The sequence below is a fragment of the Pseudophryne corroboree genome, chromosome 6 (assembly GCF_028390025.1).
Source record: "Pseudophryne corroboree isolate aPseCor3 chromosome 6, aPseCor3.hap2, whole genome shotgun sequence".
NCBI classification, from domain to species: Eukaryota; Metazoa; Chordata; class Amphibia; order Anura; family Myobatrachidae; genus Pseudophryne; species Pseudophryne corroboree.
Window position 1 is genome coordinate 666,516,974 of NC_086449.1, and position 72,089 is coordinate 666,589,062.

At 48.3% G+C, this 72,089-nt stretch overlaps 1 protein-coding gene and 1 non-coding gene across 2 annotated transcripts; both read right to left on the reverse strand.

Moving 5' to 3' along the window:
- Positions 1-10,474: 10,474 nt before the first annotated feature.
- Positions 10,475-58,860, reverse strand: NPM1 (nucleophosmin 1). Its single transcript, XM_063928246.1, has 11 exons — positions 58,663-58,860; positions 57,966-58,048; positions 50,768-50,887; positions 44,941-45,034; positions 38,535-38,641; positions 38,133-38,221; positions 37,307-37,337; positions 21,201-21,290; positions 11,554-11,664; positions 11,325-11,399; positions 10,475-10,721 (listed from the first exon to the last, which is right to left on the reverse strand). The coding sequence occupies exons 1-11, from the start codon at positions 58,721-58,723 to the stop codon at positions 10,671-10,673; spliced, it is 912 nt and encodes a 303-aa protein (XP_063784316.1). The 5' UTR covers positions 58,724-58,860; the 3' UTR covers positions 10,475-10,670.
- LOC134938666 (U5 spliceosomal RNA) lies at positions 31,070-31,183 on the reverse strand. Its single transcript, XR_010181180.1, has one exon. It is a non-coding gene; the product is annotated as a U5 spliceosomal RNA (small nuclear RNA).
- Positions 58,861-72,089: the final 13,229 nt, after the last annotated feature.

Here is a 72,089-nt window from a genome sequence, read left to right on the forward strand (position 1 = left end):
GAGAACAAACAACGTATCCGTCTTACGAACTGAAGACGTTCGGGATACATAAACGCGTAATGCGCGTACCACATCCAGAGTTCCAGAATGTGCTGTCAACACAGGAACTACTATTGGTTGATTGATGTGAAAAGATGACACTACCTTTGGTAAGAAAGCGGGATTCGTCCGAAGTTCCGCTCTGTCATCATGAAACACCAAATACGGTGACTTGCATGACAAGGCACCCAAATCCGAAACACGCCTTGCCGAAGCTAAGGCTAGAAGAAAAATTGTTTTCCAAGTGAGAAACTTTATATCCACTTGCTGTAAGGGTTCAAAATATGAAGACTGTAAGAACTCTAAAACCAGATTCAAGTCCCATGGCGCTGTAGGTGGAATGAATGGAGGCTGTACTCTGAGGACACCTTGGAGAAAAGTGCGTATAGACGGCAATAGAGCCAATCGTCTTTGAAAGTAAATTGACAAAGCAGATACCTGCACCTTTAGTGTAGATAAACGCAGTCCTCCATCTAGCCCTGTTTGTAGAAACAACAAAAGGCGGGATAACTTGAAAGATGATGTCGGAAACTTCCGAGCTTCACACCAACCTATATAGGCACGCCATATTCTGTAATAATGAGCTGCCGTAACTGGCTTCCTAGCTCGTAACATGGTTGGTATAACCGAATCTGGAATGCCCTCTCTTCTTAAGAGGGCGGTCTCAACAGCCACCCCGTCAAACGCAGCCGCGCTAAATCGGGGTAAAGGAACGGACCCTGTTGTAACAGGTCTGGACGCAGTGGGAGCGGCCAAGGATCGTCTGCGAGTAGTCCTCGGAGATCCGAGAACCAAGCTCTCCGAGGCCAATGAGGCGCCACTAGTATGACTGTGACAGACTCTCTTTTGATCCGTTTTAGCACCAGAGGGAGCAACGGAAACGGTGGAAACAGATACACAAGACTGTACGGCCACGCGACAGTGAGAGCATCCACCGCCACTGCCTTTGGATCTCTTGTTCTGGACACATACGGGAACGTTTGGTGATTGTGTCGAGACGCCATCAGGTCCACCTGAGGATAACCCCATCTCTGAACCAACATGTGAAACACTTCTGGATTTAATGCCCATTCGCCTGGATGAAAATCCCGACGACTGAGATAATCCGCTTCCCAGTTGTCCACTCCCGGAATGAACACTGCCGACAATATCACCTGGTGGCATTCCGCCCAATTGAGGATACGAGCTACTTCCCGCATTGCCATGCGGCTTCTTGTTCCTCCTTGTTTGTTGATGTATGCGACCGCCGTCGCATTGTCCGACTGCACTTGGACAGGCTGAGAGCGAAGCATGTGCACTGCTTGTCGTAGCGCATTGTAAAATGCGCGGAGTTCTAGGACATTTATAGACAGCAATTTCTCGTGATCCGCCCAGAGACCCTGGAGCTGACAATTTTGAATTACCGCTCCCCAACCTCTGAGACTGGCGTCCGTAGTTAGAATTATCCAATTCCAGCCTCCGAACCGTCTTCCTGCGGTTAAATTGTGTTCCTTGAGCCATTAGAGCAGAGATACTCTTGCCCTTGGTGACAACCTCACCCTGTGGTGAATCTGCAGATGCGAGCCCGACCACTGGGCGAGCACATTCAGTTGAAATGGACGCGAGTGAAATCTTCCGAACTGAAGCGCTTCGAAAGCTGCTACCATTGTGCCTAAGAGGCGAATGCACAAGTGTACCGACACTGTGCGTGGCTTGAGCACTAATTGTACTAGATGGCGTAGAATTTGTACTTTCTGCTGTGGTAGGTAAATTCTTTGATTGACCGTATCGAGAATCATACCTAGGAATTGAAGGCGTTGAGACGGAATTAGATGTGATTTCTTGAAGTTGACAATCCAACCGTGGTGAACCAGTACATCGTATGTTAGCAGCGCATGTTGGAGAAGTATCTGTTGAGACGGAGCTTTGATGAGCAGATCGTCTAAATACGGAACTATTGTCACTCTCGGGGATCTGAGATGAGCTATCATCACAGACATCACTTTGGTGAATACCCGTGGCGCTGATGACAGGCCAAACGGTAGAGCCTGAAACTGGTAATGGTTCTGGCGTATTGCAAACCGTAAGAATTTCTGATGAGGCTGCCAAATTGGAATGTGTAAGTACGCATCCTTGAGATCTAGCGCAATCATAAATTCCTTTGGCTCTAAACCCGCAATCACCGAACGCAGAGACTCCATTTTGAATCTGTAGTAAGTTACGTACTGATTGAGACCCTTTAAGTTCAATATTGGTCTGACTGAGCCATCCGGCTTCGGTACCACAAACAGACTTGAATAATAACCCTGACCCTGTTGGTGTACAGGGACCGGAATCAAAACTGCCGAATCCAGTAGGGACTGAATGGCAATTTGCAGAACCGTCCTCTTGTCGTCCGACAGAGGCAATCCTGTCTTGAAAAACCGCAGAGGCGGAAGACAGTCGAACTGTATTTTGTAACCTTTTAACACTAAATTGCGGATCCACCCATCCGCGGATGTGTGGAACCACGCCAAATGGAACTTCTGAAGGCGTGCTCCCACAATCGGAGAACCGAGATGGGCTGGTAGCCCGTCATGCCACTGGCTTGTCGGTAACCTTAGCATCCTGGCGAGTTGTGTTGGTTTGTTGGAAACCACGTCCGCGACCACGTCTAGCAGGCGTGGCTGTTCCTCTGCCACGTCCTCGAAAGGGCTGAGGTCTAAAGGATTTGAACGAAGGTCCAGCGTACCTTCTTCTTGATACCGGTGCAGGCAATGGTAAGAAAACAGACTTACCTCCCGTAGCCTCAGCAATCCATGCGTCCAATTCAGGACCAAACAACTTCTTGCCATCGTAAGGCAACGCCTCTATACCTCGTTTGACCTCTGCCTCCGCATGATAAGCACGCAGCCAGAGTGCTCTTCGTGCCGTAACTAGCGACGATGAAATACGAGAAGTGAGCTGACAGACGTCAGTAGACGCTGTACAGAGATACTCTACAGCCTCAATCATTTGATTTACAAGAATTATCAGGTTTTCGTCATGTAAAGCAGATTTGAGTTCTGTAAGCCATATTATGAGTGCCTTAGTGACCCAAATGCCAACCAATCCAGGTCTCAGCATCACACCTGCTGCTACATACATGGATTTTAGCATAGTTTCTATCTTGCGATCTGAAGGGTCTTTAAGCGTAGTAGCTGCTGGCACTGGTATGGTTAATTTCTTGGTAAGCTTTGACACTGAAGAATCAACTATTGGTGGATTCTCCCATGTACATGTTACCGAGTCTGGAAACGGGTAACTAGACTTAAATCTGCGAGGTATAGAAAACCGTTTATCTGGATTCTGTCGTGTTTCTACTAACATCTGATTAAGGGATTCCGACACAGGAAAACTTATTGGAGTTTTTTTTCGTTTAGTAAATACGACCTGATCATTTGTGAGAGGCTCCTCAGTTTCAGTAAACTTCAGAGACTGACGTACCGCTCTGATGAGATCATCAATGCCGGAACTGTTAAAATCCTCGCCATCTGACTCCACTTCGCCCTCCTCACCCTCATCTTGTTCCGTGAGGTCTGGCATGGAATCGTCAGAATGCAACATAGCAGACACTGGAAAATCATAAGACATATGAAATTTATCCCGTTTACCCAAAATGGATTTGGACCTTACGCAAGGGTGAGACGCCTCCGGTAGTTCTGGCGGTCTCACCCTAGACTCAGATCTTGCCGTTTCCCGCTCCTGACGAGCGGCGGTCAATTCTGATTGTAACCTATCTAGTACATTTACTAACATACCCCACGGAGGGTCCGGTGAGGACATTGGTTGTAAAACTGGAGCCGAAATGGTATTCTGAACCGAATTCACAAAACATACTGTACATGTGGTAGATCCATCCGGTAACACACTGTTACAGACTTTGCAATTATGCTTTTTCGTTTTTGCTGGTGCCTTACTCATTATGGCGACAGACAATACAATACAAAAAAAAAAAAACAGACACTTGCACGACTCAGTAAAATAGCAGTAAGGTGTCTCTGTATATATATCTGGCCGAGTGCAGTACACGTGGCCAGTACTATGAAATGTGATCCCAAATTCCCACTAACACCCCTGCGCCTCCGGTGGAGTAGAAATGTAGTACTGGAACGTTCTGGAATCACAGCAGGAAGACACAGGAAGCATGGTTAAAATGGCCCCCATGCTTATACATATAATCACAGTGTAGTTTCATACTGATATTATTAACAGCCTGTGTAATCATTATAAAACAGCCTCCCTGCCAGTATAAACATCATTATATAGTTATATAAATGTGTGCTGTACTACCAACAGCCTGTTGCTGCTGTCCTTTCCCCCCCCCCTCGCATCTGCTCCATAGCGTGCAGTGCGGGCCGGGCAGCGGGCACCCCGGGACCTGGAAGACTGGGAGCGCGTGTCAGCGCTATGAGACACGGGCAGCAGCGGATCAAGCGGCGGCCGGAGGTGCAGGAGAAGCGGCGGGCGGACCCGTTGAGACACGCGGGTATTGTAAGAAGCGCCGGAGCAGCGGGAGAAGCGGCGGCCGGACCCGACTTCAGAGACGCGGGAGCAGTGTAGGACAGCGGGCGGCTGTTACCCGGCGGCCGGAGCAACTGCGGCGGGCGGCAGTCAGCCGAAAGACACCAGCGCCTTCCCCACACCTCGGGGCGGCAGCGGAAGCTGACCGCCCCGTTCTCCCCACTCACATACCTGCAATTGTGCTTCTGTGATGAGGCTCCGACGGGGCTTCTTAGTAAGCGCCGGCCAGCCTGTGTGTGTGTGTGTGGCTGTGAGGGAGCTCTTTCAGAGAGGCCCGACACGCCCCTGCTGCTATCAGCAGCTGCACTATCCCTGACCCTGCCTTTTGGAAGGGGGAAAGGGATGTATAAAAATAGGGAAATATAAAAATATTCAAAGTAATTGTGACCTGAGCCACAGAGCTGTTACTACTTCAAGCACAGAAAAAACACTGAGAGGTACTCGGGGATATGGAGGGGTGGAGTGTTCTAAATTTAAATATTCAGTGCTGTTCCTACGGAAGCCAGTCCATATCCCAAGAGTACTCCAGTGACCCCTAGTGGATGATAAAGAAATTAAGAGTTCAAGAGCTGCAGCAGTGCGAGTATTAGATGTCAGTCTGACATCTCCTGCTGCAGCTCCATCACCTCCCCCAGCGGCGCTGTATACTCCCGCGCCCTGGTTGCCGGGAACTTACAGCGGAGGCTCCGGTTTGCTTCTCAGTCACACACCTGCCAAAGTTCTCTTAGATTGCGTGGCCGCACTCAGGGAGGAGGTAAGTGGGCCCCCTAGGCAGCTCCCGATAAAAATCACGATTCGGCACTGCCGGTGGGAGGCGGGTCACACACACTGCCATGGACTGTGGTCGGGAAGGGACTCCACTAAACCACCAGGGTAAGGGCACAGGTCATTTTTTTTACCTCACAAAAACAGTTTTATTAATAGCCCATAGTACCAGCGGTGAAGTCCAGCAGGGGGATAATGCTTGAACCTGTAGCCCCTCCCTCAGGGCACCATTTAAAGTAATGTTTACAGCCCTGGAGCTGCATATCTCTCCCTCACTCCCAGTCAGTGTTTGGGCAACATTACACAGAGCAGCACTGTTCCTGGGACTGTTTGGGTAAATCCTCCTTTGTAAAGCCGCCTGCATGTCCGCACTGTGCATTTTACAAGACACTTAGTAGTCTACATGTCTGTTGACAGTGTTACGAAACAGTGCATTTGGTCAGGGTTATATAGTACAAGTACCCTGTGATATACATCCAGTCTTTACTGTGCATTGATATATCTACTAAATATATAGCCATACTGAGTATTACTTTGTATTGCTAGTCCAGTGCAGTGTTATTGCATGTCTTAATTTCTACATTGTGATTATATGTGTGCGCATGTAGCTGCTGTGTGACCTCCATTTTGTGTCTCACTCAGATTGCTATCCTTATATTCTATAACCTGAGGGGGCTAGGTGCTTCAGGTTTATCATCTAATATAGGTAGTTCACAGAATATACTCAGTGTGTATTTCTCTGTGAATTTCAGTCACATATACCTCTTGAATTCCCTGTTTGTGCTAATCCACTGCACAGGGAGTTCCTGTCAGGTGTTGGGCTGCCGATATTGTACTGGGTTGCCCTGCATTGAGCTTTCGGATAGGTCAGCATACAAAGGGCAATGGAGCTGGGGCTGATCCCACATTGCGTGGTGGTGATGCTGCAGACACATTTGAGGAAAACAGCAGCTGAGGGTTCAGGTTCTGGGGGTTCCTTAACCCGCCTCCCCCAGTGGGATCATAGCAACACTACCTTCTCCACGCTATTTATTACGCTGGTAACTAGACTAACACCCCCTATCGGACCTCCTGTGCCGGTACAGCCGCTTATGGTCCCCGCAGATAACCCACCACGAGCAGATCAACTGTCTGCTCAGTTACAGCAATTGAACCAATCACTGACTACTCCAAAGTCTAACCCTCACTCGCTTAAGACCAAGGGGTCCTCTAAGTGGGCCATTACTTCCTCACAATCCACCAACATCCCAGACACCTCATCTGATGAGGATGTCGTATATACTGACCCCACAGATTCTGACCCTGATGCTTGTGATGGGGAATGTCTCACAGGTGGATGTTCCTGACTTGCTGGAGGCTATCAGGCTCATTCTTCAAATTACTGATGACCCAGAGCCTTATACTGCCTCTAAAAAACAGACAGGACTAAATGTCAGAAAGTGGTTAAACAAGTTTTACCTCACTCTGACCATTTAGTTCAGAGGTTCTCAAACTCGGTCCTCGGGGGCCCACACAGTGCATGTTTTGTAGGTCTCCTCACATAATCGCAAGTGAAATTAGCTCCACCTGTGGACCTTTTAAAATGTGTCAGTGAGTAATTAATACACCTGTGCACCTGCTGGGTTACCTGCAAAACATGCACTGTGTGGGCTCCCGATAACAGAGTTTGAGAACCTCAGATTTAGTTGATATACATGAGTCCTGGGAAAATCCAGGAAAGAAATTCACACCTCACAAGATGATGCTGGCTCGCTTTCCCCTCACTGCGGAGGTCAGTAAAAATTATATTGTCACCCTGGCCATACAAGATGCTTACCTACATATTCCCATTGCAATGTCACATCAGCAGTACCTGAGGTTTGTGGTTGGCAACCACCATTACCAATTTTGGGCATTACCTTTTGGTTTGACCACGGATCTGCGAGTCTTCACCAAGGTTATGGCGGTAATGACAGCTGTACTCCATCGTCAAGGGGCCAGAATCCTACCATACTTGGACGACTTGTTGATCCTGGAAAATTCCCCAGAGATTCTCCTACGCCATGTGGATCTGACATACCCAGTTTCTACAAGCCCACAGGTGGCTAATCAACTGGAAGAAATCCTCCCTGGTCCCTGCACAGAGCATGGTGCACCTGGAAGCGTTGGACAATCGCAACCAGCGGTTGTTCTCATCTCAGGAGAAGGTCCTAAAGCTTCAGGACAGGATTCAATGCTTCCTGTCTCGTCCGCAAGTGTCGATACATTCGATGATGCAAGTGCTAGGTCTCAGTGTCACCTTTCGACATGGTGGAGTAAGCTCAATTCCATTCACACCATCTGCAGAAACGGATTCTTGCCAAATGGGACAGCCTGCCACACCGGATCAGGTCTCAAATGAACTCCTTGTCTCCGGAGGTCCGTCTGTCACCAAGCTGGTGGCTGCAGGACAGACGTTTGAGCAGGGGTCGTCCCTTCTGTTTCTCCAACTGGGTCCTTCAGACGACGGATGCCAGTCTGAGAGCCTGGGGCGCAGTGTTGGAGCAACACTCCCTTTAGGGGTCGGTGAACCAAGGAGAAGTCTCTCCTTCTGGTCAACATTCTGGAACTGCGGGCGGTGTTCAATGCTCTGAACCTGGCCCAGCATTTAATTCAGAACAGACCTGTTCAGGCACAGTCGGACACCACCACCAGGGTGGCGTACATAAATCAAGGCAGCACTTGAAGTCACATGGCAATGAGGGAAGTATCAAGGATTCTTCAATGGGCAGAAAGCCATCTGCCAGCCATATTGGCAGTGTGCATTCCAGGGGTCCTCAACTGGGAAGCGGACTCGGTCGTCAGGACGTACAAGCTGAAGAGTGGAGCCTCCATCCAGAAGTATTTCAACTCCTCATGGACAAGTGGGTCCTTCCAGACGTGGATCGGATGGCATCTCGACACAATCACAAGGTTCCGGTCTTCGGAGCAAGAACAAGGGATCCTCAAGCAGCGTTCGTGGACACACTGGCAATCCTATGGAACTTTTGGATGCCATATGTGTTCTCTCCAGTGTCTTTACTGCCTAGAGCAGTGTTTCCCAACCTCGGTCCTCAAGGCACACCAACAGTCCTTGTTTTAGTGATATCCAGTCTTGAACACAGGTGACTTAATTAGTACCTGTTATTTTGATTTAACCATCTATGCTGAAGCCTGGATAACACTAAAACCTGCACTGTTTGTGTGCCTTGAATGCCTGGCCTAGAGTGATAAGGAAGTGCAAACAAGGAGGCATACTAACTTCTAATTGCTCCCAAGTGGCCCAGACAGCATTGGTTCTCAGACCTACAGGGCCTCTAGATAGAGCATCCCCTTCTACTTCCACATCTCTGCGTTCAGGGCCCTTGTGTCTACCAGGATTTGGCCTGACTGGTTTTGACAGCGTGGCTCTTGAAGCTTCCATACTGAGGGCCAAAGGTTTTCTGAGGCGGTCATTCAAACTATGTTGAAGGCCCGTAAGCCACCTTCTGCTTGGATTTACCATAGGGTCTGGAATTCTTACTTTGATTGGTGCACCAATACCAATCATGCTTACAAGTTTAGTACAGCCACACATTTGGCCTTCCTACAGCAAGGCCTGGACCTAGGCCTTCGTCTGGCCTCCCTCAAGGTTCACATTTCTGCCTTGTCAGTATGGTTTCAGAGAAAAATTGCAACTCTGGCTGATGTTCATACCTTCACTCAGGGTGTGTTGAGCCTCCTTATGTCCCACCTGTAGGCCCTTGGGATTTGTCAGTGGTTTTGGAGGCCTTGCAAGAGTTTCCTTTTGACCCTCTTGCATCTGCGGATCTTAAGTGGCTTTCCCTTAAGGTCTTTTTCTGCTAGCGTTTGCTTCTGCTAGATGTGTTTCAGACTTTGGTGCCTTATCCTGTAGGTCCCCCTTTCTGATTTTTTCAGTGATCTGGCAGTTCTTAGAAACACCCTGGTTATCTACCTAAGGTGGTGTCTTCCTTCCACCTTAAACAGGAGATTGTGGTTCCTGCCTTTAATTCTCCTGAGTTGTCTTCCAAAGAGCAGTCTTTGGATGTGGTATGGGCTCTCCGTATCTATGTGAAGAGAACTGCTTCCATTCGGAAGTCTCTTCGTACGGTTTAGTTTTCACAAACATGGCTGGCCTGCTAACAAGCAGAACTTGGCCAGATGGATTAGAATGCTGATTGCACATGCTTATGTACAGGCTGGTCTTCTACTCAGTCTGTTGGACCTTCTTGGGCGGCCCATGAACAATTGTGCAAGGCAGCTACGTGGTCCTTAGTGAACATGCCTTTAAAACTTCCACCTCCCAGGATGCTTCCTTTGGACGCTGGATTCTTATGCCCGCTTCAGTGCGTCCCCTCCCATAAGGAACTGCTTTAGGACATCCCTGATGTTATTCCCTGTGGTGCCCAGGGAATAACTTGTTTTCTGCTACCCCGCAGCAGAAAACAAGATTTATGGTAAGAACTTACCTTTGTTAAATCTTTCTGTGAGGTACACTGGACTCCACAAGGAGCCCACCCTGACTCACTTTGCTTCTTTGGGTTGGTATGGCATTAGCCGCTGACACCCTCTCCTGTAGTGAGTGTATGGTATATGTGGCTACTAACGATTGTAGTCTTTTACCCGCTACTGCATGGTTAACAAAAACTGAGCTCCTGTGCATGGAGGCGGGGTTATAGAGGAGGCGGCACTATGCATCTCAGGAAGGTCAAAGCTTTGAGCTTGTTGGTGCCTCGGATCAAGATCCTACTCTACACCCCAATGTTATACCCTGTGGAGCCCAGCGTACCTCAGAAAGATTTAACAAAGGTAAGTTTTTACCATAAATCTCATTTTATTTAAGTGTAACAAAGGTTATGTATGCCTTTGATCCATGATCAAATTATCTCCCTTGCCATATCTGTAAAATGCTCTTGTGAACTAATTTCTGAAAATATTCAGAAAAAAACCTGCACTATAATGGCAATTTGGCACAATCACCAATGTTGAACTAGTTATTTAATAAGAAATTTGTTTTAACACAGGTGATTGCAATGGGAAATCAAGGAACAGCATTTTGTTCCTCCATGAATGGATCATGTAGGGAGGTATGTATCTCAGTCCCCATCATTCACAGCAAATAAAGTAATAGATTATATTCATTAGGATCCACTTCATTTGTCTGGTCATCTTTATTATGCCATAATAGAACACTGAAATGTACAAAACAGGTGGAACGTCAGAATTGCTTAGCAAATTGTTAGAAATTTACATAGGACCAAATTGTTCTCAACTTTTTATTTAAAAAAAAAAAAAATATATAAAATGCGAAAATAAACCAGCTGACAACCAAAGGGAAAAAAGACAAGTTATTTTAAGTCTTTCAGAGCCTTTCTCCAGTTCCAGAGGTCATCAATAACCTGCAATATTTAAAGACATAATTAATCCAAGATAAATCCTGAGATTACTTTAGAGGATTTAAATAGTTCTTTAAAAAATGCTTTGTCTAAAGTGGACTATGTGGTAAAGACATTGTAAGCAAAGAACAAATAGTGCCTATACAATAACAGCACACTGCACTTTACTTACTTAATATGGGAGAGCACATGAGTCAATCTAGGGGCAACACCACATAACCTATGCATAGGAGACTAATACCCCTATCACACACAAAAGCAAATTCCAGGGTGAAGACGTTCTAATCAGTAATTTGTTAATCAAAACAGGTATTTCTTCTGTATGAAAGGGTCGACCCGGCTCAAAATTCCCAAGACTCTGATCCAGGAATTTACTAGTGTTGGAGACATGGGAATTTCAACCTGTATTTCACACAGAATAAATGTTTCTATCTGCAAAACTACTGGGTTGAAATTCTTGTCCTAGTAATTTACCCAACTGTGAAAGGGTGGGAAGCGGGGGAAGAAATCAGGCAGGGACCCACGAAACTACCTGGCACTGAAATGCGGGGATTCAGACACTTCTGTCTAATAAGGGTATATGTAACTGAAGCTTCTGTCACTCACCTTTTTGTTGTCTGTTCTGAAACAATTCTTCACATAGTTTGTGAACTTTGCTTCAATTTTAGGAAGGACAGAACCCTGGAAAATACATTAGAGATCAGTCCATCTATCACTTTCAGATCTAGTACAGGTTTTTGTATTACTTTAGTTTGTCTACTTACAAATCATTTGACAATACCTGTTATTTACTGGCTCAACAGCACCTAATGACCTAACCAAGCAATAAGTTTACCTTTTCTATTGTTGCTTGCATTTTTGCTTTAATTTCTTCAAGTGTAAAGGGGACCTTTGGAGACCTATTAGGCGTTTGCTTGCCCTCTTGTTTCCCTTTTTGTTCTGGCGTCTGAAACAAAGTTTACACAGACATGATGCATTTACAATATATTTACTGTATGCAAGTGAATATCTTAAACCTAAGCATATGAGTTGACTAGAAGAGGGACTGGAGACTTGATAATTTGTAGGACTTCTCTAAAGCCTGGGGCTTACTGAGGACATCACTGTATTCACCCTTTAACCCCTTCAGTAGTTTGCCCGGACGTCTTCCAGGCTAGCCAGCGCTAGCAACACCAGAAGATTTCCGTGAATACTACTGACCGATTCTCTGTGGACAGCAGCTGTGCAGCATGCACGGCATCTGGGAATCCGCATACTCCATTATGGAGTTTAGCCCACCCCCTGGACTCCTATTGGCTGGGCTTACCTGTGAAATAGCTTACGCCAATTCCCGGGCGCCACAAGGCGGCCAGGAATCAGTGCTAGGGCTGGCAATGCCCACAGATGATCAGGCAATTACCTCACCCTGTCACACTTCAATAACACCCCAGGGTGTTGTTTTTTTACTGAATACCCACCACTGAAGGGGTTAAGAATCCCAAAGCCCAATGATTCAGACAGAAGTATACATGAGAAGGATGTAGGAGACATTATGGAATGCACTAAAGTTATAAAAATAACAAATAAAATTGTATACTTAATCAGCAAGGTTAAAATAAAATAGAAAGTTACAAAAATGCTTACACTCCAAAGCAGTCTATTTTATAATTCTATTTATATAAAGCTTTTCTGCAGCACTCAAGCTTTAGATGTAACATAGCACATAAAAGGGAGTTTAGCATTACAGCAATTAGAAAGCCACAAAACCTAGACAGCACAACAATGATAGTGTAGTCACCTTTGCCAATAAATGACATTGGTTAAAATTTCCACCCATAAAAAGGCACCAGACAAGGCAGCTGTCTTGGGCAACCTATGTAGGATTACCCTGGGTGTAATAGGTCACACCTAGAGGACACAAAATGGGTGGTTGTCAGCACCTAACTTGAATAGGGTTTTAACAATCAGCTCCTTGTATTTTTCATACCATCCACGAGCATACTAGGTGGTGATTAGCCAGATTGGGTGCACTACAAAGGTTATGCTGTGGGAGATAAGCCATACAAGGTCCCAAGGCAGACCCTGTATGAATAGATCAACATGTAGTATTCTGCCCATGGAGGAGCCATCTGAAGCACACTGCATAGGTTGCTGCTGGTAGGGCGAACAAATCAAAGTACAGTAATGGACACAGTGGGTTACAGGAAGAAACAGATGCGCAAAATGGTGGCATAAAAGGCAATATTGAAACAGTGGTAAGGTCAACAGAGTAACTGCATAAAAGGTCACAAGCTTCAAGGAGCAGAAGAGGACATTTGTAGTAGTAATGGAGCACAGTGGTTCATTCACAAAGGTGGAGGATAAACTAAATAAGGTATGCCAGAGGGCTGTGGACAGCAGTGGTCCAGAAGCATCAGGAGGATGGATTAATTGGTGCCAGGCAGCAGATAAGAATTTACTTACCGATAATTCTATTTCTCATAGTCCGTAGTGGATGCTGGGGACTCCGAAAGGACCATGGGGAATAGCGGCTCCGCAGGAGACTGGGCACAAAGTAAAAGCTTTAGGACTAGCTGGTGTGCACTGGCTCCTCCCCCCATGACCCTCCTCCAAGCCTCAGTTAGGATACTGTGCCCGGACGAGCGTACACAATAAGGAAGGATTTTGAATCCCGGGTAAGACTCTTACCAGCCACACCAATCACACCGTACAACTTGTGATCTGAACCCAGTTAACAGCATGATAACAGAAGGAGCCTCTGAAAAGATGGCTCACAACAACAATAACCCGATTTTTGTAACAATAACTATGTACAAGTAATGCAGACAATCCGCACTTGGGATGGGCGCCCAGCATCCACTACGGACTATGAGAAATAGAATTATCGGTAAGTAAATTCTTATTTTCTCTAACGTCCTAGTGGATGCTGGGGACTCCGAAAGGACCATGGGGATTATACCAAAGCTCCCAAACGGGCGGGAGAGTGCGGATGACTCTGCAGCACCGAATGAGAGAACTCCAGGTCCTCCTCAGCCAGGGTATCAAATTTGTAGAATTTAGCAAACGTGTTTGCCCCTGACCAAGTAGCAGCTCGGCAAAGTTGTAAAGCCGAGACCCCTCGGGCAGCCGCCCAAGATGAGCCCACTTTCCGTGTGGAATGGGCTTTTATAGATTTTGGCTGTGGCAGGCCTGCCACAGAATGTGCAAGCTGAATTGTACTACAAATCCAACGAGCAATCGTCTGCTTAGAAGCAGGAGCACCCAGCTTGTTGGGTGCATACAGGATAAACAGCGAGTCAGATTTTCTGACTCCAGCCGTCCTGGAAACATATTTTCAGGGCCCTGACTACGTCCAGCAACTTGGAATCCTCCAAGTCCCTAGTAGCCGCAGGCACCACAATAGGTTGGTTTAAGTGAAATGCTGAAACCACCTTAGGGAGAAATTGAGGACGAGTCCTCAATTCTGCCCTGTCCGTATGAAAAATTAGGTAAGGGCTTTTATAGGATAAAGCCGCCAATTCTGATACACGCCTGGCTGAAGCCAGGGCTAACAGCATTACCACTTTCCATGTGAGATTTCAAGTCCACAGTGGTGAGTGGTTCAAACCAATGTGATTTTAGGAATCCCAACACTACATTGAGATCCCAAGGTGCCACTGGAGGCACAAAAGGAGGCTGTATATGCAGTACTCCCTTGACAAACGTCTGAACTTCAGGAACAGAAGCTAGTTCTTTTTGGAAGAATATCGACAGGGCCGAAATTTGAACCTTAATGGACCCTAATTTGAGGCCCATAGACAGTCCTGTTTGCAGGAAATGCAGGAATCGACCCAGTTGAAATTCCTCCGTAGGGGCCTTCCTGGCCTCGCACCACGCAACATATTTACGCCAAATACGGTGATAATGTTGTACGGTTACATCCTTCCTGGCTTTGATCAGGGTAGGGATGACTTCATCCGGAATGCTTTTCCTTCAGGATCCGGCGTTCAACCGCCATGCCGTCAAACGCAGCCGCGGTAAGTCTTGGAACAGACATGGTCCCTGCTGGAGCAGGTCCTGTCTTAGAGGTAGAGGCCACGGGTCTTCCGTGAGCATCTCTTGAATTTCCGGGTACCAAGTCCTTCTTGGCCAATCCGGAGCCACGAGTATAGTCTTTACTCCTCTCCTTATGATTCTCAGTACTTTTGGTATGAGAGGAAGAGGAGGGAACACATACAATGACCGGTACACCCACGGTGTTACCAGAGCGTCCACAGCTATTGCCTGAGGGTTCCTTGACCTGGAGCAATATCTGTCCAGTTTTTTGTTGAGGCGAGACGCCATCATGTCCACCTTTGGTTTTTCCCAACGGTTTACAATCAAGTGGAAGACTTCTGGGTGAAGTCCCCACTCCCCCGGGTGAAGATCGTGTCTGCTGAGGAAGTCTGCTTCCCAGTTGTCCACTCCCGGAATGAACACTGCTGACAGTGCTATCACATGATTTTCCGCCCAGCGAAGAATCCTTGTCACTTCCGTCATTGCCCTCCTGCTTCTTGTGCCGCCCTGTCTGTTTACGTGGGCGACTGCCGTGATGTTGTCCGACTGGATCAATACTGACTGACCCTGAAGCAGAGGCCTTGCCTGACTTAGGGCATTGTAAATGGCCCTTAGTTCCAGGATATTTATGTGAAGTGACGTTTCCATGCTTGACCACAAGCCCTGGAAATTTTTTCCCTGTGTGACTGCTCCCCAGCCTCTCAGGCTGGCATCCGTGGTCACCAGGACCCAATCCTGAATGCCGAATCTGCGGCCCTCTAGGAGATGAGCACTCTGTAACCACCACAGGAGAGACACCCTTGTCCTTGGAGACAGGGTAATCCGCTGATGCATTTGAAGATGCGATCCGGACCATTTGTCTAGCAGATCCAACTGAAAAGTTCTTGCGTGGAATCTGCCGAATGGAATCGCTTCGTAAGAAGCCACCATCTTTCCCAGGACCCTTGTGCACTGATGTACTGACACTTGGCCTGGTCTTAGGAGTTTCCTGACTAGGTCGGATAACTCCCTGGCTTTCTCTTCCGGGAGAAACACCTTTTTCTGTACTGTGTCCAGAATCATCCCTAGGAACAGCAGACGTGTCGTCGGAATCAGCTGCGATTTTGGAATATTTAGAATCCATCCGTGCTGTCGTAGTACTATTTGAGATAGTGCTACTCCGACCTCTAACTGTTCTCTGGACCTTGCCCTTATCAGGAGATCGTCCAAGTAAGGGATAATTAAGACGCCTTTTCTTCGAAGAAGAATCATCATTTCGGCCATTACCTTGGTAAAGACCCGGGGTGCCGTGGACAATCCAAACGGCAGCGTCTGAAACTGATAGTGGCAGTTCTGTACCACAAACCTGAGGTACCCTTGGTGAGAAGGGCAAATTGGGACATGGAGGTAAGCATCCTTGATGTCCAGAGACACCATGTAGTCCCCTTCTTCCAGGTTCGCTATCACTGCTCTGAGTGACTCCATCTTGAACTTGAACCTTTTTATGTAAGTGTTCAAGGCTTTCAGATTTAAAATGGGTCTCACCGAGCCGTCCGGCTTCGGTACCACAAACAGCGTGGAGTAATACCCCTTTCCCTGTTGTAGGAGGGGTACCTTGATTATCACTTGCTGGGAATACAGCTTGTGAATGGCTTCCAATACCGCCTCCCTGTCGGGGGTAGACGTTGGTAAAGCAGACTTCAGGAACCGGCGAGGGGGAGACGTCTCGAATTCCAATTTGTACCCCTGAGATACTACCTGCAGGATCCAGGGGTCCACTTGCGAGTGAGCCCACTGCGCGCTGAAATTCTTGAGACGGGCCCCCACCGTGCCTGAGTCCGCTTGTAAGGCCCCAGCGTCATGCTGAGGACTTGGCAGAAGCGGGGGAGGGCTTCTGGTCGTGGGAAGAAGCTGTCTGTTGCAGTCTTTTTCCCCTTCCTCTGCCCCGGGGCAGATATGAGTGGCCTTTTGCCCGCTTGCCCTTATGGGGACGAAAGGACTGAGCCTGAAAAGGCGGTATCTTTTTCTGCTGCGAGGTGACTTGGGGTAAAAAGGTGGATTTCCCAGCCGTTGCCGTGGCCACCAGGTCCGATAGACCGCCCCCAAATAACTCCTCCCCTTTATACGGCAATACTTCCATATGCCGTTTGGAATCCGCATCCCCTGACCACTGTCGCGTCCATAATCCTCTTCTGGCAGAAACGGACATCGCACTTACTCTTGATGCCAGAGTGCAAATGTCTCTGTACATCTCGCATATATAGGAATGCATCCTTTAAATGCTCTATAGTCAATAATATATTGTCCCTGTCCAGGGTATCAATATTTTCAGTCAGGGAATCCGACCAAGCCACCCCAGCACTGCACATCCAGGCTGAGGCTATTGCTGGTCGCAGTATAACACCAGTATGTGTGTATATACTTTTAAGGATATTTTCCAGCCTCCTATCTGCTGGCTCCTTAAGGGCGGCCGTTTCTGGAGACGGTAACGCCACTTGTTTTGATAAGCGTGTGAGCGCCTTATCCACCCTAGGGGGTGTTTCCCAACGAGCCCTAACCTCTGGTGGGAAGGGATATAGTGCCAATAATTTTTTTAGAAATTAGCAGTTTTTTGTCGGGGGTAACCCACGCTTCATCACACATTTCATTCAATTCATCTTCACACCCCACATAATACCCCTTTTTGTGGTACTTGCAGTATCAGAGATGTGCAAAACCTCCTTCATTGCCGTGATCATGTAACGTGTGGCCCTACTGGAAAATACGTTTGTTTCTTCACCGTCGACACTGGAGTCAGTGTCTGTGTCGACCCACTGAGGTAACGGGCGTTTAATAGCCCCTGACTGTTTGAGACGCCTGGACAGGCACTAACTGAGCTGCCGGCTGTCTCATGTCGTCAACAGTTTTCTGTAACGTGCCGACACTGTCACGTAATTCCTTAATTACGGCCATTCATTCAGGTGTCGACTCCCTAGGGGGTGACATCACCATTATAGGCAATTGCTCGCCTCCACATCATTTTCCTCCTCATACATGTCGACACACACGTACCGACACCCAGCACACACACAGGGAATGCTCTGATAGAGGACAGGACCCACTGAGCCCCTTGGGGAGACAGAGGGAGAGTTTGCCAGCACACACCAGAGCGCTATATATGTATAGGGACAACCTTACAATAAGTGTCTATCCCTTATAGCTGCTTATATCTGTTATTCTGCCAAATAAGTGCCCCCCTCTCTTTTTTACCCTGTTTCTGTAGTTGCAGGATGCAGGGGAGATTCTGGGAGCCTTCCTACCAGCGGAGCTGTGTGGGAAAAATGGCGCTGTGTGCTGAGGAGATAGGCTCCGCCCCCTTCACGGCGGGCTCTTCTCCCGCTTTTTTCTGGAAAACTGGCAGGGGTTAAATACATCCATATAGCCCAGGAGCTATATGTGATGTATTTTTTGCCAAATAAGGTAAATTCATTGCTTCCCAGGGCGCCCCCCCCAGCGTCCTGCACCCTCAGTGACCGAAGTGTGCTGAGAGCAATGGCGCACAGCTGCAGTGCTGTGCGCTACCTTATGAAGACAGGAAAGTCTTCTGCCGCCGATTTATGGACCTCTTCTTGCTTCAGCATCTGTAAGGGGGCCGGCGGCGCGGCTCCGGGACCCATCCATGGCTGGGCCTGTGATCGTCCCTCTGGAGCTAATGTCCAGTAGCCTAAGAAGCCCAATCCACTCTGCACGCAGGTGAGTTCGCTCCTTCTCCCCTTAGTCCCTCGATGCAGTGAGCCTGTTGCCAGCAGGTCTCACTGAAAATAAAAAACCTATTTAAACTTTTACTCTAAGCAGCTCAGGAGAGCCACCTAGATTGCACCCTTCTCGTTCGGGCACAAAATCTTAACTGAGGCTTGGAGGAGGGTCATGGGGGGAGGAGCCAGTGCACACCAGCTAGTCCTAAAGCTTTTACTTTGTGTCCAGTCTCCTGCGGAGCCGCTATTCCCCATGGTCCTTTCGGAGTCCCCAGCATCCACTAGGACGTTAGAGAAAATGTAGTGTAGTAGAGTTGGAGATCATGGATAACAGGCACGGATCTGCATTCCAGTAGGGAACTATGAATGAGACTGGCAGGGTTGCTTGTGTGGGGTAGGGATGGGTATTGGGCAGGGGTGAGGACACATGGTAGTATATAGTAGTGGAAAAATGTACAAGTAACAAACCCACAAATATAGTAAAAAGTAGTGCAAGTTAGGCATTGAGTTGGGACTAAAGCCGATAAACAGTCCAGGTAAAGAAAAAGCAGGTCAGAATAGTGAAAGTTAGCTCAACTACAGTAGCATATTGTGAGAAATAAACTGGATGTTATGGGTAAGGAAAATCCTGATAAAGTGCATGGCTGTGAGGGTGTTGTAGAAAGGAATTTAAGAGTTAATGGTGTCAAAATTATGAAGTCAGAAGTTATGAAAAACAAAAAGCAATCACTAAAGGGGGATACTCACGGAGCGATATTCTAAGCAATCTGACTAGATTGCATAGAATATCAGCATGATCGCTCCGTGTGTAACCCCCTCAGCGATAGCGATGCGCAGCACCGCACATTGCTACTGCTAGATTGGCCTGCATGCAGGCCAATCTAGCGGGTCACTTACTTCACCCGCTGGGTGAAGTGAGCGGCCCCCCCATCTCCCCCTGCACGCTCAGCACAGATCGCGCTAGGCTGAGCGGCAGGAGAGGTGTGCTGAGCGGTTCGCTCAGCACTCCTTTTCCTGCATCGGCCTGTCTATATGGGCCTTAAGAGTGGTAAGCAAGTGGCACGTCATTAAAACGTCCAGGCAGGGAGTTCATAAAGGAGCATCCAGATTATGGAGACAGTGTTTGAGGTGGTGAGTCAGAGCAGAGATTAGAGAAAGATCTTATCAGCAATCTCTGCTCCTGTTTTACTCCCGAGTAACTTCACGCTTTGAACTGAGCACTTCAAATATGAGCAGCCTTGGCTATGCAGCCTAAAGCTCGGTACACCCTAGAAGATATGTTGTGCATATCAAGTAGTGTGTGTACTACTGCCCGCCACTGGTGTTATATCATCTGCTGTAATGCATGGCTGATGGGACAACCCGATGCCCATCAGCTGAATATGGCCATTAATATAGTGCACGATCATGCACTCAGTGTACAGAGTTAGCGTATGATCATACCGTTGGCCACAACCCCAGATCGTTGTAGCATGTACCCAGCCTAAGAGTAACCAGTACAGCTGCAACAAGACATCCACACTTAAATCCAGAAAAAAGTCTTCATCCCACATTAAGAATTTTGTCATAATTTAATAAAAGTTAAATTTTTATTAGGTCTTTGGGGCAATTCAGATGTTCACTGCCATTTCTAACCAGCACCCCCATGGTACCAAGCAGAACGTGTCCCATTTGGGCACCCAAACAGTACATTCCACTTCAAGGCAAGGTCTTTAATCAGGTTTAGATGCTTTCATGGCTAAGCCAGTATTTTTGGGCACCTGATCAGAGCAACTGAAATGCTGCGACAGGTGCCCATTACTTTGGGTGCCTGATAAAACAATTTGATTTTGTTTAAGGGTATCCAAAAATATATGTGATCTACTTTCAGTGTATGGAAAATGCAGAACAGAACTTTGAGTTAGTGACGTCTAAACTATACTATTGCAAGGAAAGTGATTTTATATTATTGGATTGTAGAACTAGATTAAAACACCCAGTCAAGTCAATGTATACTTGCAGCTATGAAACCTTAATTTCATGAATCATTTCATAAGAGATTCTATAGCCATATTGATTGTGTGAAATACCCCATAACTGCACCCTTTGATGACAAATCCCACTTGTCATGTACACTAGAACTAGTTGGACTAGTTTTGGTATACTAGTTGAGGGGGTAAGCAATGAGCGATGGAACAAACTTTAAACTATGCCTCCTACACTACAGAAAAGTCAAGGAAACCAAGGATGGGTGAAGGTCTCCCCACAAACTGGAATACAGAACACAAGGTGTACCTACATAAGGTGCCCCCCCTTTAAAGTGTTGTGGCCCTCTACTTATGTGAAGACACATTCCAGCACAAGCTTGATAAATCTCTCAGCAGCAAAGGGGTTAAGTGACAATTTCCCAACTACTGCTTAAGCTAGTGGTTCCCAAACTGAGTCATTACACACTAGAGTATCAGAATTTCACTGCATCCATCAGCCAAAAGTTGAGAAATTATGAAACTTGTTAAATTGTGTTTGTAAGTCATCCTTAATTTCAGATGTGGACAGGATTCACTTGTTTGTCCACATATTTTATGATTGGAAGCTACAAGCACTGGCTTGGTCTACTACATTGACAGTAAATTTTAATTCGTCCTGGACTGCCAACCCAGGGCACCTAGACACAGCAAGAACCACTGGCTTAAGCTGGCTTAAGCTATATATCTAACCTTTAAATCTAATAAGTAGAACATGAACATTAACAGATTCAACTGAAGGTATTACTTACTTTTGGAGGTTTAGCAGGTGTGGACGGTTCTGAAACTTTTCCATTATGGTTTGATTTCTGAGCAGATTTTGGTTTTGGGACTTTAGAAGTCTATGGGGAAGTGATTACAATTATTTTTCAAAAAGCAAATTTGTTCAAATTAAATAGTATGCAAAATTAATTATAGCATGTAGTCTTAGAACTTGAAATTGTTACACTACATTAACATGGTCGAACGCTAAAGAATCTATGCCTGATGCATAATATAATTTACTTAAATGTTCTATTCAATAGAAACTGAAGCCATGAAAGTACGGGATATGACAAACTTAAGAAAGCTGCAACTTAATAGGTGTTGAAGACTCGAAAGATACACCACTACAGCTTGTGTCACATAGGACATTTAAAGGAATGGCCCTAAAACAAATGTTTTAGTTTAAATTAGTTAAATTGCTTGTAAACACGAGCCTTGCTAGTGGTTTTGAATTCCTCCATATTGTGAAGATTACTAGAGACATCACTGCAGAAATCAGTTTCAGTATTCCAAATAATGTAATTTACAGTCATGTCTATATTTGCATACATTCCCATCAAGATGCACTGTAAAATAAGATTTTACTTACCGGTAAATCTATTTCTCGTAGTCTGTAGTGGATGCTGGGGACTCCGTAAGGACCATGGGGAATAGACAGGCTCCGCAGGAGACATGGACACTTAAAGAATTTAGATTCTGGTGTGCTCTGGCTCCTCCCTCTATGTCCCTCCTCCAGACCTCAGTTAGAGAAACTGTGCCCGAAAGAGCTGACAGTACAAGGAAAGGATTTTGGTAATCCAGGGCAAGATACATACCAGCCACACCGTATAACTTGTGATAAACTTACCCAGTTAACAGTATGAACAACAGAGCATCAGTTCAACCCTGATGCAACTATAACATAACCCTTATTTAAGCAATAACTATATACAAGCATTGCAGAAGTCCGCACTTGGGACGGGCGCCCAGCATCCACTACGGACTACGAGAAAGATTTACCGGTAAGTAAAATCTTATTTTCTCTAACGTCCTAATGGATGCTGGGGACTCCGTAAGGACCATGGGGATTATACCAAAGCTCCCAAACGGGCGGGAGAGTGCGGATGACTCTGCAGCACCGATTAAGCAAACACAAGGTCCTCCTCAGCCAGGGTATCAAACTTATAGAACTTTGCAAAAGTGTTTGAACCTGACCAAGTAGCCGCTCGGCACAGCTGTAATGCCGAGACCCCTCGGGCAGCCGCCCAAGAAGAGCCCACCTTCCTAGTGGAATGGGCCTTAACTGATTTTGGCAGCGGCAATCCAGCCGCAGAATGAGCCTGCTGAATCGTGTTACAGATCCAGCGAACAATAGTTTGCTTTGAAGCAGGAGCACCAAGCTTGTTGGAAGCATACAGGATAAACAAAGACTGTTTTCCTGACCCTAGCCGTTCTGGCTACATAAACCTTCAAAGCCCTGACCACATCAAGCAACTTGGAATCCTCCAAGTCAGTAGTAGCCACAGGCACCACAATAGGTTGGTTTATATGAAAAGATGAAACTACTCTCGGCAGGAATTGACGGGTCCTCAATTCTGCTCTATCCGCATGAAAAACCAGATAGGGGCTTTTATGTGACAAAGCCGCCAATTCTGACACACGCCTAGCCAAAGCTAGTAGTATGACCACCTTCCACGTGAGATATTTCAATTCAACCGTTTTGAGTGGTTCAAACCAGTGGGATTACAGGAAACTCAACACCATGTTAAGATCCCAAGGTGCCACTGGAGGCACAAAAGGGGGCTGAATATGCAGCACTCCCTTTACAAACGTCTGAACTTCAGGTAGAGAAGCCAGCTCTTTTTGAAAGAAAATGGATAGGGCCAAAATCTGGACCTTAATGGAACCCAATTTTAGGCCCAAATTCACTCCGGACTGTAGGAAGTGAAGGAAACGGCCCAGCTGGCATTCCTCCGTAGGAGCACTCCTGGCCTAACACCAAGAAACATTTTCGCCATATACGGTGATAATGTTGAGCTGTCACGTCCTTCCTAGCCTTTATCAGCATAGGAATGACCTCATCCGGAATGCCTCTCTGCTAGGATCCGGCGTTCAACCGCCATGCCGTCAAACGCAGCCGCGGTAAGTCTTGGGACAGACCGAGCCCCTGTTGCAACAAGTCCTGTCTTAGAGGCAGAGGCCACGGGTCCTCTGAGCATTTCTTGCAGATCTGGATACCAAGTCCTTCTTGGCCAATCCGGAACAATGAGTATTGTTCTCACTCCTCTTATGATTCTCAGCACCTTGGGTATGAGAGGAGGAAATACATAGACCGACTGGAACACCCACAGTGCCACCAGTGCGTCCACAGCTATCGCCTGAGGGTCTCTTGACCTGGCGCAATACCTCTGTAGCTTTTTGTTGAGGCGGGATGCCATCATGTCCACCTGTGGCAGTTCCCACCGACTTGCAATCTGCGTGAAGACTTCTTGATGAAGTCCCCACTCTCCCGGGTGGAGGTCATGCCTGCTGAGGAAGGCTGCTTCCCAGTTGTCCACTCCCAGGATGAACACTGCTGACAGTGTGCTTACGTGATTCTCCGCCCAGCGAAGAATTCTGGTGGCTTCCGCCATCGCCACCCTGCTCCTTGTGACGCCTTGTCGGTTTACATGAGCCACAGCGGTGATGTTGTCTGACTGAATCAGAACCGGTTGGTCGTGAAGCAGGGTCTCCGCTTGACGTAGGGCGTTGTATATGGCCCTTAGTTCCAGGATGTTGATGTTAATGCAAGTCTCCTGACTTGACTACCAACCTTGGAAATTTCTTCCCTGTGTGACTACCCCCCCACCCTCGGAGGCTTGCATCCGTGGTTACCAGGACCTAGTCCTGAATGCCGAATCTGCGGCCCTCGAGAAGGTGAGCACTCTGCAGCCACCACAGGAGACACCCTGGCCCTGGGGGATAGGGTAATTAACAGATACATCTGAAGATGTGTCATGAGTTCCTGAGCTCTCTATCGGGAGATAATAGGATTTTGGTACTTACCAGGTAAATCCTTTTCTTTGAATCCATAGGGGGCACTGGAGTACTCTTGGGGATATGGACGGGCTTCCGCAGGAAACAGCACTGAATATTCAAATTAGTAACACTCCACCCCTCCATATCCCTGAGCACTTACTCAGTGTTTTTTACTGAGCCGAACAGGAATTAAGAGAGGTTAATAATGGAGTATTACATATAACATAACTGACAATAACGAAGTTAACACATAAAGTTACTGACAACTAACAGTTGACACCCTAACCAGCACTTGTAACTTGAACCAGCCGGTGAAAGTGTGTTACCATAAGATCCTCAGAACTAACCACAAGTAGGTAAAACTGCTCTGGGTGGGCGTCCAGTGCCCCCTATGGATTCAAAGAAAAGGATTTACCTGGTAAGTACCAAAATCCTATTTTCTTTATCATCCACTAGGGGTCACTGGAGTACTCTTGGGACGTACCAAAGCTTCCCCCGTGGGCGGGAGAGCTGTTTGGCACTTGTAAAACTAGGCGGCCAAAGCTAGATGCTGATGCCGCAAAAGTATCAAACTTGTAAAAGCGCACAAACGTGTGCACGGAAGACCATGTAGCCGCCCGGCAAAGCTGCGTCGCAGAAGCCCCACGACCAGCTGCCCATGAAGTTCCCACAGAACGTGTGGAATGAGCGGTTACTGACGTAGGCGGTTGTAACCTAGCATGAAGGTAAGCCTGGCGTATGGTCAGTTTTATCCATCTGGATAAAGTTTGTTTAGATGCTGGCCAACCCATCTTGGCAGCATCATAGAGAACAAATAACGTATCCGTCTTACGAACTGAAGACGTTCGGGATACATAAACGCGTAATGCGCGAACCACATCCAGAGTTCCAGAATGTGCTGTCAACACAGGAACTACTATTGGTTGATTGATGTGAAAAGATGACACTACCTTTGGTAAGAAGGCGGGATTCGTCCGAAGTTCCGCTCTGTCATCATGAAACACCAAATACGGTGGCTTGCATGACAAGGCACCCAAATCCGAAACACGCCTTGCGGAAGCTAAGGCTAAGAGAAAAATTGTTTTCCAAGTGAGAAACTTTATATCCACTTGTTGTAAGGGTTCAAAATATGAAGACTGTAAGAACTCCAAAACCAGATTCAAGTCCCATGGCGCTGTAGGTGGTATGAATGGAGGCTGTACCCTGAGTACACCTTGGAGAAAAGTGCGTATAGACGGCAATAGAGCCAATCGTCTTTGAAAGTAAATTGACAAAGCAGATACCTGCACCTTTAGTGTAGATAAACGCAATCCTCCATCTAAGCCTGTTTGTAGAAACAACAAAAGGCGGCATAACTTGAAAGCTGATGTCGGAAATTTCCGAGCTTCACACCAACCTATATAGGCACGCCATATTCTGTAATAATGAGCTGCCGTAACCGGCTTTCTAGCTCGTAACATGGTTGGTATAACTGAATCTGGAATGCCCTCTCTTCTTAAGAGGGCGGTCTCAACAGCCACCCCGTCAAACGCAGCCGCGCTAAATCGGGGTAAAGAAACGGACCCTGTTGTAACAGGTCTGGACGTATCGGGAGCGGCCACGGATCGTCTGCGAGTAATCCTCGAAGATCCGAGAACCAAGCTCTCCGAGGCCAATGAGGCGCCACTAGTATGACTGTGAGCGACTCTTTTGATCCGTTTTAGCACCAGAGGGAGCAGCGGAAACGGTGGAAACAGATACACAAGACTGTACGGCCACGCGACAGTGAGAGCATCCACCGCGACTGCCTTTGGATCTCTTGTTCTGGACACATACTGGGGCGTTTGATGATTGTGTCGAGATGCCATCAGGTCCACCTGAGGATAACCCCATCGCTGAACCAACATGTGAAACACTTCTGGATTTAATGACCATTCGCCTGGGTGAAAATCCCGACGACTGAGATAATCCGCTTCCCAGTTGTCCACTCCCGGAATGAACACGGCCGACAATATCACCTGGTGGCATTCCGCCCAATTGAGGATTCGAGCTACTTCCCGCATTGCCATGCGGCTTCTCGTTCCTCCTTGTTTGTTGATGTATGCGACCGCCGTCGCATTGTCTGACTGCACTTGGACAGGCTGAGAGCGAATCATGTGCACTGCTTGTCGTAGCGCATTGTAAATTGCGCGGAGTTCTAGAACATTTATAGACAGCAATTTCTCGTGATCCGCCCAGAGACCCTGGAGCTGACAATTTTGAATTACCGCTCCCCAACCTCTGAGACTGGCGTCCGTAGTTAGAATTATCCAATTGCAAACTCCGAACCGTCTTCCTGCGGTTAAATTGTGTTCCTTGAGCCACCATAGCAGAGAAACTCTTGCTATTGGTGACAACCTCACTCTGTGGTGAATCTGCAGATGCGAGCCCGACCACTGGGCAAGCACGTTCAGCTGAAATGGACGAGTGAAATCTTCCGAACTGAAGCGCCTCGAAAGCTGCCACCATTGTGCCTAACAGGCGAATGCACAAGTGTACCGACACTGTGCGTGGTTTGAGTACTAATTGTACTAGATGGCGTAGCATTTGTACTTTGTTGTGGTAGGTAAATCCTTTGATTGACCGTATCGAGAATCATACCTAGGAACTGAAGGCGTTGAGACGGAATCAGATGTGATTTCTTGAAATTTACAATCCAACCGTGGTGAACCAGTACATTGTAAGTTAGCAGCGCATGTTGGGTAAGTATCTGTGGAGACGGAGCTTTGATGAGCAGATCGTCTAAATACGGAACTATTGTCACTCCCAGGGATCTGAGGTGAGCTATCATCACAGACATTACTTTGGTGAATACCCGAGGCGCTGATGACAGGCCAAACGGCAGAGCCTGAAACTGGTAATGGTTCTGGCGTATTGCAAATCGTAAGAATTTCTGATGAGGCTGCCAAATTGGAATGTGTAAGTACGCATCCTTGAGGTCTAGCGCAATCATAAATTCCTTGGTCTCTAACCCCGCAATCACCGACCGTAGAGACTCCATTTTGAATCTGTAGTAAGTTACGTACTGATTGAGGCCCTTTAAGTTCAATATTGGTCTGACTGAGCCATCCGGCTTCGGGACCACAAATAGACTTGAATAATAACCCTGACCCTGTTGGTGTACAGGGACCGGAATCAACACTGCCGAATCCAGTAAGGACTGAATGGCAATTTGCAAAACTGTCCTCTTGTCGTCCGACAGAGGCAAGCCTGTCTTGAAAAACCGCAGAGGCGGCAGACAGTCGAACTCTATTTTGTAACCTTTTAACACTAAATTGCGAATCCAGCCCTCCGCGGATGTGTGGAACCACGCCCCATGGAACGTCTGAAGGCGTGCTCCCACAGTTGGAGAACCGAGATGGGCTGGTAGGCCGTCATGCCACTGGCTTGTCGGTAACCTTAGCGTCTTGGCGAGTTGTGTTGGTTTGATGGAAACCACGTCCTCGACCACGTCTAGCAGGCGTGGCTGATCCTCTGCCACGTCCTCGAAAGGGCTGAGATCTAAAGGATTTGAACGAAGGTCCAGCGTACCTTCTTCTTGGCGCAGGTGGAGGCACTGGTAAGAACACAGACTTACCTCCCGTAGCCTCCTTAATCCATGCGTCCAATTCTGGACCAAACAACTTCTTGCCATCGTAAGGCAACGCCTCTATACTTCGTTTGACCTCTGCCTCCGCTTGATAAGTACGCAGGTAGAGTGCTCTTCGTGCCGTAACTAGCGAAGATGAAATACGAGAAGTGAGCTGACAGACGTCAGTAGACGCTGTACAGAGATACTCTACAGCCTCAATCATTTGATTTACCTGAATTATCAGGTTTTCGTCATGTAAAGCAGATTTGAGTTCTGTAAGCCATATTATGAGCGCCTTAGTGACCCAAATGCCAACCAATCCAGGTCTTAGCATCACACCTGCTGCTACATACATGGATTTTAGCATAGTTTCTATCTTACGATCTGAAGGATCTTTAAGCGTAGTAGCTGATGGCACTGGTATGGTTAATTTCTTGGTAAGCTTTGACACTGAAGAATCAACTATTGGTGGATTCTCCCATGTACACGTTACCGAGTCTGGAAACGGATATCTGATTTAGAGAATCCGACACAGGAAAACTTACTGGCGTCTTCCGTCGTTTAGTAAATACGACCTGATCATTGGTGAGAGGCTGCTCAGCTTCAGGAAACCTTAGCGACTGCCGTACCGCTCTGATGAGATCATCAATGCCGGAACTGTTAACATCCTCGCCATCTGACTCCACTTCGCCCTCCTCCCCCTCATCGTGTTCCGTGAGGTCTGGGATGGAATCGTCAGAATGCAACATAGCAGACACTGGAAAATCATAAGACATATGAAAATTATCCCGTTTGCCCAAAATGGATTTGGACCGTACGCAAGGCTGAGACGCCTCCGGTAGTTCTGGCGGTCTCACCCTAGACTCAGATCTTAACGTTTCTCGCTCCAGACGAGCAGCGGTCATTTCTGTCTGAAATTTCTCCAGTACATTTACTAACATACCCCACGGAGGGTCCGGTGAGGAAATTGGTTGCAAAACCGGAGCAGAAATGGTATTCTGAACGGAATCCACAAAAAAATAGGATTTTGGTACTTACCAGGTAAATCCTTTTCTTTGAATCCATAGGGGGCACTGGAGTACTCTTGGGATATGGACGGGCGTAGCCGAACAAAGGCACTGAATATTCAAATTTAGGACTCTTCCCCCCCCTCCATATCCCCGAGTACCTCAGTGTACGACCTCAGTGTTTTTTACTGAGCGAACAGGAACGATAGAGAGGTTGACAATGGAGAATACCTATAACATAACGGACAACAACAATGTTGACCCATAACCTTACTGTCAACTAAACCGTTGACACCATAACCGATAGAACTTTATAATTTGAACCAATCGGTGAAAATGTGTTACCATAAGCTCCTCTGAGCTTAATATCAATCAAGTAAAACTTGTTACCCTAAGCTCCCTTGAGCTTAAAATAACCCAGGTAAAACTGCTCTGGGTGGGCGTCCAGTGCCCCCTATGGATTCAAAGAAAAGGATTTACCTGGTAAGTACCAAAATCCTATTTTCTTTATCATCCACTAGGGGTCACTGGAGTACTCTTGGGACGTACCAAAGCTTCCCTCGTGGGCGGGAGAGCTGTTTGATACTTGTAACAGTAGGCAGGCCAAAGCTAGATGCTGATGGCGCCACCATTTATAACGTGTAAACGTGCACAAACATGGTGCACATGAAGGCTATATAGCCGCGTTTTAGACACTCCACGACCCACTGGGTCTGACATTCCCACAGAACCTGTGGGATGAGCTATTACTGACGTAGGCGATTGTAACTTAGCCTTAAGGTAAACCTGACTTGTAGTCATTATTATTACCCAACTGGATAATGTCTGCTGAGAAACTGGTTAACCCCAGTTGGCAGTATCCTAGAGAACAAACAACGTATTCATATCACGTACTGTTGACGTTCGGCATATAAACGCGTAATGCGTGTACCACATTCAGAATTCTAAAATGTGCTGTCCACACAGGAACCCCTATTGGTATATTGATGTGAAGAATACGAAAGCGTGATTCGTCCGAAGATCTGCTTTGTCATGAGAAAACTCAAATACGGTGGCTTGGAATACAAGGCACCCAAATATGAAAACAAAACCCTTGCCGAAGCCAAGACTATAAGAAAATTGTTTTCCAAAGTGAGAAACTTAATTCCCATTTGTTGAAAGGGTTCAAAATATGAAAACTGTAAGAAAACTGAACCCAACCTCAAGTCGCCTGGCGCTGTAGGTGGGATAAATAGAGTCTGAACTTTGATGACACCTTGTAGAAAGATGTGTACAGACGCAAATAGAGGCAAACGTCTTTGAAAATAAGTTTACCACACAGATACCTGCACTCTTAGTGCAGATCAACGCAGTTTTCCATGCCACCCCGTTTAACAGAATACGGGTAACTTGAAGGATGATGTTGGAAACTTCCAAGGTTTACAACCTATGTAAGCACACGAAATTTTGTAATAATGAGCTGCCTTAAGCGGCTTACTAGCTCGTAACATGGTTGGTATAACCGATACTGTAATGCTCTATTTCGTAATAATGAGCTGCCTTAAGCGACTTACTAGCTCGTAACATGGTTAGTATAACCGATACTGTAATGCTCTATTTCTTAAGAGGGCGGTCTGAACCCTCACCCTGTCAGCCGCAGCTGCGGTACATAGATAATAGGTACCTAGGTAACTATGGGTAAACGAACGTTCCCTGATGTAACAGGTTGGACGTATTATGAGCGGGCCAAGATCGTGTGCCAGTATTCCTTTAAAATTCGAGAAGCAAACTTCTCCGAAACCCATGAGATACCACCAGTATGTTGTGACGAACTGTCTTATGATCCGTTTTGGCAACGGAGAGAGAGCAGTGGAAAATGGTAGAGCCAGATACCCGATGCTGAATGACCACACGAATGTGAGAGACTCCACCGCCACTGCCCTTGTGATCTGTTTTGTACACATACTGATCTTTTCTAATTGTGGCGAGATGCCATCCTGTATACTTGAGGGTAACCCCCTTCTGTGGACTCACATATGACACACCTGTGGATTTAATGTCCAGTTTTCAAGATCCAAATCCTGACGGGTGAGATCCTCTGTCTAACAGATGTCCACTCACGGAATGATCTCTTGACATTTTCACATAATGGTGTTCTGAGCCATTGAGGATTTGAGTCACATGCCGCATTGCCATGCGGCTTCTTGGTTCTCATGCCGCATTGCCATGCGGCTTCTTGGTTCTCACTTGTATGCAACTGCCGTTGCCTTGTTTGACTGCTTAAGGCCAGCGTGAGGCAGGCATCAAAAATTTACATGAAACTCACGGTTGTTCCCCTCCACGGAAATCTTTAGTAAAAGGCGAAAGATTTATTCGTTCTGAAGAGAAACCAGAGTATATCCCTGGTCAGACTGAAAGCGAATCATGTATTGCATTGTAAAATGCACAGAGTTCTAGGACATTTATCGACCGCAAACTGTCGTGTTTTAGAACCTTTGTCGCTAATTTTAACTACAAATCCTGACCCTCTGCGACTGTAGTCCAGAGTATATGCACCCTTGTTCCTCTGTGGGAAACGCGAGTGAAGGGTGGCGAACTAAATTGAAAACACATCTTTATTCTTAATAGGTGAATACACCAATGTACCGCTAGTGTGCGTGTTTTGCACTAATTACTAGATGTACATTTGTTCTTGCTGGTGTAGTAGGTAAAAGTCTTTGATTTACCGTATTTATAATCTTACCTAGGAATTGACATCGTTTAGACGGAATTAGATGCGATTGTTTTCGAACTTGATCTGCTACCGCAGTATACCTTAGTAGCGCAAGTTAGAGGAACTTTGTTGAGACAGAGTTCTTATGTGAGATGAGCTATCATCCGAACATCACTTTGGTAAATACCCAAAGCGATAAGCAACGGTAGACATGAAATGGTTAATGGTTGTGGCGATTTGCAAACGCTAGAACCTGTGATGAACAAACCGGACTGGGTAAATACGCATTGTGAAGATCCAATGCAATTATGCAAATTTTGTGGCTCCAATAAGCAAATACTAACCGCAGAAAATCCATTTTCTAACTGTAGTAAATGACTTGCTGACTGATATTGCGACAGAGCTGTTTGGTTTTGCTCAAACAGAAGGGAATAAGTAACTTTGACTCTGTTGGCGTACTACTGCCTGGTTTATAAACCAGCAAAGACTAAATGACAACCTGCCAACCGTTCGACAGAGGCAGTTTTGTACTTTAAGCTGTAAATAGCTGAGACATGTATGAGTTGAAGTCCTGAAACCTCGCAACTGTAACATGTAAAGACACGCTTCCCCAACTGTAAAAGAGGTCATCAAACCACTGGCTTGCTGACTGTAACGTCATGTCGTCAACGTCAGCGTGACTGTTTCTTATAAAGGGATAAAACGCCGTTACAAGTATGCGCTAATGGCTGAATAGCCTAAAGGGATAAAATGCCGTTACAAGTAGATCAAATGTATGAGCAAACAAGCTCTGGCATTGTCGCGCTTAACTAGCGACCATGAAAATAACCGGCGTTAGCAGAAGCTTTACAGATATGCTCTGCAGCTTATTTTAACAGTGATCGGCATGGTTTCATACATAGATTCTAGTGACCCACATGTATCTGTGGTTTTTATAATGTTTGACAGAAACACATATACCAATGGCGGATCGCGTCCTTTTGGAAACGATTATGTATGGTTGTCCAAAACCCCGCACTATCTGCGTGCTGGACTAATGTACCCTTCTCACTTGTAGTTATCGGTGTGAGATTTGACATAGAATCGTGCATTAAATTATAAGACCAGTGAAATAAACACTCTGGTACCCAAAGGAAAATTGGCCCTTTGGAAAGATTGTCTTTTGTTAGCGCTGGCGGAGTCATTCCGAGACTCCGATTACCGCTGTTTTAATTTGAATTGCCAATGTTAACAATTTTAGTCTGCACTAGAGCCTTATTCGCTATGTAGACAGACATCATAATAGGCAACAAACAGACTTGCACGACTTAATAAAGTTATTATATGGCATATATATCAATATATATATATGTTATTGCTGAACAGCATATTCTAAAGTGTTCTTTATGTGAAAAGCAGTTCACATGGGCATGAAACCCGAACCAAATTCCTACTAACACCCCTGCGCCTTCTGGTGGCTTAAAGATGTAGGGCAGGAATGTTCTAGAATCATCCTGAACTAAAAATTCCCACTAACACCCCTGCGCCTCCTTGTGGAGTAAAGGTGTATGGCCGGAATGTTCAGGAATTATAAGCTGGAAAAACAGCAATGATTAAAAATGGCTTATGCTTTCACTGAAAATCACAGTACAGGCAGTGTTAATATAGGCTTAATAGCCTTTTATACAGGTAATATATGCTTAATAGCGTATATGTTATTACAGGTCTATTATACAGTAAACCCATACACTTCGTTAACTTCCAGTTACTCTAAAACCAGCCTGCAGTGTATATATTATATTGCAGTCTTAACAAACTGAACAGCCTTTTTGTTAACCCATGCAGCCTCTGCTGCTATGGGCATTTACTCCCCCCTCACCCCCCCTGCAGCTGCGCTGCTTGTGAGGTAACTTCTATCCTATGTTACCTGCAGCGGATTGGAGCGGGTGCAGGGAGAGCGTATCAGCCCCTTGTGTCCCGCGATCTCCCCCTGTTCAGCCGTAGTGCTGTCCCCTCTTACACCGCAATAGCTAGCAGAGGGGTGCCGGGGAGCCGGATAGCAGCGGGGGACGGATGTAGGAGGCCAGCGGCAGCAGCCTGTCTCCGCAGCTGGCTGTATAGCGGACAGCGGGAGCCGGCCGGAAGTCGTGCGGCGCCGGATATGAGCGGCGTCGCTGGCTCTCTGCAGAGTAGCTGGCTCGGGCGGCGCTTTGTACAGCAGTGGCCGGGTACCAGCGTTGGGAGAGCGGCCGGCGTCTGATTGACGTGCGGCCGCTCGGAGCTGTGTAATCTCAGTTACCACCCCCTAGCTATACTGCAGTGTCCAGCTTAGCGATGGGAGAGCGGCCGCCGTCTGTGATTGACGTGCGGCCGCTCGGAGCTGTGTCCTCGCTGGGAGAGCGGCCGGCGTCTGTGATTGACGTGCGGCCGCTCGGAGCTGTTGACGTGCGGCCGCTCTGCTTCTTGGAACGGGTGCAGGGAGATAATTCAGCGGGGCATGAGCGGCGGCTGTAATCAGCTGTGGGCAACAGAAAAAATAAACACTTTCCCCACACTGCAGGGCGGCAGCGTGAGCTGACCGCCCTGACCCCACCATACCTTGTGCTGCAAGCTCCGTCCAGCTTGAGACGGGCTTCTGATGCTGGCTGTGACGGACTTCTAAGCTCTGTCCAGCTTTCAGATCATCATCTTGGCTGTGCTATCCTGGCTGTGACGGAGCTTCTTCTGTAAGCTCCGTGCAGCCTGCAGGAGACAGCTGCCTGTGGCTGTGAGGGTGCTCTTTGTGAGGACCGACACGCCATGCGCTGCCTTGCAGCGCCTGTGGCTGTGAGGGTGCTCTTTGTGAGGACCGACACGCCATACGCTGCCTTGCAGCGGCACCATCCCGGACCCCTGTTTTTCAAGAAACTGGGGAAGGGAAGTGTAAAATAAAAAGAAAAATAAAATCTCAAATGTGGGCTCTTCCCACAAGCCTTGATGTTCGTGCTGTGAGCACCGAAAAAACACTGAGGTCGTACACTGAGGTACTCGGGGATATGGAGGGGGGGGGAGAGTCCTAAATTTGAATATTCAGTGCCTTTGTTCGGCTACGCCCGTCCATATCCCAAGAGTACTCCAGTGACCCCTAGTGGATGATAAAGAAACATACGTTACATGTGGTAGATGCATCCGGTAACACACTGCCACATACTTTGCAAATATGCTTTTTAGTTTTTGCTGGTGCCTTACTCATGGCGACAGACAATACAATACACAAAAAACAGACACCTGCACGACTCAGTAAAATAGCAATAAGGTGGCTCTGTATATATATCTGGCCCAGTGCAATACACGTGGCCAGTACTAAGAAATTTGATCCCAAATTCCCACTAACACCCCTGCGCCTTCCGGTGGTGTAGAGATGTAAGGCAGGAACGTTCTGGAATCACAGCAGGAAAACACAGGAAGCATGTTAAAAATGTCTGCCCTGCTAACTTATACATATAATCACCGTGCTGGTACAACTTTCACTGATTATACTGTAACAATCTCCTCTGCTGCTGCAGTATTTCTCTGCGACATTATTATTGTCCCCCCTGTAATGGCTGCCTGTTCTTTTAGCTTATTACAGCGGCAGCGCAGCGTGTGGGCCCCCAGCGGGTATCGTAGAGCGCTATGTGCCTCGTGTGTCCCAGCGGTGGCCTCGTGTATAATAGCGGCGTCAGCTAATCAAGGTAGCGCTGCGGCGGGCTGTAAGAATCGATCAGCGGTGCCTGCACGGAGGTCTGTGGCCGAACGTGCGGGCGCCTGAGCGGGGAGAGCCGCGGTGCCCGCACGGAGGTCTGTGGCCGACCGTGCGGGCGCCTGAACGGGGAGAGCCGCGGTGCCTGCACGGAGGTCTGTGGCCGACCGTGCGGGCGCCTGAGCGGGGAGAACCGCGGTCGAACGTGCGGGCGCCTGAGCGGGGAGAGCCGCGGTACCTGCCGGAGGCTGAGAGGGGAGAGCCGCGTAACAATCCCTCTGTCGTCACCAAGCACTATGTCCCCACACGTCGGGGCGGCAGCGGGAGCTGACCGCCCCGTTTCACATACCTTACTCCCGCAGACGTGCGGAGGCTCCGACGGGGCTTTTCAGTAAGCGCCGGCTAGCCAGTGCAGGAGGATGTGAGGGCTGTGAGGGAGCTCTTTCAGAGAGGCCCGACACGCCCGTGCTGCTATCAGCAGCTGCACGATCCCTGACCCTGCCTTTTGGAAGGGGGAAAGGGATGTGTACAAATAGTAGAAAAAATAAAAATAAAAATAAAAGTTTCTTCAACAAAACCGTGACTTCAGGTATTAAACTGCTACCACGTTCAGCACAGAAAAAACACTGAGTAAGTGCTCAGGGATATGGAGGGGTGGAGTGTTACTAATTTGAATATTCAGTGCTGTTTCCTGCGGAAGCCCGTCCATATCCCCAAGAGTACTCCAGTGACCCCTAGTGGATGATAAAGAAAAACCCTTTTCTGGTCTGTGTCCAGAATCATGCCCTGTAAAGGCAGACGAGTTGTAGGAATCAACTGCGACTTTGGAATATTTAGAATCCAGCCGTGTTGCCGTAATACTTCCAGAGAACGTGCTACGCTGATCAGCAACTGCTCTCTTGACCTCGCTTTCATGAGGAGATCATCCTAGTATGGGATAATTGTGACCCTTTGCTTCCGCAGGAGTACCATCATTTCTGCCATTACCTTGGTAAATATTCTCAGAGCCGTGGAGAGACCAAACGGCAACTTCTGAAATTGGTAATGACATCCTGTACCACAAATCTGAGGTACACCTGATGAGGTGGACAAATGGGGACATGAAGGTGTGCATCCTTTATGTCCAGAGACACCATAAAATCCCCCCCTTCCAGGCTTGCGATGACCGCTCTCAGCGATTCCATCTTGAACCGGAACCTTTTCAGGTACATGTTCAGGGATTTTAAATTCAATATGGGTCTGACCGAACCGTCCGGTTTCGGTACTACAAACATGGTCGAATAATAACCCCTTCCTTGTTGGAGGGGAACCTTGACCACCACCTGTTGAAGATACAATTTGTGAATTGCAGTTAACACTATTTCCCTCTCGTGGGGGGAAGCCGGCAGGGCCGTCGGTGAGGGGGAATCTCCTCGAAGTCCAGCTTGTATCCCTGAGACACTATTGCCCAGGGATCCAACAGGGAGTGAACCCACTTGTGGCTGAAATTTCGAAGACGTGCCCCCACCGGGCCTAGCTCCGCCTGTGGAGCCCCAGCGACATGCGGTGGATTTTGTAGAGGCCGGGGAGGACTTCTATTTCTGGGAACTAGCTGTGTTGTGCAGCTTCTTTCCTCTGCCCCTGGCAAGAAAGGATGCACCTCTGACTTTGTTTCTTTATGATCGAAAGGCTGCATTTGAGAATGTCGTGCTTTCCTAGGCTGTGCAGGAATATAAGGCAAAAGATCAGAATTACCAGCTATAGCTGTGGAGACCAGGTCCGAGATCCCTTCTCCACACAATCCTAAGCCTTCCATATGCCTCTTAAGTCGGCATCACCTGTCCATTGCATATTCTACAGGACACGTCAAGCAGAGATCGACATAGCGTTGACTCTAGAACCCAGTAGACTAATGTCTCTGTCCAGGCACAGATTCAAACTGAGGTCTGGAGGAGGGACAGAGGGAGGAGCCAGAGCACACCAGAATCTAAATTCTTTCTTAAAGTGCCCATGTCTCCTGCGGAGCCAGTCTATTCCCCATGGTCCTTACGAAGTCCCCAGCATCCACTAGGACGTTAGAGAAATATTGATTGTTGAAAAGTTGTAGACCTTAAAAAAGGCACAATTACCTTTTTAACTGGTGTTTCTTCCTCCTCATCCCTAACAAAAAATAAAACAAACGACTTTAAATGCCTATTACGAAAATACATGAATTAGCTTGTTTACGTGGCAGCTTATATGGGCAAGGCAAGTAGGACTAAGTCAACGGAACTATTGCATTAATGTGGTTAATGCTCTATAAATCAGTTACATTGTTACATGGAAGTCCATCGTTGCTACTCATACACCAATTTTAATTAGTGTCTAAGAGAAAGGCAACAAGCAACTAATCATTAGCATACGGAGGGAAGAGTCTCTGGATAAACAAACTATTCGCTAGAAGTCCAACACCAGACAGGGCAGGATTGACAAATGCATTACTCCAAAGATGGACATTGGCAACCATTGGTTTCCCAACATTAATGTTCCTGAATCAATATATATTGTTTTTCCATACCAAAAGCATTGTCTTAACAGCTGTTCTTGCTTGTGCAGTTATGATGCCTACTGCACACTATTAATTACTAATCCAGCAACTGTTTTTTTGCCAATTGGGGCCATTCCTAGTACACCATTTACTGATCTGTCTTCACAATTCAATTATACACATCTTCCATTAGAACTCGCAAAGTTTAATACCAAGTGCTCAGCCAAGTATAGTTAAATTACTGTTCACATGTAACTTCTCTATCTCCTGCCATAAGAAATGCCAGTGCAATGTTGCCATTCATAAAGAGAACATCTGTTTACTAATCTTCCATCTCTACTTCACATAAAAATAACCACACAAAGTGGTACACTAGATAGAGCTAATTGAAATGAAAGCCATGATTATCAGAGTACCACCAATCTTACTCAAACTCCTCATCATCTTCGTCATCATCTTCGTCATCTTCATCATCTTCGTCATCATCGTCATCTTCCTCTTCTAATTTAGGCTTTTTCTGTTTACAAAAGAAAAAAAAAAAAAAGTTACAACAGGTATGTAAGCAGTATGCCAACAGCCAGGATCCCGGTTCCCAGACACTGGTTCCCAGCCGGCAGAATGCCAGTAGGTGGGGAAAGCACAACTAAGCCCTTGCAGGTTCAGTGGCTTGCCACAGGTTCTATTCCCACTCTATGGGTGTCGTGGACACCCACAACTGGGATTCCGGCTTACATATCCTGACAGTCAGGGTCCCGACTGAGGCAATTTAACCGCATACCAGTACGACAGGTCTTCAAAATAGACTAAATACCTACTCTCCATTTCCATACCTGAGGAACCTTAGATGTTGAAGCAGCAGGCCTTTTTGCATTCCTTGTGCTTTCTGTATTTTCTTCTTCCTCCTCCTCCTCATCCGATGTCCCCAAATCTTCTAAAGCTAGTAGAAATTTAAAAATAAAGTTCAAAACAGCAAAAAAGTAATATAAGCAAAGAAATAAGTCAGAGCATTACAAATCCCAAGGGACCGGTCACCATGGCCTAAATTTTGCTGCCTGGCTAGCAGATTATTCAGGAAGGGAGGACGCAGGACCTCAGTCACAGTATTGTTTTCATGGACATGCCTGCATTGCAGCGGCCATTTCATACACAGAAGTGTATGTGCCGAGTGTCCTGGCCTGCATTGACTTGTCTCCAAACTCCAGCTACATAGCGCTCTAGTGAGAAGGTCTATGCATGGCCAGGGATTGCCGCTTTGGAGGGAGTAGTGGTGACGTGGATTCAGGGGGCAAGGGAGGGGGGATTGCTTGCCTGTGGGGGTTACTTAGTATTTAGAGATTTGCTCTATTATAATTCATTTACATGATGAACACGATCTGCAAATTTAGTGGCGAAGGGTCTCCTTGTGAATAAAGGAAGATAAAAGAAAATTGTAAACTGAGCCAGTTGTAAACTCAGTGTGACTGGCTGTCAGCCCAAATTCAAAACTGATGGGGAATAGAGGAGCCTTTTCACTTGTTAGATTTAAAGTGCCAACTCCCTGTAAACCACCAACAGAGTCTTGAGTATGTGCCAGTGTCCTAGTGGTGGACAGAAAAAAAAAAGAAAAAGATTTTTTTTAATTACCTGCCGGTAAATCCTTTTCTCATACTTAGATCAGGCATTCCCAACCACAGTCCTCAAGGCACACTAACAGTGCAGGTTTGTGATATCCAGGCTTCAGGACAGGTGACTTAATTAGTAGCTCAGTTATTTTGATTTAACCATCTGTGCTGCAGCCTGGATATCACTAAAACCTGCACTGTTAGTGTGCCTTGAGGACCGCGGTTGGGAATACCTGTAGTAGAGGATACTGGGGTCCATTTAGTACCATGGGGATGTACCAAAGCTCCCAAACCGGGTGGGAGAGTGACGAGGTTCCCGCAGAATTGATTGGCCTCTGAGGACCTTCAGTTTGGTCAAAGTATCGAACTTGTAGAACTTAGCAAACGTGTTCGAACCTAACCAAGTAGCCGCTCGGCAGAGCTGTTAAGACGAGACACCCTCCTGGGCAGCCGTCCAGGAAGAACCAACCTAGTAGAGTGGGCCTGTACAAATATTGGACACAGCACACCTGCCGTGAAATAAGCATGCTGAATAGTAACCCTGAACCAGCGGGCAAAGGAATTATTTGAAGCAGGACACCCAATTTTATCATAAAGAATAAACAGCAAGTAAGATTTTCTGTGACGAGCTGTAACATTTACATACACCTTCAAAGCCCTCAAAACATCCAAAGACTTTGAAGTAACAGGTGATGGTGACAACCAGAACCACAATAGGTTGGTTGATATGAAAAGCAGACACTACTTTCAGAAGAAATTGCTGACAAGTTCTGAGTTCAGCTCTGTCCTCATGGAAAATTAAATAGTGACTTTTGTGAGACAAAGCCACCAGCTGACATCTTGCTGAAGCCATGGGGGAACTGTGTGGCAGTCTTCCACACAAGATATTTTAGGTCCACCTCCTGTAACGGATCAAACCAGTCTGATTGGAGGAACTGCAGCACCACACTGAGAACCCAAGGTGCCGTGGGAGGCACAAAGGGAGGTTGGATGTGCAGAACCCCTTTCAAGAACATCTGGACCTCAGGGAGAGAAGGCAATTGTTTGTGAAAGAAAATGGACAAGGCCAAAATCTGGACTTTTATGGAGCCCAGACGCAGGCCCACATCCACTCCTCCGTGCAAAAAACGTCCTAGATGAAATTCCACCGCAGAATTATTTCTGCTCTCACACATACTTATTTCTTCCAAATACAATGGTAACGCTTAGACGTTACCCTTTTCCTGGCTTGGGTCATAGTTGTGATAACCTTGTTAGGGATCCCTCTCCTGGCTAGAATCAGCCGTTCAACTTCCATGCATCAAACGTTGCCGCAGTAAGTCCTGATAGACGAACAGGCCCTGTTGCAGAAGATCCTTGCAAAGAGGTAGAGGCCTTTGAGGAGCATCTCCAGAAGGTCAGCGTACCAGGCTTTTCTTGGCCAGTCCAGACCAATGAGTATTGCTTGAACCTTCTCCCTTTATTCGTTTTAAAAATCTTGGGATCAGAGGAAGTGGAGGAAATGTGTACACCATCTAACAGACCCATGGAGTCGTCAGTGTGTCTACCGCTACTGCCCGTGGATCTCTCGACCAGGAATACTACAAGAGCCTTCTTGCTGAGACGAGAAGCCATCATATTGATCTGTGGATATCCCCATCGACTTGTCAAGCACATGAACACTTCTGGGTGAAGGCCCTACTCCCAAGTGCAGATCATGTCTGCTGTGGAAGTCTGCAGACCAGTTGTCTACTCCCAAAATGAAGACTGCTGACAATGCCACAGTTTATTTCTGCCCAGAGGAGAATTCTTGACACCTGACACTGCCGCTTTGCTTTTCGTTCTGGCCTGTCAGTTTATGTACGACACTGCCGTCATTGTTCGACTGGACCTGAATAGCCCGATCTTGAAGATGTGAGGCCTGCAGAAGGGCGTTGTATATGGCCCTGAGCTCCAGAATGTTGACCGGAAGGACGACATCCTGACTTGACCATCCTTCCTTGAAACTGCACCTCCTGAGTGACTGCTCCACAACCTGAGTGTCTGGTTAACAGAATCCAATTCTGAATTCCGAACCTTGACGAGGCAAGAAGTCTGTAACCACCACAGAAGGTAGATCCTGACTTGCTAACAGACAGATCCTCTGGTGCATATGAAGATGCAATGCAGACCATTTGTCCAACTGATCAAGCTGGAAGGGTCGTGCGTGAAACCTTTTATATTGAAGAGCCTCGTAAGAGGCCACCCTTTTCCCCAGAGGGCAAATGCACAGATGCCCCGACACCCAGGTTGGCCTCGGGACATCCTGAACCATCAACTGGATTACCAATGCCTTCTCCAATTGAAGGAAATCTTTCTGCGACTCCATGTCAAGTATCATTCCCAGGAATGGGAGCCTCCTCCTTGTTGGCTCTAGGTGAGACTTTGGAAGGTTCAGAATCCACCCATAATCCTGGAGGAGTTTGGTTGAAAGACCAATGCTGTCCAGCAACCTTTCCCTGGACAGTGCTTTTATCAGTAGATCGTCCAGGTACGGAATAATGTTCACTCCCCTGTTTGCGGAGCAGAAACATCTCTGCCATTACCTTGAACACCCTCGGTGCCGTGGAGACCAAATGGCAGGGCATGGAACTGGTAGTGACAGTCCTGCAATCCAAACGTAGATAAGTGTGATGAGGTGGCCAGATCGGAATGAGAAGGTATGCATCCTTGATATCCAGAGACACCAGGAATTCCCCCTCCTCCAGACCTGAGATTACCGCTCTCATAGACTCCATCTTGAATTTGAACACTCGTAAGTATGGTTTCAAAGACTTGAGGTTCAGAATCTGTCTTACTGAACCATCCGGTTTCAGTACTACAAACAAGTTGGAGTAGTACCCCTTGTTGAGTAGATGTGGTGGAACTGTAACAATGACCAGAGTCTGTACCAGTTTTGGATGGCCTCTTGTGAAACTGGCTAGCCTGATTTGAAGACTGAGGTAGGAGCTTTTGGAACTCCAGTCTGTAGCCCTGGGAAATAAGATCTATGACCCAGGGATCCTGGAAAACGTGACCAGATCTGACTGAAGAATTGTAGGCAGGCTCCCACCTGACAGCCTTTCAGGTTTTGCGATCCACCATCATGCCAAAGTCTTGAGGATGCAGAGCCTGAGCACCTGCAGTTGCTGGTTTGCGTCGCTCACCTCTTGCGCCGCTGGAGAACATAGAAGCATCTCTGGATTTGCCCTTGAACTTGGCCGTCCAAAAGGACTAACATAGAAGCTGAATAAGTTTTCTTGGTTGGGGGGGACTGCGGAAGGAAGATACGTAGACTACCACAGTAGCTGTGGAGAGCTATTTGTCTAGTTCATCTCCAAGCAAGGCCTCTTCTGTGAATGGTAGGCCTTGTACATCTTCCCTGGAGTCCGCATTAGCAGTCCACCGGCATAGCCACAAACCCCTGCGTGCCGACACTGCCATAGCAGTGGTGCGTGCGTTAAGAAAGCCTCTTTTATGGTTTCCACCATAAAGTTTGCGGAGTCCTGTATATGCTGCAGGAGTAAACCCCCCCCGACAAGGAATCTAACTCCTCAATTAGGTTACTAGACCATTTAGCAATGGCTTTTGTGAACCACGCACATGCAATAGTGGGTCTTTGGGCCACTCCAACAGCTGTGTACAATGATTTCAGTGTAGTCTCAATTTTACGATCAGCTGTGTCTTTTAAGGAGGCTGCACCAGGAACTGGCAATACAATTTTTCGTGACAGCCAAGAGACTGATGCATCCACTATCTGGATTTTCCCATTTTTTCCTATCCTCCAGAGGAAAGGGAAAAGATGAGTAACCTTTTAGGGATCTGAAATTTATCAGGATTATCCCACAGTTCTTCAAACAGGGTATTCAATTACTTTGACACAGGGGAGAAAAAAAAAAAAAAAAAAAAAAAAAAAAAAAGACCGAGGACTTTACATTAAAATAAGATTCTTCACACTGACACCTTATCAGGAATATGCAGAACATCTGAGACAGCCTCTATTCCCTGTGACAGAGCCACACCCTCCTCCAAGTCTGACCCATCAGCGTCAGATTGCAGGATATGGGCCAGAGATCGCTTTTGCAGACAAATGGGAGGGGATTGAGACACTGTTTTGGGGACCGAGTCTCTGTTCAATACTCAGTCTGTTTTAAGTATTGTCTCATTGCGGGACAATTTTGTAGAAAGAGTGGAGATCATTCCTTTAAGAGAATTAACCCACTCCGGTTCAGCCCCACTATTCTGTGAACCCCCTGGTGAAGTGGAACACTCCACTGTACAAGAAACACTCTTTGCCTGACCATGTAAATGTGATAGCACATGCAGGAAAAGGTTAAGCACAAGTAACCCACAAAAAGCACTTCAGGGAGACAGTTGTTTGGAGCCAGTCCCCACCGCACCCTTGCCTCTAATGCCAAGCTTAGCCAGGTCACAGACTAAGTACACTGATAGGGGGCATAGTACACTAATAGTCACTCCCCCTGGCTATGACCCCCTGGTACCGCTGAGGTAATTAGTAGGAGTCACACCGGAGGAGCTGCGTCTGTGTCCACTGCAGAGGGACAATGGCGCTGGTGAGCTGCTGGATCCTCTCAGTGAAGCCCCACCCCTTCAATGGCAGAGTTCACGCTTTTTTTTTTATACTGGCTGAGGTAATTTGTGTGCTTAAAATGGTGCAGAATAGTTTTAAGGCTGTGTTTGCCAGTTTGGGTACTGTGTACCGAGACAGTTGTGTACTGTGTCTAGAGACGCATTCCGACCTGTTTAAAAGCTGTGCGTCTCAAAACCCTTGTGCCGCCATAATGGCCGGCACCCTGCTAAAGGGAACGCTGGTGGCGTGCTGCAGGAATGTACGCTCGCCGTGGTGGGGCTTACGAATAGTTCCCTAAGGAGCTCAGCGTCCTGTCAGCGGGGTACGGGACCATTAACACTTCAAGTGGTTGGCCCGTTTCACCCACTAAGTCCCACGAAACAGGCAGGCTGGTGCCAACCAGCCCTGCCGGAAAACAGAAAATAAATGCAGAAAACTCTTCAGGAGCTTCCTTCAGCGTGACCGGCTCCGCCGGGCACATTTTCTAAACTGTTTCTGGTAGGAGGGACAGAGGGAGGAGCCATCCTACAATATCAAATTCTTAAAGTGCCCATGGCTCCTAGTGGACCCATCCATACCCCATGGTGCTAAATGGACCCCAGTATCCTCCAGGACGCAAGAAAATTCTGATTATTAAGTGGTTTATTTGTGACCCATTTATAACAAACATATGGTCACAAGCATATGTGTAGTGGATTTTGCAGTAGAATTATTTTTTCTATTATAATATGTATCAATCTTTATAAATGAACAGCGCCAGGCCGGGAAGGGGGGGCTGGTTTACCTGGAGGCACCCCCTTAGTTATGTGGCTGTGGGATGTTGATTTGCCCAGGGAGCAGAGCTGCTCAGTAATGTGGCTCAAGAAGTGGGTGGGAGTGGACAACTCTGGTTTCAGGGTTGTTTTTTTTAATGTAGGGGGGGGGGGGGGGAGGGAGGGGGAGAGGGGGATTGGCGTAGGGGGAAGGAACAGAGGCCTGCTCGAGCCCTGCCATATGTACATAACCTAGAGCATGTTTGAGCTCTTACTACAACTAAAGATTACTTACCAACAAGATGTTGTCCACTGACATATACAGGACCAGAACCAGACTTAAGCCTGAAAACTACGGGAGGTGCAATTTCAAATCCACCAAGAGATACCTAGGAGTAAACAGGTTCTTAAAAAAAAATTGCTTCCGACAAAAAATTCATAAATTTTATATTATCAGTAATAAAACAGGGCAACTCTAAAGTGTTTAGACCCTTACACCACATTGGGCCTAATTCAAGATTGATTGCAAAAGCAAAATCTAATGTGTCAAACCATGTGCACTGCAGGTGGGGCAGATAGAACATGTACAGAGTTAAGGCCCATACACACTAGCTGATTTTGAGCTTAACGTAGCTCACTTTTGGTGTTAAGCTACTTTGAGCTCAAACTCAGACAGTGTATGGCCAGGTAATGAGCACACCCACATCATTGCTAGCCACCACCATCCGAGGGGCTGTTTGAACATCCTAGTGAAGCACTTTCCAGCCTCCACCCCCTGTGAACATCACTGGGCACAGGGAAAATTGCGGCAATGAGCTATTTTCCTGCAAGCGATGTTCACAATGAATGCAGTGCATACATGCTGGGCAAAAACACCCAGTGTATATGCACCTTTAGATTTAGGTGGGTTATTTGTTTCTGTGCAGAGTAAATACTGGCTGCTTAATTTTTACACTACCGTATATACTCGAGTATAAGCAGACCTTTTCAGCACCTTTTTTGTGCTGAAAAAGCCACTTCGGTTTATGCTCGGGTCAGTTGTAGGAGGGACACGGAGGGCACAGCGCGTGGCTCTCCTGTGTCCCTCCTGCGTCTCCGGCGTGTATGTGTTAAAATAAGAATTTACTCACCGGTAATTTTATTTCTCGTAGTCCGTAGTGGATGCTGGGAACTCCGTAAGGACCATGGGGAATAGTGGGCTCCGCAGGAGACTGGGCACTCTAAAAGAAAGATTAGGTACTATCTGGTGTGCACTGGCTCCTCCCTCTATGCCCCTCCTCCAGACCTCAGTTAGGGAAACTGTGCCCGGAAGAGCTGACAATAAGGAAAGGATTTGGAATCCCGGGTAAGACTCATACCAGCCACACCAATCACACTGTACAACTCGTGATACTATATCCAGTTAACAGTATGAACAACAACTGAGCCTCACGAACAGATGGCTCATAACAATAACCCTTTAGTTAAGCAATAACTATATACAAGTATTGCAGACAATCCGCACTTGGGATGGGCGCCCAGCATCCACTACGGACTACGAGAAATAGAATTACCGGTGAGTAAATTCTTATTTTCTCTGACGTCCTAGTGGATGCTGGGAACTCCGTAAGGACCATGGGGATTATACCAAAGCTCCCAAACGGGCGGGAGAGTGCGGATGACTCTGCAGCACCGAATGAGCAAACTCAAGGTCCTCCTCAGCCAGGGTATCAAACTTGTAGAATTTTGCAAACGTGTTTGAACCCGACCAGGTAGCAGCTCGGCAAAGTTATAAAGCCGAGACCCCTCGGGCAGCCGCCCAAGAAGAGCCCACCTTCCTCGTGGAGTGGGCTTTTTAGGATGCGGCAGTCCAGCCGCATAATGTGCAAGTTGAATCGTGGAGCAGATCCAGCGAGCAATAGTCTGCTTAAAAGCAGGAGCACCCAACTTATTGGGTGCATGCAGGATAAACAGCGAGTCAGTCTTTGACTCCTGCCGTCCTGGAAACATATTTTCAGGGCCCGGACTACGTCCAGCAACTTGGAAGCCTCCAAGTCCCTAGTAGCCGCAGGCACCACCATAGGTTGGTTCAAGTGAAACGCTGATACCACCTTAGGGAGGAATTGGGGACACGTCCTCAATTCTGCTCTGTCCATATGAAAGATCAGATAGGGGCTTTTACAGGACAAAGCCACCAATTCGGACACCCGCCTAGCCGAAGCCAAAAGCATGACCACTTTCCATGTGAGATATTTTAATTCCACGGTCTGAAGTGGCTCAAACCAATGTGATTTTAGGAAATCCAACACAACGTTGAGATCCCATGGTGCCACCGGGGGCACAAAAGAGGCTGAATATGCAGCACTCCTTTAACAAACGTCTGAACTTCAGGCAGTGAAGCCAGTTCTTTTTGAAAGAAAATAGACAGGGCCGAAATCTGGACTTTAATGGATCCCAATTTTAGGCCCATAGTCACTCCTTACTGTAGGAAGTGCAGAAAACGACCCAGCTGAAATTCTTCTGTGGGGGCCTTCCTAGCCTCACACCAAGCAACATATTTTCGCCATATGCGGTGATAATGTTTTGCTGTCACATCTTTCCTAGCCTTTATTAGCGTAGGAATGACCTCAACCGGAATGCCCTTTTCCATCAGGATCCGGCGTTCAACCGCCATGCCGTCAAACGCAGCCGCAGTAAGTCTTGGAACAGACAAGGCCCCCGCTGTAGCAGGTCCAGTCTGAGAGGTAGAGGCCAAGGGTCCTCTGAGATCATTTCTTAAAGTTCCGGGTACCAAGTCCTACTTGGCCAATCCGGGACAATGAGTATAGTTCTTACTCTTTTTCTTATTATCCTAAGCACCTTTGGTATGAGAGGAAGAGGAGGGAACCCATACACCGACTGGTACACCCACGGTGTCACTAGAACGTCCACAGCTATCGCCTGAGGGTCCCTTGACCTGGCGCAATATCTGTTTATCTGTTGGGGACGCCATCATGTCCACCTGTGGCCGTTCCCAACGGTTCACAATCAGCTGGACGACTTCTGGATGAAATCCCCACTCTCCCGGGTGGAGGTCGTGCCTGCTGAGGAAGTCTGCTTCCCAGTTGTCGACTCCCGGAATGAACACTGCTGACAGTGCCATCACGTGATTCTCCGCCCATCGAAGAATCCTTGTGGCTTCTGCCATTGCCACCCTGCTTGTGCCGCCCTGGCGGTTTACCTGGGCGACCGCTGTGATGTTTGACTGAATCAGAACCGGTTGGTTTTGAAGCAGGGGTTCTGCTTGACTCAGGGCGTTGTAAATGGCCCTTAGTTCCAGAATATTTATGTGTAGGGAAGTTTCCTGACTTGACCATTGTCCTTGGAAGTTTCTTCCCTGGGTGACTGCCCCCCAACCTCGGAGGCTTGCATCCGTGGTCACCAGGACCCAGTCCTGTATGCCGAATCTGCGGCCTTCGAGCAGATGAGCACTCTGCAGCCACCACAGTAGACACCCTGGCCCTCGGGGACAGGGTGATTAACTGATGCATCTGGAGATGCGATCCGGACCACTTATCCAACAGATCCCACTGGAAGATCCTTGCATGGAATCGACCAAAGGGAATTGCTTCGTAAGAAGCTACCATCTTTTCCAGGACTCGCGTGCAGTGATGCACCGACACCTGTTTTGGTTTCAGGAGGTCCCTGACCGGAGATAATTCCTGGGCTCTCTCCTCCGGGAGAATATCTTCTTCTGTTCTGTGTCCAGAATCATGCCCAAGAACAGCAGACGCGTCGCAGGAATCAGCTGCGACTTTGGGATATTCAGAATCCAGCCGTGCTGATGCAGCACTTCCTGAGATAGTGCTACGCTGACTAGCAACTGCTCTTTGGACCTCGCCTTTATAAGGAGATCGTCCAAGTACGGAATAATCATGACTCCCTCCTTTTGGAGGAGCATCATCATTTCGGCCATTACCTTGGCAAATACCCGCGGTGCCGTGGACAGACCAAACGGCAACGTCTGGAATTGGTAATGACAGTCCTGTACCACAAACGTGAGGTACTTTGAACTTGAACTTTTTTATATAAATGTTCAAGGATTTTAAATTTAGAATGGGTCTCATCGAACCGTCTGGTTTCGGTACCACAAACATTGTGGAATAGTAACCCCGTCCATGTTGGAGGGGTACCTTGATTATCACCTGCTGAAGATACAGCTTGTGAGTCTCTGAGGGCAGCAGGCAAGGCTGATTTGAGGTAACGGCGTAGGGGAGTCGCCTCGAACTCCAGCTTGTATCCCTGTGATACTACATGCAGAACCCAGGGATCCATCTGTGAGCGAGCCCACTGGTCGCTGAAGTTCCGGAGACGCGCCCCCACCGCACCTGGCTCAGCCTGTGGAGCCCCAGCGTCATGCGGTGGACTTAGAGGAAGCGGGGGAAGATTTTTGATCCTGGGGACTGGCTGTCTGGTGCAGCCTTTTCCCTCTTCCCTTGCTTCTGGCAAAAAGGAAGCGCCTTTGACCCGCTTGCTTTTCTGAGGCCGAAAGGACTGTACCTGATAATACGGTGCTTTCTTAGGCTGTGAGGGAACCTGAGGTAAAAAAAAAAAAAATATTGGCAGGGGTATTTACACATGTATAGCTTATTAGGCTATATTATGTGTGATTAGCCACTTTAAGGTACTCTAATTGCTGCCCAGGGCGCCCCCCCCCCAGCGCCCTGCACCCATCAGTGACCGGAGTATGTGGTGTGCACAGGGAGCAATGGCGCACAGCTGCAGTGCTGTGCGCTACCTTAATGAAGACCGGAGTCTTCAGCCGCCGATTTCCGTGAAGATCTTCTTGCTTCTGGCTCTGCAAGGGGGACTGCGGCGCGGCTCCGGAAGACCGAGGCTGGGCCTGTGTTCGATCCCTCTGGAGCTAATGGTGTCCAGTAGCCTAGAAGCCCAAGCTAGCTGCAAGCAGGTAGGTTCGCTTCTCTCCCCTTAGTCCCTCGTAGCAGTGAGTGTTGCCAGCAGATCTCACTGAAAATAAAAAACCTAACAAATACTTTCTTTACTAGAAGCTCAGGAGAGCCCCTAGTGTGCAACCAGCTCGAGCCGGGCACAGATTCTAACTGAGGTCTGGAGGAGGGGCATAGAGGGAGGAGCCAGTGCACACCAGATAGTACCTAATCTTTCTTTTAGAGTGCCCAGTCTCCTGCGGAGCCCACTATTCCCCATGGTCCTTACGGAGTTCCCAGCATCCACTAGGACGTCAGAGAAAGGAAGTGCACGTACCGGCACTTCCTTTCACACACACCGGAGACGCAGGAGGGACACAGGAGAGCCGGGAGCGACGGAGGGTAAGTAACCATCTGGCACTGTGGGGCACATCTGGCACTGTGGGGCTGTGTACATCTAGAGCTGCATTTCCCACCCTAGGCTTTTACTCGAGTCAATAAGTTTTCCCAGGTTGTTGTGGTAAAATTAAGTGCCTTGGCTTATATTCGGGTCGACTTATACTCGAGTATATACCGTAATTTAGATTTCAGTTTGAATTAGGGATGGCAGTCGACCATCAATGATTTGAAATCATCGATGTCTGACAGATGTTGCATACTTTTACCATCAATGGGGGAGAACCAGATGGTTTCTTTCCATCGATGGCTAGGCCTAATCGATTCTTTTTTTTCCAAGATGCTGGGACACAGCATAACTCCACCCACGCGAAGCCCCACCTCCGGCTGTGATTGGTCCGCGGGCCTTTCACAGAAGTAACAGGGATGGCCATCAATGAGAGAAACCATCAATGGTCTAATATAGCATAGGTAGTGACCATCGATGGCCACTCAGTTTCGCCATCCAACACACTGATGGCTATCCCTAGTTTGAACACCACACCCAAATTTAACTCTGCACATGTTACATCTGCCCCACCTGCAGTGCACACGGTTTTGCCCATTAGAGGAAGATTTTGCTTTTGCAGTCAACTTGAATTAGACCCATTGTGGCAAAAATGATTGTACCAATAACTTCAGATATAAACAGACTTCTAGAAATCTGACCAGCATTTATTGTCCCAGCCTTTTCGGCTTGCAATGGTCTATGAAAAGCAATCCCATACTCCAATAGCAATAGTTAGTCTTCCTTTTTGCTGAAATTGCATGTTTGATACCTACTGTTGGTTGTACAGATGGTTTCAAGGATGCAAGAACAATCTTGATTGTTTTTCCTTCATAGCTCATTCCTTCGGCTTCAACAATGTGTAGTTCATCTTTAGCAGCAGCACCTAAGCTAACCTGCAAGAGAAGAGTTAAAAAAAAAAAAAAAAAAAAAAAAAAAAAATGCATTTACCAGTTCGAGCCTTCAATGCACACCCTAAGATAGAATATATATAAGACACACATACACACGCTAAACTTTAGAAGGCAATGGAAATCTCACATCAAAATCTACTCGCATTGACAAAAATCCATAGTGAATAAAAAAAAAAAAAAACACTTATCTACAGAAGTCCGCCTTACAGCTTCCATTCCTAATTAAACACTCCTGGGGAGATGAATTATACCTACGTGCTTCCTGCTTCAGCAACATGATGTATAAACATCTTATTTGCTGAAGGGGGGGGAGGGGGATAGAGACAAACCCCCCCCCCTCCCCTCCAGTGATCCCTGCTAGAGCCCACAGCACATCAGCCTAGTGCTGACGCGATGGTCTCCCCTCCTGTACACATATGCAAGATCACTACTACTGTGAGATCTCCCATGCAGCCCCAGAGCTGGCAGCCACGGACAGCTGTCCCTGTTGTGATGGGGCAACAATTGCAGCTATCAAAGTCAATAGCTGCAGTTGTTGGAAATGTCAGTGCCACATACATTGCCCAGCATATCAGCATGCCATCCTGTATTAGCAGCTTTTTCATGGGAGATGTAAAACAAAATACGCTGATACCACTTCTCCCCCATATTGCCTAGTTTTAATTCTATCCCCTATATGAAAAAGGGCATTCACCCCCAATATGAAATGGGGCATGCATGGTCATCAAGGGTGGGCAATTTCTAACTTGGCAACCAATTGAGGGACACCATAAAAACCCATCAATATGTTCCATAAAACTTACTAGTGGTGGTATTTTAAAACCCTTTCTGCATTTAGTGCAAGGTTAGAGTAGTCATTTTGACAACCCCCACTTCAAACCCATTTTTTAGTGTCACACATACATACATGACCCTTATAAAGGTTTAGGCTGCAGGGGGAGGGGGTTTTGACACCCCAGGGGAGGGTTAGGGGTCCATTGGGGGAAGGTTATGGCTAAAAATAAGAATTTACTTACCGATAATTCTATTTCTCATAGTCTGTAGTGGATGCTGGGGACTCCGAAAGGACCATGGGGAATAGCGACTCCGCAGGAGACTGGGCACAAAAGTAAAAAGCTTTAGGACTACCTGGTGTGCACTGGCTCCTCCCCCTATGACCCTCCTCCAAGCCTCAGTTAGGATACTGTGCCCGGACGAGCGTACACAATAAGGAAGGATTTTGAATCCCGGGTAAGACTCATACCAGCCACACCAATCACACCGTACAACTTGTGATCTGAACCCAGTTAACAGCATGATAACAGAAGGAGCCTCTGAAAAGATGGCTCACAACAATAACCCGATTTTTGTAACAATAACTATGTACAAGTAATGCAGACAATCCGCACTTGGGATGGGCGCCCAGCATCCACTACGGACTATGAGAAATAGAATTATCGGTAAGTAAATTCTTATTTTCTCTAACGTCCTAGTGGATGCTGGGGACTCCCAAAGGACCATGGGGATTATACCAAAGCTCCCAAACGGGCGGGAGAGTGCGGATGACTCTGCAGACTCCAGGTCCTCCTCAGCCAGGGTATCAAATTTGTAGAATTTAGCAAACGTGTTTGCCCCTGACCAAGTAGCTGCTCGGCAAAGTTGTAAAGCCGAGACCCCTCGGGCAGCCGCCCAAGATGAGCCCACTTTCCGTGTGGAATAGGCTTTTACAGTTTTTGGCTGTGGCAGGCCTGCCACAGAATGTGCGAGCTGAATTGTACTACAAATCCAACGAGCAATCGTCTGCTTAGAAGCAGGAGCACCCAGCTTGTTGGGTGCATACAGGATAAACAGCGAGTCAGATTTCCTGACTCCAGCCGTCCTGGAAACATATTTTCAGGGCCCTGACTACGTCCAGCAACTTGGAATCCTCCAAGTCCCTAGTAGCCGCAGGCACCACAATAGGCTGGTTTAAGTGAAATGCTGAAACCACCTTAGGGAGAAATTGAGGACGAGTCCTCAATTCTGCCCTATCCGTATGAAAAATTAGGTAAGGGCTTTTATAGGATAAAGCCGCCAATTCTGATACACGCCTGGCTGAAGCCAGGGCTAACAGCATTACCACTTTCCATGTGAGATATTTTAAGTCCACAGTGGTGAGTGGTTCAAACCAATGTGATTTTAGGAATCCCAAGACTACATTGAGATCCCAAGGTGCCACTGGAGGCACAAAAGGAGGCTGTATATGCAGTACCCCCTTGACAAACGTCTGAACTTCAGGAACTGAAGCTAGTTCTTTTTGGAAGAATATTGACAGGGCCGAAATTTGAACCTTAATGGACCCTAATTTTAGGCCCATAGACAGTCCTGTTTGCAGGAAATGCAGGAAACGACCCAGTTGAAATTCCTCCGTAGGGGCCTTCCTGGCCTCACACCACGCAACATATTTACGCCAAATACGGTGATAATGTTGCACAGTTACATCCTTCCTGGCTTTGATCAGGGTAGGGATGACTTCATCCGGAATGCCTTTTTTTTCAGGATCCGGCGTTCAACCGCCATGCCGTCAAACGCAGCCGCGGTAAGTCTTGGAACAGACATGGTCCCTGCTGGAGCAGGTCCTTTCTTAGAGGTAGAGGCCACGGGTCTTCCGTGAGCATCTCTTGAAGTTCCGGGTACCAAGTCCTTCTTGGCCAATCCGGAGCCACGAGTATAGTCTTTACTCCTCTCCTCCTTATGATTCTCAGTACTTTTGGTATGAGAGGAAGAGGAGGGAACACATACACTGACTGGTACACCCACGGTGTTACCAGAGCGTCCACAGCTATTGCCTGAGGGTCCCTTGACCTGGCGCAATATCTGTCCAGTTTTTTGTTGAGGCGGGACGCCATCATGTCCAGCTTTGGTTTTTCCCAACGGTTCACAATCATGTGGAAGACTTCTGGGTGAAGTCCCCACTCCCCCAGGTGAAGATCGTGTCTGCTGAGGAAGTCTGCTTCCCAGTTGTCCACTCCCGGAATGAACACTGCCACCAGTGCCATCACATGATTTTCCGCCCAGCGAAGAATCCTTGCCACTTCCGTCATTGCCCTCCTGCTTCTTGTGCCGCCCTGTCTGTTTACGTGGGCGACTGCCGTGATGTTGTCCGACTGGATCAACACCGGCTGACCCTGAAGCAGAGGTCTTGCCTGACTTAGGGCATTGTAAATGGCCCTTAGTTCCAGGATATTTATGTGAAGTGACGTTTCCATGCTTGACCACAAGCCCTGGAAATTTCTTCCCTGTGTGACTGCTCCCCAGCCTCTCAGGCTGGCATCCGTGGTCACCAGGACCCAATCCTGAATGCCGAATCTGCGGCCCTCTAGGAGATGAGCACTCTGTAACCACCACAGGAGAGACACCCTTGTCCTTGGAAACAGGGTTATCCGCTGATGCATTTGAAGATGCGATCCGGACCATTTGTCCAGCAGATCCCACTGAAAAGTTCTTGCGTGGAATCTGCCGAATGGAATCGCTTCGTAAGAAGCCACCATCTTTCCCAGGACCCTTGTGCATTGATGTACTGACACTTGGCCTGGTCTTAGGAGGTTCCTGACTAGGTCGGATAACTCCCTGGCTTTCTCTTCCGGGAGAAACACCTTTTTCTGTACCGTGTCCAGAATCATTCCTAGGAACAGCAGACGTGTCGTCTGAATCAGCTGCGATTTTGGAATATTTAGAATCCATCCGTGCTGTCGTAGTACTACTTGAGATAGTGCTACTCCGACCTCTAACTGTTCTCTGGACCTTGCCCTTATCAGGAGATCGTCCAAGTAAGGGATAATTAAGACGCCTTTTCTTCGAAGAATAATCATTTCGGCCATTACCTTGGTAAAGACCCGGGGTGCCGTGGACAATCCAAACGGCAGCGTCTGAAACTGATAGTGACAGTTCCGTACCACAAACCTGAGGTACCCTTGGTGAGAAGGGCAAATTGGGACATGGAGGTAAGCATCCTTGATGTCCAGAGACACCATATAGTCCCCTTCTTCCAGGTTCGCTATCACTGCTCTGAGTGACTCCATCTTGAACCTTTTTATGTAAGTGTTCAAGGATTTCAGATTTAAAATGGGTCTCACCGAGCCGTCCGGCTTCAGTACCACAAACAGCGTGGAATAATACCCCTTTCCCTGTTGTAGGAGGGGTACCTTGATTATCACTTGCTGGGAATACAGCTTGTGAATGGCTTCCAATACCGCCTCCCTGTCGGGGGGAGACGTTGGTAAAGCAGACTTCAGGAACCGGCGAGAGGGAGACGTCTCGAATTCCAATTTGTACCCCTGAGATACTACCTGCAGGATCCAGGGGTCCACTTGCGAGTGAGCCCACTGCACGCTGAAATTCTTGAGACGGGCCCACACCGTGCCTGAGTCCGCTTGTAAGGCCCCAGCGTCATGCTGAGGACTTGGCAGAAGCGGGGGGAGGGCTTCTGTTCGTGGGAAGAGGCTGTCTGCTGCAGTCTTTTTCCCCTTCCTCTGCCCCGGGGCAGATATGAGTGGCCTTTTGCCCGCTTGCCCTTATGGGGACGAAAGGACCGAGCCTGAAAAGACGGTATCTTTTTCTGCTGCGAGGTGACTTGGGGTAAAAAGGTGGATTTCCCAGCCGTTGCCGTGGCCACCAGGTCCGATAGACCGACCCCAAATAACTCCTCCCCTTTATACGGCAATACTTCCATATGCCGTTTGGAATCCGCATCCCCTGACCACTGTCGCGTCCATAATCCTCTTCTGGCAGAAATGGACATCGCACTTACTCTTGATGCCAGAGTGCAAATATCTCTCTGTGCATCTCGCATATATAGAAATGCATCCTTTAAATGCTCTATTGTCAATAATATATTGTCCCTGTCCAGGGTATCAATATTTTCAGTCAGGGAATCCGACCAAGCCACCCCAGCACTGCACATCCAGGCTGAGGCGATTGCTGGTCGCAGTATAATACCAGTATGTGTGTATATACTTTTTAGGATATTTTCCAGCTTCCTATCAGCTGGTTCCTTGAGGGCAGCCGTATCAGGAGACTGTAACGCCACTTGTTTTGATAAGCGTGTGAGCGCCTTATCTACCCTAGGGGGTGTTTCCCAACGCGCCCTAACCTCTGGCGGGAAAGGGTATAATGCCAATAATTTTTTAGAAATTAGCAGTTTTTTATCGGGGGAAACCCACGCTTCATCACACACCTCATTTAATTCATCTGATTCGGGAAAAACTACGGGTAGTTTTTTCACACCCCACATAATACCCTTTTTTGTGGTACTTGTAGTATCAGAAATGTTCAAAACCTCCTTCATTGCCGTGATCATGTAACGTGTGGCCCTACTGGAAAATACGTTTGTTTCCTCAGTCGACACTGGAGTCAGTGTCCGTGTCGACCTGAGGTAACGGGCGCTTTAGAGCCCCTGACGGTGTTTGAGACGCCTGTACAGGTATTAACTGATTTGCCGGCTGTCTCATGTCGTCAGTCTTTTGTAAAGTGCTGACACTATCACGTAATTCTTTCCATAAGACCATCCAGTCAGGTGTCGACTCCCTAGGGGGTGACATCACTAACACAGGCAATTGCTCCGCCTCCACACCATTTTCCTCCTCATACATGTCGACACAACGTACCGACACAGCACACACACAGGGAATGCTCTGATAGAGGACAGGACCCCACTAGCCCTTTGGGGAGACAGAGGGAGAGTTTGCCAGCACACACCAGAGCGCTATATATATATATATATATATATATATATATATATATATATATATATATATATATATATATATATATATATATATATATATATATATATATATATACACACACACACACACACACACACAGGGATCACCTTATAAGTGTTTTTCCCTAATATAGCTGCTGTATATATTTATATGCCAATTTAGTGCCCCCCTCTCTTGTTTTACCCTGTTTCTGTAGTGCAGGACTGCAGAGGAGAGTCAGGGAGCCTTCCTCCAACTGAGCTGTGAGGAAAAAATGGCACCAGTGTGCTGAGGAGATAGGCTCCGCCCCCTTCTCGGCGGCCTTTCTCCCGCTTTTTTATGGAAAAATTGGCAGGGGTTAAATGCATCCATATAGCCCAGGAGCTATATGTGATGTATTTTTTGCCAAAAAAGGTGTTTTATTGCGTCTCAGGGCGCCCCCCCCAGCGCCCTGCACCCTCAGTGACCGGAGTGTGAAGTGTGCTGAGAGAAATGGCGCACAGCTGCGGTTCTGTGCGCTACCTTATTGAAGACAGGACGTCTTCTGCCGCCGATTTTCCGGACCTCTTCAGTCTTCTGGCTCTGTAAGGGGGCCGGCGGCGCGGCTCTGGGACCCATCCATGGCTGGGCCTGTGATCGTCCCTCTGGAGCTAATGTCCAGTAGCCTAAGAAGCCCAATCCACTCTGCACGCAGGTGAGTTCGCTTCTTCTCCCCTTAGTCCCTCGGTGCAGTGAGCCTGTTGCCAGCAGGTCTCACTGAAAATAAAAAACCTACTTTAAACTTTTACACTAAGCAGCTCAGGAGAGCCCCTTAGCCTGCACCCGTCTCGTTCGGGCACAAAAATCTAACTGAGGCTTGGAGGAGGGTCATAGGGGGAGGAGCCAGTGCACACCAGGTAGTCCTAAAGCTTTTTACTTTTGTGCCCAGTCTCCTGCGGAGCCGCTATTCCCCATGGTCCTTTCGGAGTCCCCAGCATCCACTAGGACGTTAGAGAAACTATGTTGGGGAAAAGACCTCCAAAGTCACTAGGGGACAGAGCATGGCCCAAACAGAGTACATGAAATGTACGCTTGCATCATTCGCCATGCTTCAGGGAAGGTGGCTCCTGACAGAGGTCCTTTAGCCCACTTGGTTTTAGCATCTACCATTGGGGGAAGGCAAGTATACTTGCCTTCCCTGACAGGATTCTCAAATTGGGATACCACAGGTGGTATTCTAACCACCAGGCACCCTGACCACAGCATTTCAACACCAACCCAGGTTGAGTACCATGAGAGATCATCCAGGAAGCAATTTTCATTTAAAGCACAACATTCACATCCTCTTTAGGACCTACCGTTCTCAGAGATAACTGGTGCTCATTTTCATCATCATCCAACTTAAAAGCATACTCCTTTTTCTCTGCTTTAAGTTCACAACCTACAAATATTAAGATTAAAATTTGTATTTACAACCCAGATCAGGAAGGACAGAGTGACCAGCACATTATACACAGAAACCAGTTACATTATTACCACTTTACACAATTAAAAAGTTGCTTTAAAAACCAACACATTTGGGAACGACAAATTTTCACGAATAGGATTAAAAACTGCTACACTATGCCGTACAGTGTGCGCCATAATACAGTGGTAAATTATGAAAACACCCATACGCTCCCACTACACTGGCGCGTCAGCGCCCACGCCGCCATTAACGTGACTATAGCACCGGCCCAACACGTGGCTGAGGACATACCAACCAGCTCCAATAACGCACAATCGCGCGACATCCCCGTTCTAATATCGCGCAATCGCATACAGACGCCTGTGATAACAGAGCAGTGCTAACTGTAACAGAAGTAACCACTATTGGGACGAACTTTACCCCATTCCACCCGCTCCTACATCTAGCGGCGAGCTACGTTACATGTATTTTGTAGTACATCTGCAAGGCCTATCTGAGTACACGGCAGTGGGGAGCCCAGAGGGGCCTTGCCGGAGCACCAAGCACACTGCACTGGAGGGTGCCAAACAACATGCAGGCGATTATACCGAAAAGGAAGTTCTGCGGGCGGAGGGGAGCCATGTGCTCCATGTCCATGCTGTCTTCCATCTTTCCTCCCGCTACTACTACCGGATACTGCTGACAATGGACGGCGTCTGAAGAGTATGAGCGGCCGCGCGTGTGACCTGTCTTTATGAGCAGCTGAATCCTCGCGAGAGAGGAGGTGCAGGTGACCAGCGCGGGGCTGGTTAGGGTCTCTAGTAAGACGAGCTCCGATTGGCTGAGCATCTGGCGCTGCACGTCGCTCTGTACGACTGTAGTTGGTCGTGGCTCATGTTCCACTTCCTGCGGGGGTGGGGTGGTGAGGCTGTACATTTTTAGAATGTTCTTGCTAAATGGTGCGTTAACGCTGATTGGTTGCCATGGGCAACTTCTGCACCGACACGCTTTTCCACTGGTTTTTTTTTCATTGCTTCATACATAAGTCTGCTTAATGGGGTAAATGTACTAAGGTGGGATTTTTTTTTTTTAGAACTGGTGATGTTGCACATAGCAACCACATACCTTCCAACATTTTACACATAAAAATCGGTATAAATTAGAAAAGGGGGTGTGGCCACGGGTAAAGGTCCACGCCCCATTTCCTATACTTTCAATGGAAGTTTGGAGAGCCAAAAATCGGTAAAGACCTTAAAAAAAAGGTACTGTACCTGCCAAAAAGGTACAGTTGGAGGGTATGCAACCAATCAGATTCTAATTCACATGTACCTAGCTGCTTATAGAAGATAATATTTCATACCTCCCAACTTTACAGTTCCCTAAGGAGGGACACACGCTCCCGGAAAAGGGACGTGGCCTAAGAAAAGGGACGTGGCTTCACGGGATGACCCGCGATCGCGAGCCACGCCCCGTTTTCGTCACTGAGGGGGCATGCCCAGCGCTCTGTGAGCCGCTGGCATGCCCCCTCTCCCTCTGAATCCAGTGAATAGACGCTGTTCGCATGTAAGAGGTGCGTGTGGTGGTGCCTGCTGCCGTGCAGGTGTAGATTCGGTACTCACCAGGCGCCGCTCTCTCTCACCTTCAGGTACCGGAACCTTCAACGGACCTGGCAACTCTTCCGTCGGATCCGGACACGGCGATTCCCTCTCGGAGCTGACCGACGACCGAGCTGAGGAGAGAATAGTTTACCTTAAAGGGGGTATCAACCCTTCTTCCACTGGAAAAGGGGATACCCCAGGGGTGACCGCGACCTTCACTGGTTGGGTGAAAGGTCATCACTGGCACAAAGCCTCAGCCACCCAGCATTCACACACTCGCACTCACGCGCGAAGTGTGATGAAGGGGATTCTCACGTCCGTGAGCAATCCCTATTCCGGCGCTCGGGGACAGACAAAGGGACAAACGTACACGGATGCTACTCACCGTCTCAAGTCTTGCACTCCGATCTTCTCCACTTACAGGTCCCTGTAAGGAGGCAAACAAACAAACAGCCGTGCAGGGCCTAGAACTACCCTAGTGTGCGTCCGCTACACTAGCTACATAAACAGAGCCCTCAAACTAGCTCGTGTGAGTGGTGCAACACAACTATGCACAACTTAAACAAACAGACACTTTGCCCTGCACGGTAACAACATACATCACAATATCGGAATACAAGATCACACGGTGCTGTCCCTTTAAATCCCTACCTCTGGAAAGGGGGTGGGCGCCGCACGGCCTGCCCACCTCCTGTACACGACCTTCTATGAGGCTCAGGTCCCGTGGACCTGCCTACCTAAACACCTCAGGGTGGCCTGGGCCTAGTGCCCAGTGCCACCTTTACTCACCTCGGGGGGCACTTATTCCCTGGGCCTAGCGCCCCCTAACTGCACACAGGCCGGAGGCCTGATTTCACCCACGGGCCTAGCGCCCGCCTAACTTGTCACCCTTTGGGTGACCTGGGCCTTGTGCCCAGGGTCACCTTATATATACCTACTGCCCAGAATACACTAGGGCCTAACGCCCTCTAATGCCCCACAGGCCTATTGCCTGATCTGCCCCTCGGGCCTAATGCCCGCCTACGGCGCCGCCGAGGTGGCTTGGGCCTAACGCCCAAACCACCGACTATGAAGATGACCCCCAACCTCCTATCTGCGCAACAGGCTTAGTGCCTGAATTGTGCCCCCGGGCCTAATGCCCGTCCCTGGTGGTCTAGGGAGGAAAAGGGAGGGGGTGAAAGTTGCCTCACTGAGGCCTCACCTGATCCAGGGATCTCCAGCGCCCTCTTCTGCCGCTGACCCGTCCTGGCCAGCGGCGTCGCCTCCGCGTCCAGCCGCCGCTGGACATCTTCGTTCAGGAGCCCGACGTCTTCTGGCCTCTTCAGCGGCCGCCGTCTTCTTCCTCGTCCACGGCGCCTCGGCTCCCCGTCCGGATCCTCCGCGCGCTTCCTCGCTTCCGCTCGGCGTGTCTTCTCTTCGTGCTCCTGCGCGCGGACCTCTCTTCAGGCTCCCGCCCGGCGTCTGACGTCAGACGCCGGGGGCAGGGCCTATGACGCGGCGAGCGCCGATTGGCTCGCCGCGCCCCTCTCCGATTGGCTGCCGCTCCGGGAGCCGCGATTGGCTCCCGGAGGGCGCCAACATTCAAATGCCCCCGCAGCCTCTGGTCCGGTGCAGGGAAAAGGGTAATCCCTGCACCGGACACCCGCCGCCACACACTGACAGGCGCTGGGGACAGACAAGCTGTCCCAGCGCTGTCAGCGACGTTGTCCCGCAGGGGACACAGGCTCCCTGGCTGCTGCAGCTGGAATGTGTCCTGTAAAACAGGACACATTCCCACATTTCCCCCCCCCTTTTTCCTTTGTAGTCCCTACAAAGGTCTCCACGACGTCCCTTGTCCGCGGGTCAGGGAATTCCGAGGTCCCGCCGGCGAGGTTGTGTTCGAGGGCCCAGCCCGGACTGGCTGTGACCCCACATCCTTCCACCTCCAGCTCCGGGTTCCTCTTCTTACCTCCTGACCTCCATCGGCGGATCCTCTGGGGGAGTGGCATCTCCTCACGGTCGCTCGACGTTGGCCACCAAGGGGACTCTTCCTCCACGGGGACAACAGTCACCCACTCCTGGCCCTTCGGATCGTCTGTGGCATCGTCCCTGTCTTCAGGGTGTGGTACCGACCACCACCCAACAGTGGAATCCTCCGGGGCATCCGTTTCCTCCCGGGCAACAACCACCATCTGTCGCATCTCCTCGTGGGGCATCTCCAAAGGTACCATGTCTTCCTCTGGAATGGGTCCTCCCACGGCATCTCGATCCTCTCCCCGTACGTCCGTCCATTTCGGCACTTCCGGCAGGTCTTCTTGCTCCAGGACCATCTCCTCCTTTTCACGGAGGGCATTCAACTGGGAGCACGACTCCACCCGATCCTGCCAGTCACTCTCGTCGGCGCTTCCGATGCCAGAGTCGTCCTCCATCTGTTCTTGGAGGGATTCGTCGGCGGACAGCTCACCGTAGTCCGAGTCCTCCTCCGATATCTGGACTGGGGTATTATTTTTCTCCTCAGCGTACTTAGGGGTACATTTACTAAGATTCGTATTTTCCAAATTCATGTCCAAGTTCAATCACGAATGACATCGACAGTGTAAAATTGCAACTTTTTGAATTGATTACGATGGATTTACTAAGCTGTCGTATTCGGGTTTTTCTTTTCTTCCGATGTCGATGTCATTCGTGGTTTTTTACCTATTTTTACGGCAGTGATTAGCAAAACACTGCCGACTTTTTTTACAATCAATCTCGGCCGGATCTGTGTGATCCGTGCTGGGGTTTATTTTTTTTTTTTTTTTAAATTAAACACTGTAAAATAATAAAAAAAAATGCGTGGGGTCCCCCCTCCTAAGCATAACCAGCCTCGGGCTCTTTGAGCCGATCCTGGTTGCAAAAATATGGTGAAAAAAATGACAGGGGTTCCCCCATATTTAAGCAACCAGCATCGGGCTCTGCGCCTGGTCCTGGTCCCAAAAATACGGGGGACAAAAAGAGTAGGGGTCCCCCGTATTTTTAAAACCAGCACCGGGCTCCACTAGCTGGACAGATAATGCCACAGCCGGGGGTCACTTTTATATAGTGCCCTGCGGCCGTGGCATCAAAAATCCAACTAGTCACCCCTGGCCGGGGTACCCTGGGGGAGTGGGGACCCCTTCAATCAAGGGGTCCCCCCCCCCCCAGCCACCCAAGGGCCAGGGGTGAAGCCCGAGGCTGTCCCCCCCCCATCCAATGGGCTGCGGATGGGGAGGCTGATAGCCTTTGTTGTAAAAGAAAAGATATTGTTTTTAGTAGCAGTACTACAAGGCCCAGCAAGCCTCCCCCGCATGCTGGTACTTGGAGAACCACAAGTACCAGCATGCGACGGAAAAACGGGCCCGCTGGTACCTGTAGTACTACTACTAAAAAAATACCCAAAAAAAGACAAGACACACACACCGTGAAAGTATAATTTTATTACATACATACACACATACATACATACTTACCTTAAGTTCCCACGCAGGTCGGTCCTCTTCTCCAGTAGAATCCAAGGGGTACCTGTTGAAGAAATTATACTCACGAGATCCAGGGGTCCAGGCTCCTCGGGAAATCCAGGGGTAATCCACGTACTTGACAAAAAAAACAAAACGGTGTCCCGACCACGAACTGAAAGGGGACCCATGTTTGCACATGGGTCACCTTTCCACGAATGCCAGAAACCCACTTTGACTTCTGTCTAAGTGGGTTTCTTCAGCCAATCAGGGAGCGCCACGTTGTAGCACTCTCCTGATCAGCTGTGTGGTCCTGTCCTCACTGACAGGCAGCACACGGCAGTGTTACAATGTAGCGCCTATGCGCTACATTGTAACCAATGATGGGAACTTTCTGCCCTGCGGTTGACCTAAAGTGACGTCACCGCTGAGCAGAAAGTTCCCAGCATTGGTTACAATGGAGCGCATAGGCGCTACATTGTAACACTGCCGTGTGCTGCCTGTCAGTGAGGACAGGAGCACACAGCCGATCAGGAGAGTGCTACAACGTGGCACTCCCTGATTGGCTGAAGAAACCCACTTAGACATCAGTCAGAGTGGGTTTCTGGCATTCGTGGAAAGGAGTCCCATGTGAAAACATGGGGCCCCTTTCAGTTCGTGGCTCGGCTTTCCGTTTTCTTATTTTATGCAAGTACGTGGATTACCCCTGGATTTCCCGAGGAGCCTGGACCCCTGGATCTCGTGAGTATAATTTCTTCAACAGGTACCCCTTGGATTCTACTGGAGAAGAGGACCGACCTGCGTGGGAACTTAAGGTAAGTATGTATGTATGTGTGTATGTATGTAATAAAATTATACTTTCACGGTGTGTGTGTCTTGTCTTTTTTTGGGTATTTTTTTAGTAGTAGTACTACAGGTACCAGCGGGCCCGTTTTTCCGTCGCATGCTGGTACTTGTGGTTCTCCAAGTACCAGCATGCGGGGGAGGCTTGCTGGGCCTTGTAGTACTGCTACTAAAAACAATATCTTTTCTTTTACAACAAAGGCTATCAGCCTCCCCATCCGCAGCCCATTGGATGGGGGGGACAGCCTCGGGCTTCACCCCTGGCCCTTGGGTGGCTGGGGGGGGGGGACCCCTTGATTGAAGGGGTCCCCACTCCCCCAGGGTACCCCGGCCAGGGGTGACTAGTTGGATTTGTGATGCCACGGCCGCAGGGCACTATATAAAAGTGACCCCCGGCTGTGGCATTATCTGTCCAGCTAGTGGAGCCCGGTGCTGGTTTTAAAAATACGGGGGACCCCTACTCTTTTTGTCCCCCGTATTTTTGGGACCAGGACCAGGCGCAGAGCCCGATGCTGGTTGCTTAAATATGGGGGAACCCCTGTCATTTTTTCCCCCATATTTCTGCAACCAGGATCGGCTCAAAGAGCCCGAGGCTGGTTATGCTTAGGAGGGGGGACCCCACGCAATTTTTTTTGAACAAATAAGCACTTTCCCACCCCTTCCCACTGATATACATGCACGGATCTCATGGATCCGTGCATGCCTATCCAATCATGAATAAAAAAAAAAGGTCTGTTTTTTTTTAGCACTTTTTTACGAGTTGTAATTTTTCACGGCAGTGTTTGTTTGTTTTTTGCTTTGCACTTCTTAGTAAATGACCGAGATTCATACTTAAACAGCCGCGTTTTGACCGATGGTGTATTCATTCGTAATTTTTTACCTGAACTTGCAAAAAATTACGAATGCCCTCATCACTGCCGTGATTAGTGCTTAGTAAATTACCGAGATGACACTTTGATGAAAAAACGGCATCTCGGTCAAAATCGGGAGCTTAGTAAATTTCCCCCTTAGTCTCTTCCGCTAGCACCTCTGCTTCCTCAGCGTACTCCTTCGCTTCCGCTAGCATCTTTACTTCCTCAGCGTACTCCTCTTCCGCTGGCATCTCTAGGTACCCAGGACACACCTGTTCCGCTCGTCCTGGTCGTGGACGGTTCCATCGCGGGGAGATTCCGGACGTCTCCGTCACTGGGTCTTCACGCTTTTCTTCGCAGCGTGGTCTCTTCACCTCCCAGTCGTCCACCTCCGCCTGATGCGGGAAAGGATTCTGCCTTACTGGGGTCACTTTCTTGGGACAGAGTAGGTCCGCGGCATCTTCCCAGGGGCACTCACTGGCCGCATGTCCTGGTCGCCGACACTTCCAACAAGGGAGGGCCACTGCCACCTTCTCCAAGACGGGTTCCTTGTCCACCTCCTTCACTGGGGAATCTTCACCCGTTGGTTCCGGCTCAGAAGAAATGGGCACCTGCGAACTAACTTCAAGCAAGGTCTTCCGCTCCATTTCCCTGGTTTCCTCCTCCCATCTCTGGGCACGACCATCGCAATCATCCGGTCTTCATTCCACGGACAATCGGGAAGCGCATGTCCTCTCGCCTCGCAGAGCGCACACACAGGCTCTGCAGCCACCCGGTCCCAAAGTTGCTGACGAAACTCCGTCATCTGCTTCACCGTGGCCTCGTAGTCCGTCCTGTCTTCAGTCCATGGACATTCCAGGAGCCGATGTCGGGGATCTCCACAGCTTTCACACCAGGAATCAACCTCGTCTTGGCTCAACTCTTCGTCCCAGGGACAACTGTTGTGCTCATGCCCGTAGTTTCCGCAGAGCAAACACCAGGACTCCTTCTTCGCTTGGCCCTTCTGACGTCTTCGGTCCGCTTCCTGGACCACCTTCTTTGGGGACGTCTCTCGCCAAGTACACTCGTCGGCAAAGTGCCCCGTTTGCCAACATTTCTTGCAGGGCGTCACAGCGACCTTCTTGCGCCCCTTCTCCCGGCGCTCTTCTTTTCCACGCTGGACCGACCGCTGCACCATCTTCAGGAGGTCTGCCCCAGACACCGTCACCCAGTCGCTCTGGTCCGCACACGTCCGGGGGTGAGTCTGTCCCGGAGCCGTCCGCAGGGAGGTCTTCTTGGTGGCGTTCCACATCGTGTCCGTGATCCGGTCTCTTTGATCCTGCCGACTACGCCAAAATGTAAGAGGTGCGGTGCGTGTGGTGGTGCCTGCTGCCGTGCAGGTGTAGATTCGGTACTCACCAGGCTCCGCTCTCTCTCACCTTCAGGTACCGGAACCTTCAACGGACCTGGCAACTCTTCCGTCGGATCCGGACACGGCGATTCCCTCTCGGAGCTGACCGACGACCGAGCTGAGGAGAGAATAGTTTACCTTAAAGGGGGTATCAACCCTTCTTCCACTGGAAAAGGGGATACCCCAGGGGTGACCGCGACCTTCACTGGTTGGGTGAAAGGTCATCACTGGCACAAAGCCTCAGCCACCCAGCATTCACACACTCGCACTCACGCGCGAAGTGTGATGAAGGGGATTCTCACGTCCGTGAGCAATCCCTATTCCGGCGCTCGGGGACAGACAAAGGGACAAACGTACACGGATGCTACTTACCGTCTCAAGTCTTGCACTCCGATCTTCTCCACTTACAGGTCCCTGTAAGGAGGCAAACAAACAAACAGCCGTGCAGGGCCTAGAACTACCCTAGTGTGCGTCCGCTACACTAGCTACATAAACAGAGCCCTCAAACTAGCTCGTGTGAGTGGTGCAACACAACTATGCACAACTTAAACAAACAGACACTTTGCCCTGCACGGTAACAACATACATCACAATATCGGAATACAAGATCACACGGTGCTGTCCCTTTAAATCCCTACCTCTGGAAAGGGGGTGGGCGCCGCACGGCCTGCCCACCTCCTGTACACGACCTTCTATGAGGCTCAGGTCCCGTGGACCTGCCTACCTAAACACCTCAGGGTGGCCTGGGCCTAGTGCCCAGTGCCACCTTTACTCACCTCGGGGGGCACTTATTCCCTGGGCCTAACGCCCCCTAACTGCACACAGGCCGGAGGCCTGACTTCACCCACGGGCCTAGCGCCCGCCTAACTTGTCACCCTTTGGGTGACCTGGGCCTTGTGCCCAGGGTCACCTTATATATACCTACTGCCCAGAATACACTAGGGCCTAACGCCCTCTAATGCCCCACGGGCCTATTGCCTGATCTGCCCCTCGGGCCTAATGCCCGCCTACGGCGCCGCCGAGGTGGCTTGGGCCTAACGCCCAAACCACCGACTATGAAGATGACCCCCAACCTCCTATCTGCGCAACAGGCCTAGTGCCTGAATTGTGCCCCCGGGCCTAATGCCCGTCCCTGGTGGTCTAGGGAGGAAAAGGGAGGGGGTGAAAGTTGCCTCACTGAGGCCTCACCTGATCCAGGGATCTCCAGCGCCCTCTTCTGCCGCTGACCCATCCTGGCCAGCGGCGTCGCCTCCGCTCCTCCGCGTTCAGCCGCCGCTGGACATCTTTGTTCAGGAGCCCGACGTCTTCTGGCCTCTTCAGCGGCCGCCGTCTTCTTCCTCGTCCATGGCGCCTCGGCTCCCCGTCCGGATCCTCCGCGCGCTTCCTCGCTTCCGCTCGGCGTGTCTTCTCTTCGCGCTCCTGCGCGCGGACCTCTCTTCAGGCTCTCGCCCGGCGTCTGACGTCAGACGCCGGGGGCGGGGCCTATGACACGGCGAGCGCCGATTGGCTCGCCGCGCCCCTCTCCGATTGGCTGCCGCTCCGGGAGCCGCGATTGGCTCCCGGAGGGCGCCAACATTCAAATGCCCCGCAGCCTCTGGTCCGGTGCAGGGAAAAGGGTAATCCCTGCACCGGACACCCGCCGCCACACACTGACAGGCGCTGGGGACAGACAAGCTGTCCCAGCGCTGTCAGCGACGTTGTCCCGCAGGGGACACAGGCTCCCTGGCTGCTGCAGCTGGAATGTGTCCTGTAAAACAGGACACATTCCCACACGCATGCGCACAGCATCTATTCACCGCTGCTCTGCTAAGCAGGGCAGCGAGACACAGAGACTCCCAACTGCCCCCCCCACCGCGGGACACTGCGGCCCGCGGGTGGGACAGCGGGACAGTCCCCAAAAAACGGGACTGTCCCGCGAAAATCGGGACAGTTGGGAGGTATGCTATTTATTTATTTATTAACAGTTTCTTCTATAGTGCAGCATATTCCGTTGCGCTTTACAATTAGAACAACAGTAATAGAACAAAACTGGGTAAATACAGACAGACATAGTGGTAGGAGTGCCCTGCTCACAGGCTTACAATCTATAGGAAAATAGGCATTGATACACAAGGATAGATGCTACCTATTGCATAATGGTCCACCAGATTGCTAGAAACTGATCGGTTGCTGTGGGCAACATCTCCAGTTCTAAAAAAAAACCTCCCTCCTTAGTAAATTTACCCCATTGTATTTGTCTCTCACAGGGGCTGTCTTGTTCCTGTGTACTGGTGATGGCTTTTCTTTAGCCAAATAAGTAATAAGATAAATTGTCACCATAATACCACCACACGATGCAAAAGCTAGGCCCCCCACTGTGGGGTGATTAAAAATAGTGGTGTGTATGTGTGTGGGTGGCAGTGGCACACTCTCCAACTGTACTGTTTTAGCTGGTATTTGTATGGTCTGTACCAGAAAACAGGCTTTGTACCATGTGCAGAGTCTCTGGATTTCTATAGCAGCATTGCGGAAATATGCCCCCTTTACATGTGGCCACGTCGCTTTTCCTTATCTGTACTGATTTTTAGTTCAGAGGGGGGAATGAATTGTTATCACCGTCTGATAGGTCTTATAAAGTGATGGGAGATTGGAGGGGCGATATTCAATTGATGCTGGTTGTTGGGCCCATTAGTATCGGGACTAGCTGTGTAAAGCAATTAAACCCGACTGGAGAAGTGTGAAGTTTGCCAGTGGAGAATTTGCCCATTGTAACCAATCAGCGTTAAGGTAACATCAAGTACATCACCACACCATAATACCTGCCAGCATCTCTGTGAAAAATTCAGTTGTTAGCACCGAGAGCTGTCTCTGCTGCACGCCTCAATTGAATAGCTCTGTCGGGCGCGCAGTAGAGACAGCTGCCAGCCCTTATAATTGAATTCCCCCCAACATGTTGGAGAGTATGGTGTGGTGATCCAGTGGAGAAGTTATCCATGGCAACCAATCTGCTACTATGTATAATTTTTTAGAATGTACTTGATAAATGTTACCCCAACCCTGATTGGTTGCCATGGGCAACTTATGCGCTGACACACTTCACTCTTTTTACTGCTTCATACATGAGTCTGAATGACTGTTTCTCATGGGCACTGTCTCATTCCTGCGTCCTGGTGGTGGCGTTTCTTTAGCCAATTAACCACTTGCCTGGCATGGTTGCATCAGATGCGACCACACCAGGCTGAGCTTTCCCTGACATGGTCGCATCTGATGCGACCAGTCAGAAACCCCCGCTCAGAGGCACCTATCAGCCCTCCTGCCTTCACAGCGGCAATGCCCCCAGTGTATCCCGACCACAGCTGAGTACAGTGATCGTGCAGCCCTGCAGCATTCCCCCCCGATCCGGAGGAAACCCTCCCTCCCCCTGTCCACAGTGATCGGGCATGAGTGAAACTAACCGGGGCAGTACGGATGGTGTAATGGTTAGCATTACTGCCTCACAGCACTGAGGTCATGGGTTCGATTCCCACCATGACCTTAACTGTGCAGAGTTTGTATATTCTCCCCGTACTTGCGTGGGTTTCCTCCCACAATCCAAAAATATACTGGTAGGTTAATTGGCTCCCAACAAAATTAACACTAGTATGAATGTGTCTGTGTACATGTGGTAGGGAATATAGAATGTAAGCTCCACTGGGGCAGGGACTGATGTGAATGGGCAAATATTCTCTGTACAGCGCTGCGGAATATGTGTGCGCTATATAAATAACTGGTAATAAATAATAATAAATAATAACCGGCCAGCTGTGCCCTCCCACCCGCCTCCTCCCTGTGTCCCGATCATTGCAGCCAGCAGTGATCAGGCAGCCCAGCCTCCTGCCAGCATCAGAAGAAAAAACAACAACACACTCCTGTGTCTGTGCGCCCCCTCCCCTGTCCCGATCACTGTGGCCAGCAATGATCCGGCAACCCAGTGTCACCCCCCCCCTCGCCCCCCCTCTCCTCGCCTTTACTGGCATCAATCACAAAGGTAGCATTGTTGATTGATGTTCCGATGTTGATTGATGTCAATCGGTGTTGCGATTGTTTGAAAAATTATTTATTGGGGGGGAAAAAGTTTTTCTATTTTTTAAACAAAAACTTTGTGGATAAGTTCAAATGCATGTTCTTCACCTAGGGGGTCATTCCGAGTTGTTCGCTCGTTATTTTTTTCTCGCAACGGAGCGATTAGTCGCGAATGCGCATGCGCAATGTCCGCAGTGCGACTGCGCCAAGTAAATTTGCTATGCAGTTAGGTTTTTTACTCACAGCATTACGAGGTTTTTTCTTCGTTCTGGTGATCGTAATGTGATTGACAGGAAGTGGGTGTTTCTGGGCGGAAACTGGCCGTTTTATGGGTGTGTGCGAAAAAACGCTACCGTTTCTGGGAAAAACGCGGGAGCGGCTGGAGAAACGGAGGAGTGTCTGGGCGAACGCTGGGTGTGTTTGTGACGTCAAACCAGGAACGAAACTGACTGAACTGATCGCAGATGCCGAGTAAGTTTGAAGCTACTCAGAAACTGCTAAGAGGTGTGTAATCGCAATTTTGAGAATCTTTCATTCGCACTTTTACTATGCTAAGATTCACTCCCAGTAGGCGGCGGCTTAGCATGTGCAAAGCTGCTAAAAGCAGCTTGCGAGCGAACAACTCGGAATGACCCCCCTAATTCACTCATAAAAAAAAATGGAATTTTTGGAGCGGTTTTTGGGGACAAAAATTGCAAATTAAGGGGTTAATAAGTAATATGATGAATTGTCACTGAAAAAAATTATATATATATATATATATATATATATGTACAGAGAGCGCTATCAGCGCAAAGATGCAGTGTCCAATGTAAACACTAGTATTCAGACCAAAAATAATAATAAGTACTGTCTCCTTAGTGACACTCCCTATGTGTGGTAGGGCGTCTGCTGTACCTAAAATTAAGTAAGCACTGGTATAGGTGCTAACGATAAATTTTTTGGGAAAAAGGGGTTAATGTACTTGTAAGCGACCATCGGTGTCATATGTAAGTAGGAAGACTCAATACGTTATATATAAAAATTATTACGAAATTTTAATTCACAAATGTATAGCACTAAAAATACGCCTAGGGCTTCATGTATACATAAAATCATACATACATAAACCTATAAGACAAAGAGATAAGACATAAAAACCAATGTAAAAAAGAGGAATAAATATTGCTTAACTTGAGAAGATGGGTTAGAGCAGGTGTCAACCAATGCGTTTCGTCCTATTAGACTTCATCAAGGGGTATCAAGTACTTCCAATTAATATTCAACAGTAGGCTCTCACAGTAGAACCTGATATACTTCCTCCACTGCTAACTGACTATAGATTTCCTCGCAATAGAAACACAAAAGGTATAAGCCTTCCTGACACACTCAGCGCATAGAAAAGATGAATACGTTCCTTAATGGTTATGTGTTGGTTCAGATGCTCCTATCCGGATTCCTCAGAGTTGCAGACGTCAGATTCCAGCGTACCCCACTCACTCAATTATAAGTGGATATGTGCCGATCAAGGTATCTTTTTCACACCCTCAATCTTCTCTTACTGTACTTCTACACCCTTAGAGTGTGGAGAGGAGGTGAATAGTATAGAGCAGAGCAATTCGTAAGATATGAAGCGTACCCCAAAACTCACAAGAGAAAGGAAGATGGAAAGCACATCAAGTTATCTTTAGGGTGTGATGAATATCACATACGGCGTACCCCTACTCACACTCAGCAATGTAAGACAATTCCTATCAAGGTATCTTTTACACAAATGGTAGGTATTCTTCCTCAATACCTCTTTTCCCAAAAGGGTTCCTTATATCCTCAGTATGTCAGAAAAACAAAGAAAGGAACCAATGTGTAGTATGTACCCAATAG

Bases quoted from the DNA above. Each gene is read 5' to 3' on its own strand.
- NPM1 (XM_063928246.1), bottom strand. From the start codon at position 58,723: ATGGAAGACAGCATGGACATGGAGCACATGGCTCCCCTCCGCCCGCAG. The intron at 50,888-57,965 runs GTAGGTCCTAAA...CTTCTCTTGCAG, and splicing joins ACCAGTTATCTCTGAGAACG to GTTAGCTTAGGTGCTGCTGC. The intron at 10,722-11,324 runs GTGAGTGACAGA...TAAATATTGCAG, and splicing joins TCAGAACAGACAACAAAAAG to GTTATTGATGACCTCTGGAA.